The sequence below is a fragment of the Symphalangus syndactylus genome, chromosome 3 (genome assembly GCF_028878055.3).
Source record: "Symphalangus syndactylus isolate Jambi chromosome 3, NHGRI_mSymSyn1-v2.1_pri, whole genome shotgun sequence".
NCBI classification, from domain to species: Eukaryota; Metazoa; Chordata; class Mammalia; order Primates; family Hylobatidae; genus Symphalangus; species Symphalangus syndactylus.
Genome location: NC_072425.2, coordinates 13,838,063 through 13,906,545, shown reverse-complemented (window position 1 = coordinate 13,906,545; position 68,483 = coordinate 13,838,063). Strand labels below are relative to the sequence as shown.

The following is a 68,483-nucleotide window of genomic DNA, read 5'->3' as shown; positions in this document are numbered from 1 at the left end:
CTTGCAAGCTGGCCTCCGAGGGAGAATTCTGTTACTCACTAGCAGGAGCTTGGCAACACCAAAAAGATATCCCTTTTTTTTTTTTTGAGATGGAGCCTCACTCTGTTGCCAGGCTGGAGTGCAGTGGCACCATCCCGGCTCACTGCAACTTCCGCCTCCCGGGTTCAAGTGATTCTCCTGCCTCATCCTCCTGAGTAGCTGGGACTACAGGCGTGTGCCACCACACCCAGCTAATTTTTGTATTTTTTAGTAGAGACGGGGTTTCACCATGTTGGCCAGGATGGTCTCGATCTCTTGACCTCGTGATCCGCCCGCCTCAGCCTCCCAAAGTGCTGGGATGACAGGCTTGAGCCACCACACCCGACTACCAAAAAGATTTCCTACGAGCTATGATTCATATTTAAAGAGTGCCCATTAAAAAACGGTTGGCCGGGCGTGGTGGCTCACACCTGTAATCCCAGCACTTTAGGAGGCCGAGGTGGGTGAATCACAAGGTCAGGCTCCCGTGGCACAAGCTGGGGGCTGCCCCCACCCCACGCTCCCCAGAGTAGCACCCAAGCATCTGGGCTCAGACATGCCTGGATCTTATAACCGGCTCTGATGCCACCATCCCTGAGGCCAGGCAAGTCCCTCCTCTCAGCCTGTCCTCAGCTTTCTCGCTTGTAACCGGGCTACAGCGCTGTTGTGAGAATGCAGATGACGTTGTAAAGGTGAAGCACGTGTCTCGCTCCTTTCAATAAAGCCATCATTGCTGTTAGGATTGTCATTAGGAAAGGCTTTGGGCCAGGTGTAATCCCAGCACTTTGGGAGGCCAAGGCGGGTGGATCACCTGAGGTCAGGAGTTTGAGACCAGCCTGACCAACATGGTGAAACCCTATCTCTACTAAAAATACAAAATTAGCCAGGTGTGGTAGTGCGTGCCTGTAATCCTAACTACTTGGGAGACTGAGGCAGGAGAACCGTTTGAACCTGGGAGGCGGAGGTTGCAGTGAGCTGAGATTGCGCCACTTCACTCCAGCCTAGGCAACAAGTGAGACTCCAACTCAAAAAAAACAAACAAAAAAAAACAAAACAAAAAAACGCTTTGATCTCTTTCTCTGAAGATGGGAACAAAAAGCTGGATGGCCCTGGCCTCTTCATCCCTGCACTAGTTTAAGGCAGCAGCCCCCCCACCCACCCACATCACTCTCTGATGAGTATAAAAACGATGACAGGGCCAAAGCAAAGGGTCAAAACCTGTGGCTCTCCTGCCAGCCAGCTAGCCGAGAGGCCTACGAGGAGCTCTGGGAATAAGGGGCTGTGTCCCACAGTGGGGAAGGGACAATGGGCCATTATGCACAGGAGATAAGAAGGGATGACCTTTGACAATTTTTTTGTTTGTTTTGAGATGGAGTCTCACTCTGTCTCCTGGGCTGGAGTGCAGCAGTGGCGTGACCTCAGCTCACTGCAACCTCTGCCTCCCGGGTTCAAGCGATTCTCCTGTCTCAGCCTCTGGAGTTGTCTGGAGTTGTCAGCTCTTCCCCTTGCGTTTCAGATCCTCTGGACCATGAGCCTGCCGTGTCTCCATTGCTCCCTCGAAAAGAGCGAGGTCCCCCGGAGGGCGGCCTGAATGAAGATGAGCGCCTTCTCCCCAAAGACAAAAAGACCAACTTGTTCAGCGCCTTGATCAAGAAGAAGAAGAAGACAGCCCCAACCCCTCCCAAACGCAGCAGCTCCTTCCGGGAGATGGATGGCCAGCCGGAGCGCAGAGGGGCCGGCGAGGAAGAGGGCCGAGACATCAGCAACGGGGCACTGGCTTTCACCCCCTTGGACACAGCTGAACCAGCCAAGTCCTCAAAGCCCAGCAATGGGGCTGGGGTCCCCAATGGAGCCCTCCGGGAGTCTGGGGGCTCAGGCTTCCGGTCTCCCCACCTGTGGAAGAAGTCCAGCACGCTGACCAGCAGCCGCCTAGCCACTGGCGAGGAGGAGGGCGGTGGCAGCTCCAGCAAGCGCTTCCTGCGCTCCTGCTCCGCCTCCTGCGTTCCCCACGGGGCCAAGGACACAGAGTGGAGGTCAGTCACGCTGCCTCGAGACTTGCAGTCCACGGGAAGACAGTTTGACTCGTCCACATTTGGAGGGCACAAAAGTGAGAAGCCGGCTCTGCCTCGGAAGAGGGCAGGGGAGAACAGGTCTGACCAGGTGACCCGAGGCACAGTAACGCCCCCCCCCAGGCTGGTGAAAAAGAACGAGGAAGCTGCTGATGAGGTCTTCAAAGACATCATGGAGTCCAGCCCGGGCTCCAGCCCGCCCAACCTGACTCCAAAACCCCTCCGGCGGCAGGTCACCGTGGCCCCTGCCTCGGGCCTCCCCCACAAGGAAGAAGCTGGAAAGGGCAGTGCCTTAGGGACCCCTGCTGCAGCTGAGCCAGTGACCCCCACCAGCAAAGCAGGCTCAGGTGCACCAGGGGGCACCAGCAAGGGCCCCGCCGAGGAGTCCAGAGTGAGGAGGCACAAGCACTCCTCTGAGTCGCCAGGGAGGGACAAGGGGAAATTGTCCAGGCTCAAACCTGCCCCGCCGCCCCCACCAGCAGCCTCTGCAGGGAAAGCTGGAGGAAAGCCCTCGCAGAGCCCGAGCCAGGAGGCGGCCGGGGAGGCAGTCCTGGGCGCAAAGACAAAAGCCACGAGTCTGGTTGATGCTGTGAACAGTGACGCTGCCAAGCCCAGCCAGTCGGGAGAGGGCCTCAAAAAGCCCGTGCTCCCGGCCACTCCAAAGCCACAGTCCGCCAAGCCGTCGGGGACCCCCATCATCCCAGCCCCCGTTCCCTCCACGTTGCCATCAGCATCCTCGGCCCTGGCAGGGGACCAGCCATCTTCCACTGCCTTCATCCCTCTCATATCAACCCGAGTGTCTCTTCGGAAAACCCGCCAGCCTCCAGAGCGGATTGCCAGCGGCGCTATCACCAAGGGCGTAGTCCTGGACAGCACCGAGGCGCTGTGCCTCGCCATCTCTAGGAACTCCGAGCAGATGGCCAGCCACAGCGCAGTGCTCGAAGCCGGCAAAAACCTCTACACATTCTGCGTGAGCTACGTGGATTCCATCCAGCAAATGAGGAACAAGTTTGCCTTCCGAGAGGCCATCAACAAACTGGAGAATAATCTCCGGGAGCTTCAGATCTGCCCGGCGACAGCAGGCAGTGGTCCGGCGGCCACTCAGGACTTCAGCAAGCTCCTCAGTTCGGTGAAGGAAATCAGTGACATAGTGCAGAGGTAGCAGCAGTCAGGGGTCAGGTGTCAGGCCCGCCGGAGCTGCCTGCAGCACATGCGGGCTCGCCCATACCCGTGACGGTGGCTGACAAGGGACTAGTGAGTCAGCACCTTGGTCCAGGAGCTCTGCGCCAGGGAGAGCTGAGGGCCCTGTGGAGTCCAGCTCTACTACCTAAGTTTGCACCGCCTGCCCTCCCGCACCTTCCTCCTCCCCGCCCGGGCTCCCTGCTCCATCTCTGTCCTTGAGTTTTATCTGTGGAGTTCCTGCTCCGTGGACTGCAGTCGGTATGCCAGGACCCTCCAGCCCCGCTCCCACCTAGTGCTCTAGACTGAGCTCTCCAGGCCAGGTGGGAAAGGCTGATGTGGAGTGTCGTTTTCATTTTTTTCTCTCTGGAGCCCCTCCTCCCCTGGCTGGGCCTTCTTCTACTTCTCCAAGAATGGAAGCCTGAACTGAGGCCTTGTGCGTCAGGCCCTCTGCCTGCACTCCCTGGCCTTGCCTGTCCTGTGCTGAAGACATGTTTCAAGAACCACATTTCGGGAAGGGCACGCACGAGCATGCACACGGCTGGTCACTCTGCCCTCTGCTGCTGCCCGGGGCGGGGTGCACTCGCCATTTCCTCACATGCAGGACAGCTCTTGATTTGGGTGGAAAACAGGGTGCTAAAGCCAACCAGCCTTTGGGTCCTGGGCAGGTGGGAGCTGAAAAGGATCAAGGCACGGGGCATGTCCTTTCCATCTGTCCTCTCCACATCCCCAGAGCCCAGCTCTTGCTCTCTTGTGACGTGCACTGTGAATCCTGGCAAGAAAGCTTGAGTCTCAGGGGTGGCAGGTCACTGTCACTGCCGACATCCCTCCCCCAGCAGAATGGAGGCAGGGCACAAGGGAGGCAGTGGCTAGTGGGGTGAACAGCTGGTGCCAGATAGCCCCAGACTGGGCCCAGGCAGGTCTGCAAGGGCCCAGAGTGAACCTTCCTTTCACACATCTGGGTGCCCTGAAAGGGCCCTTCCCCTCCCCCACTCCTCTAAGACAAAGTAGATTCTTAAAAGGCCCTTTCCTTTGGAACAAGACAGTCTTCACTTTTTTGAGTTCTTGAGGCATTTCAAAGCCCTGCCTCTGTGTAGCCGCCCTGAGAGAGAATAGAGCTGCCCTCGGGCACCTGCGCACAGGTGGGAGGAAAGGGCCTGGCCAGTCCTAGTCCTGGCTGCACTCTTGAACTGGGCAAATGTCTTATTTAATTACCATGAGTGACATAGCCTCATGTTCTGTGGGGGTCATCAGGGAGTGTTAGGAAAACCACAAATGGAGCCCCTGAAAGCCTCGAGTATTTCACAGAGCACGCCTGCCATCTTCTCCCCGAGGCTGCCTCAGGCTGGATGGAGCCCAGGTACGGGGGCTGTGACTCTGGGCAGGGACCCAGGGTCTCCTGGACCTTGACAGAGCAGTTAAGTCCAAGAGCAGTGGGCAGTTGGCCGCCCCCGAGGCTTCACGCCGGGAGAAGCCACCTTCCCGCCGCCTCATACCGCCTCGTGCCAGCAGCCTCGCACAGGCCCTAGCTTTATGCTCATCATCTAAACTTGTACTTTATTTTTCTGGTAGAAATGGTTTCCTCTGGATCGTTTTATGCGGTTCTTACAGCACATCACCTCTTTGCCCCCGACGGCTGTGACGCAGCCCGATGGAGGCACTAGTCACCGACAGCGGCCTTGAAGACAAAGCAAAGCGCCCACCCAGGTCCCCCGACTGCCTGTCTCCATGAGGTACTGGTCCCTTCTTTTTGTTAACGTGACGTGCCACTATATTTTACACGTATCTCTTGGTATGCATCTTTTATAGACGCTCTTTTATAAGTGGCCTGTGCATAGCGTCCTGCCCTACTCCCTTGGGGCCTGTGGTGGCTCCTCCTCTGCTTCTCTGGGTCCAGTGCATTTTGTTTCTGTATATGATTCTCTGTGTTCTTTTTTTTTTTTTTTGAATCCAAATCTGTCCTCTGTAGTATTTTTTAAATAAATCAGTGTTTACATTAGAATCCTTGGCAGATTGCTTCGGCCTGTGATCCTGCCCTGTTGTTCTGAGCCTGTGTGGTGGGGGGTCCGGGATGTAGTGGGTTCTGGTTTCCCGATGGGGCTGGGGCCCGGCATCAGGTCTTACAGAGCAGAATGGTGGCAGGTTGCCCCCAGCTGTCCAGGGCCTCTGCGGCCTGGGTGCCCACAGCCATCTTTCAGGCATTTGCCCTGCTATGCTCGGACCCTTCCTGTACCCTTGGCACTTACCTGCCGGTAGCCTGGCCCCACCAGCATCACTGGGAGTGGGCTATGCCACCATACAAGCCACATCTGACTGGCGGTGTCAGGCTGTCGCAGTGACGTGGAAGTGGGGTGAGGAGGTCACGTCCTGTGCTCCTTGCTGGCTGAGGGCAAATCCCTCCCCACGTGCGCCTGTTCTCTCTCCACCTTTCTGCCCTAAGCCCCCAGGTGCCTTTACTCACGCATGTTCCTTGAGCCAGGTGTCTTAGATCTTTGTATGGAAGAGGAGGAGCGGAGGTGTGCTGGCCTTCAGGGCCTGGGAAGGCCATCCCAGACTGAGCCCCACCGCCCTTTCCCGGCTCAGTCCCCACCGAGCTGACAGCTTGGAAAGGGGCGGTTGGGAAGTGAGTAGCACCCTCTGATAATGATACTGATCAGGCCAGCAGGTTTGTCAGGGGTGCAAATCCTGCTCAGCAGAGCATATGAAGATCACAGCTCGGTGAAGCTCCACTCGAGAGACCTGGAATGAGATGTGCTGTGCGGCGGGTGACAGGTGGAACTCCAGCCGGGCCGGGGCTGGTGGAGCCCACTGCGAGCAGTGCCAGGCACCAGATTCTCCCCCTCTCATTTCACAGGGACAAAACCAGGCTGGGGCCCCCAATTTCCTTGCCGGTTGAACCACAGCTGGCCACCAGATCCACCAAGCCTGGGGCTTCTCAGGGCTGTCCTTTGAATGGCTGCTCCTCCCAGGTCTGAACGAAGACATAGGACAACTCTGGTGACAGCCACAGCTGGCAGCCGCTTCCTCGTGTCAGATGTAGACAGTCACCCCGCCCTCCCAGCGCTAAGCGCTGAGGCTGTGTGTCCAGAGTCAGCTTCTGCACGTGAGGCCAGTTGGTCACACTGGGCCAGTGTGGAGGAAGACGCCTCTCATCTCCCAAATGGGGATCTTTCATGGTTGTCACCCGAGCTTATAAAGCTTAGTTTAGTCTAGCCGTTCTAAGACAGTGGTTTCTTAACCTTTTCTAGGTCACAAAACCTCCTGAGAACCTAATGAAAACTGGATCCCAGCCCCAGAAAAATGCACCTGTGTGCACACACCCAGCAGTTTCCAGGTCATTGCGAGTCCTGCCTTCGAGGTCCATTGTTATTATTTACAAAACACCAGCCTAAGGTATTAGACATTTTCTTAAAAGGCCAGGCAAGGTGGCTCATGCCTGTAATCCCAACACTTTGGGAGGCTGAGGTGGGTGGATTGCTTGAGGCCAGGAGTTCAAGACCAGCCTGGGCAACATATACCCCATCTCTACAAAAAATACAAAAACAAGCTGGGCGTGGTGGCATGCGCCTGTAGTCCAGCTACTCAGGAGGCTGAGGTGGGAAGATTGCTTGAGCCCAGGAGGCGGAGGTTGCAGTGAGCTATGATCATGCCACTGGACTCCAGCTGGGGCAACAGAGTGAGATCCTGTCTCAAAAAAATTTTTTTTCTTTTTTTTTTTTTTGAGACAGAGTTTCGCTCTTGTCTCCCAGGCTGGAGTGCAATGGCACAATCTCCGCTCACTGCAACCTCCGCCTCCTGGGTTCAAGCGATTCTCCTGCCTCAGCCTCCCGAGTAGCTGGGACTACAGGTGCACGCCACCATACCCGGCTAATTTTCGTGTTTTTAGTAGAGACGGAGTTTCACCATGTTGGCCAGGATGGTCTCAATCTCTTGACCTCATGATCCACCCGCCTTGGCCTCCCAAAGGGCTGGGATTACAGGCGTGAGCCAGCACGCCCAGCCCGCCACTTTTTTTTTTTCTCTTTTTTTTTTTAAGATGCAGTCTCGCACTGTCACCCAGGCTGGAGTGCAGTGGTGCCATCTCGGCTCACTGCAAGCTCCGCCTACCGGGTTCATACCATTCTTCTGCCTCAGCCTCCCAAGTAGCTGGGACTACAGGCGCCCGACACCACTCCTGACTAATTTTTTGTATTTTTAGTAGAGACGGGGTTTCACTGTGTTAGCCAGGATGGTCTCGATCTCCTGACCTCATGATCCACCCGCCTCAGCCTCCCAAAGTGCTGGGATTACAGGTGTGAGCCACCACGCCCGGCCAAGCCCACCACTTTTTTTAATGAGAGAGTTTTTGTTACTGTCCTCCTCTGACAGGCGAGGAAGCTGAGAGGCTCAGAGATGTCAAGCAGCTCGGCCAAGGTCACACAATATGTACCAGCTGGTGCCTACCACGGCAGCCTAATTGGTAGACAGTGCAGACAGCCCCAACAGGACCAGGAGAGAGCTGTGCCCAGGGTCAGATTCTTCCCTCCACAGTGGAAGAGAAGGAGCCAAGTATTACAGCCAGCCCAGCTCCTTGGGCCGCAGAGATCATTTCAGGAGGCCTTCCTAAACGGAGTGCCCTGGGGAAACAAACTCTAAACGTCCTCGTACAAGAAGACATTAGATGAGACCAGGCTGACCACAGTGTCCCTGTCAGCACTGCCCTCATCCCTGGGGGTCACCTAACGTCTTGCTCCCCTGCCCCCACACTCCAGTTGATATCGCTGCTGTAATCAGGGAAATCTCTGAGCTCTTTTTCTGGGAGGGCATTTCCGAGGGGCCAAGGAGCTGCGGATTGGAGGAGCACCAGCAGCACAGGGCATGCCCCTGCTCCCTGCCCAGAAGCTGGAAAGTACCATGTCAGGTTTGGGGTCTTCAGCGAAATCTGTCAAGCAGCATCTTTGGCACTAGGGCAAAGTTAGGACAAGGTGGCTTCCCTCTTGATGACTACAGCAGCTGTCTATGGCTGACTGCCCCCAGGAGCCTGTTTTGTTTGGGGTTTTTTCTTAAATATTTTTATTAATATTTCAAACATACAGGAAAAGACAAATATTTTCCATTCATCTTGATAGCTAAATACTTTTAGATCTACACACCAAGATGAAGACCGCCTTGTGTCTTGGATAAATGTAACGAGCAGATGCTGGCAGCTCACAGGTGCTCTGGGCTGGAGGAGTTAGAACTGCCGGGCCAGGTGGAGTGAGCCAGCACCGCTCGGGGAGGTTCATCTCTCTGGTTCCAAAATAAATGTTTTCTGGAGTCTCACCTTCACCCTTCTGGAGAGGGGTAATCTTACCTGTGGAGGAGAGAGTGAGGGTTGAGGGGGCGCTGGGGTGGCATGAGAGGCCCAAAGACCTTGATAGACACGGTGGGCTTGGCACCAGGGCACGGAGTTAAAGAGGAGGCTTAGCCAAGCCCAGCGGGAGCTGATTTGACAGCAGTGCCCTTAGCAGCTTGATTGTTCGGATTTTCAGGGCTATTGAGCTGAAGTGTACAAGCAAACTGGAAAGAAAAGCTTTGTTGGGTTTTTAAAAATGATAGAAGTATAATGACAGCATATCCACTGCTTTGAAGGCGTCCCCCGCCCCCGTGTTCTTTATCTCAGGTTTCTCCATCAAGGTTAATCTAATCCTGCTAAATTAACAACCGGCCAGTGCATCCCCAATGAGCCCGTGGAATGTGCAGGGTGGCTCAGCCTCGGTGTTCTCTAAAGTACTGGCCGTGGGTGGCTCCTTGCTCAGGGTGCAGAAGTTGGCAAGTGACGAGTGGCCAGGGGACCTTGCGTCAGGGTGTCCCTCTGCCCTCAGCCTGCTGTGTTTCACCCGGTCTCTGGTGAGCACATCTCTGGCTGCTTTGCGTGAATGAGCCAAGGGAGGGATATATCTAGCTTACTGCCTCCCCCTCCCTTGAGCCAAGCAGAATGGGGCGCGTGAGCATACCTGCAGTGAATGAATCATCCGTTCACCCTGTGCCAGGGCAGTCCTTACAGCAAGGACCCCAGGGATGTGTCCGTCCCCATCAGTGTCATGTTAGCAAGCGGTGACAACATCCCTTTGCAGGAGGCATCCTGAACCACTCCGTCCTCAGACAGTGGCAGAGTCCAAGAGAACAGTGTGTCCCACCCCACCCACCCCCACCTGCCTCAGGAATCATTGTTGTGTCCCCATCACAGCAGCCCTAAGACTCAGGGCACATGCGCCAAGCCTGGGGGGCTAGTTTCTGTGTGGGAAGCAGTGGGGAAGCGGTGAGGAGCTCCTGGAGAAGGCGGCAGCTTTCATACCGGGTGATGTTCTGACTCCAGTGTTCTCTCCCGTCTCAGCACCCATTCTGCTCCCCAGTCAGGTTGGTTCTTTGTGGCTCAGATCTGTCACCCTTTAATGAAGTGGCTTTCTAGCTGCCAAGGATTGAGAGCTGCTACTGAGGAGTATAAGTCACTAATAGCATGGAAAACACTGTGAAATACTCCAAGGTGCCAAGCTGGGCCCAGCCCAGTGTGGTTCTAAAAGGCTAATAAAAATCCACCAATTAATTGTGACAGCTCAATGGGAAATTATTCAATTGTGAACAGGGGCAAGCTGCAGCTCGAAAGGAGGAGGGGAGGGGTTGCCATAGTAACATCAATGTAAGTTCTCATCTCAGTAGCGGAAGCCAGCCCGGGAGTGAGCAGCATCCGACCGCCGCCTCTGACATGGGATGGGATGCAGGAGACACCAAAGGCGCGTTTGAAACGGATGCTCCTCCTGGCCCCGGGCCTGCAGCCACTCCCAGCTGAGCGTGGGCTCTCCCCAGGGCAGAGAAGTTGTTTTCTAAATGTTCCTTGCTCTTAGGAAACCTAGGAAGGAGCAGCCGAGTGGAAGTGAAAAGCACATGTACTGTGTTCCTCCGCCCCTTTGACCGACTGCCAGTTACGGGGATCTAGAGGAGGGGTGTTTGGGTCCAGTCAACAGGAGCTCCATCTCCCAAAAGGCAAGGCACCCAGAACTCAGACTATGGGGGAGGCCAGCATTCCAGTATGGTTTTGCAGTTGTCACGACTTTTATTTGAAAAGATACACATGACATATTCTGATTTTGAACATGTGAAATGCAACCTTGCTATAGCAAAAACGGATTTCTTCCCAACGCATCTCCCAGGAGACTCCTGGCCAGGCTAACACTGGGCTGCGGAGAAGGGCAGCGGTCAGAGGGGCAGGGAAACCACAGCAGGGGCTTCTTGCCAGGGGGATCTTGTGCTCATGGGATGGAGAAGGGGATTGGGTTCTTTTTTCCCATTTTTAACTTTCAGAACCATCCTCTGTACCCAGTGGAATGCACTCATTTGCACTCTGATGTCAGCCACAGTCGTCCCTATAGAGACTGTCACAACTTTGATTACCCAACTGTAAGCACTCAGCCCGCTGCCTCGCTCTGCTATTCATACTCATGGCCCAGCCACAGCCTCAGCTCCGTGCCCCTGGGGCCAGGGGGCTGCTCGGAGTCAGAGCCCCAGGGGAAGAGAGAGGCTGGGACGACTGAGGCTCCAAGACAGCCTCCTTTTTGACACTGCCTAGTTTTTTGCTTCAGCAAAATTGGAAATCAAAAGCACACACCTAACCCGTCCTACCGTGGATCGTTCATCGTAACCATGCCTACATCATCTGGGTGTTGTGGTCTTTGAGTCTGGGGGAGAAGGCAGGAGTGAAGACAATGGGGGTGAGTCCAAGAAGCCAATCCTTCCAAGGCGTCCTGGCCCTTCACCGCCGACCGAAGCGGAAGCTGAAGCCGCCTTTCTTCCTGCTGTAGCCATTGAGCTCCTCAGCCAGGTTCCCTAACGGGCCGCTGGCCTTCTCCCCCGCAGCACGGAGGAAGCCGGTGGCCTCGCTGCCTTCGTCCTGCCTCCTGAAGCGGAATCTGCAGCCAGCATGCTCTCTGCTCGATGTCTGCAGCCCCCTGGCTATGACAAGCAGGGCCTGTGGCTGTGAAGCTCTCAGCCACCGAGAGGAACCCCACACGGAATGGGGTCGGGGCCCCGCGGCCAGGTCGGCCCAGCGTTCTCCGGCTCCGAGGCCACCCATGGCGTCTGTGGGCTGTCTTCTGTGCAGTAGAGGAAAGCAGGTGCCCAGCAGCAGGAAGAGGAGGCAGACCAGGGGGTAAGGCCTCACCATCTGACCCAGAGGAAAGAGAGGCAGAGTTACAGGCTGCACATGTGGCCAAGCGCAACTCACCAAAATGTTTCCCCGGGACAGGCCGCCAGCATAGATGTGAGCAGGGGGCTCAGCGGAGACCGGCTTCCGAGCAGTGCTGGGAATAGGCCACTGTTTTATTAGCAGGATCAGGAGGTGATCGTACCAATTAAGCAGGTTCTTCTCCTGCAGTCCCCACGATCTGCCTGCCTGGGCAGCTTAGCACTGTAAATCCACCGCTGCTGGGTGGCAGAGCAGTGCCCAGGCAGCCCCGGGACAGTCAGCGAATTTATGCTCATTTTTCTCTTATTATAAAATGGCCGTATCATTGCAGAGCCATGGGGTGGAAAGTTAAAAGCATCAATCTCCCTTAGTTTTCAACTTGATAATAAATGGGTCTAGCTATGCTGTTTAGCTGGGACATCCTGCTAATGTCTCTTTCACGTGGGAACGAGTTGCTCCTGAAAGCCAGAAATAGATTGGATGGTCCTGGCCTAATTCGGACACCCACCTGGGAAGGAGCGTGTGGACGCCGCTGGGGCCTGGGCACTGTAGGTCTGCCAGGCTCTGAGCTAAGAGCCCACACATGTGATTGTACTTCGTAGTACTCCTGCTTGGCAGGTCCTGCCAGTGCCACTTTTTCAGGCAACAAAACTGTCAGAAAAACTGAGATTGCGCCCAGGCCACACAGCCAGAAAGTGGAGGCTCTGAATTCATGATTCTAATGGCCGGACGGCTTCTTCAAGAAGCATACATATCTGCTAGGTCCTCCCAACCCTCCTATTTCACAGGGGTGGCGTCGGTCTCAAACAGCTGAGGTGACTTGCCCCAGATCTCATGGCCTTATCAGTGCCAGAGCTGGAGTTCAATCCCAGATCTAACTGGGCTTGACTCAGGAAGGTGTGCCCTAACTCCCTACTCTGTACTCCACATGGCACTCGGGGGATCTGAAACCCAGCCTCCTGGAATGAACCTGCCTTGGTAACACTTGCTCCCTTGTCTGGCAAAGGAAGCCTTTTTGACAATGACCGCGGGGGAGCTGGAGCTGGCTTCTCTGCTGAGTCAAACTGAGGCTAGAATAGAGAGCACCGGCCCTGGAGAAGACAGTACAGGAGTCCCCAGAGCCCTTTCCAGAAATGGCTCCCTTGAACACATTTCAAAGAAGCGAGCGCAGCCAGGAAGCTTTTAAAAAAATAATAAATGCAACCCCACTTTCTACCCAAATCCAGTTCTTCTAAGCTCTTGTCCCCCAGGGAGGGAGTGACCTCTCTCACATGCTGCCAGGAAAGCCTTTCCATCAGGGCGCAGGCAGAGTGGGGGCTTCCACGAGGTGGCTTTCTGCAGGGGCCCAGCCCCATTCCTTCCTCCCCACAGGAAGCACTTTGCTGACTGCAATGTGGACCAGGGACTGTTGCATCCTGGGAGCCTCTGGGTGTCTAGAAAGGAGACACCCTGACACAGAGCAGGCCCTGAGTGGCCTTTCACCCCTTTTAGGGATTCTTACACCCTTTCAAGAATCTGGTAGAAAGTGGGGATGCTCATCACTGGACAGGGGCCCCAGCAGGAGTCAGGGCTTCAGGCCTCACAGCCAGGAAGCGGCAGGAAAATCACAGGGGTGAGCCTGGGTCCCAGCCCTGGCAGGGCAGCCGTGACCAATCTGTGCTGCTCTGGGCTGTCAGCAGGTGAGGCACTGGTGTCCCCCCTCCGGGCCCTCCCTCCCTGTGCTTCTGTGTGCCCTCTGACTGCCCATGTCCGGCTCCTGCCCGGGCAGGGCCTGAGCTGGAGTTCCTGCTGGGGACAGGGCGGCTGTGCTCACCGTGTGGCTGGGACTGCTCCCAGGAGGGCTGGCTGGTGGATCGCTGGGCTCCGGGGCTGGGCTGGGCAGAGCTGCTCTGGGTCCTCGTCCAGGAGGCATGGCCCCTGGGCTCTCCCTGCTTTATATGGCCCGCGGTGCGCTTGCTGCTGTGCCGACTGCCTACTGCACATTCCTGACCCTGGGATTCCATTGGGGACGCCGGTGGTGAAGGGGGCAGTGCTGACTGCGTTGATAAAGAAAACCCAACACAGGATGTGGTCTGATGAGAGGGCAGGCGGGCTGCCCTTTGGAGGAGAGCGGACAGCATCATTAACTGCAAATTGCAGGCACAGACCCTCGAGTCCCTTGGCGGGGGTTCCAAGCCCACCCTTCACCCTAAGGGTCCTGCCTTTGTTGGGTCGGCACCTCACGCTCCGGAGAGGACATGGGGTGAGTGGACATCTACCCCTGACACACCTACTGCCTAGCTTAGCAGGATGGCTCTCACGGGCAGGAAAGCCAGAGAAACCCATGAGGCCCGTGTTTCACAGGCACAGGGTTGCGCAGCTAAGCCAGGTGCACCTCCCTGGCAGGTGGTGCCCTCAGCAGCCTGTTATCCAGGAACCAACCAAGGGGGCACGGCAGATGCCCAGGACAGCAGTGGAGCATTTGCCTGTGGCCCCCAGCCCCTCCCGCCCCATGCCCTAGGCGGCCCCCCACTGTCGCCGAGGGTCACCTCTGGGAGGCCAGCGGGAGGACCCAGCCTCTCCTCCTCGCCTGGCAGAGATTCTCCCTCCACTGAGAGCGGGCAGGGGGGTGATGAGGCGCCCCCTCCCCACCACTGTTGGGAACTGAGCACAGAGGACCTCCTCCAGTCTAGGGGCCCTCACCCAGCTGACCTACCCCTGCATCCGGGGTGCTGGGGGGTCAGAAGTCGTGGGAATAGAAAGCCTGTGGACACTTCCCCAGAGACCTGAGGAAGGCACTGGAATCTCGATCCCCCTTCGGGGCTGAGTGCCCAGGTTTGGGCGGAGGATCTGTGGATTGAAGCCGATGACTGAGCTGTGCTGACCAGAACTGACTTCCATCCCCCAGGCCGGGGCTGCCTCCGATGGCCTGAGGTGCCCCTGTCCTGTGTGTGCGTGCGTGTTATGCACCCACATGAGTATGTGCACACGTGTGTACACGTGTGTGTGTGCTCGTGAGACGGGAGGTGTGGTGTCCTTCTGTCTCCCTGGTTAGTGCTGGTTGATTCTGACAGAGGGTGCTGGTTATCCATGGGGCACCACCCAGGGTGGGTCCCTAGTGCGCTGTTAGCCTGGACCGGATGCCTGCCCTCTGGGTGCCTCAGTGCCCTGTGGTGTAAAATGAGGTTTGGGTTCCCAAGCTGTGCGTTGCAGAATTCCTCAGGAATGGCCATGGAAGTTGGGGAAGGCAACATGGGGTCCAACCCCACAGGCACCCCTCTGTCCCACAGGCACCCCTCTCCCCTACAGGCCACCCCTCTGCCCCACACGCACCCCTCTGCCCTACAGACACCCCTCTGCCCCACAGGCCACCCCTCTGCCTTACAGGCCACCCCTCTGCCCCACAGGCCACCCCCCTGCCCCGCACAGGCACCCCTCTGCCCCACAGGCCACCCCCCTGCCCCGCACAGGCACCCCTCTGCCCCACAGGCCACCCCCCTGCCCCGCACAGGCACCCCTCTGCCCCACAGGCACTCCTGTGTCCCGCACGCGCCTCTCTGCCCCTCAGGCCAAGCCCCACTTTCCTGTGTTTGACGTGTTGGGCTCCCAGAAAAGGTTCTGCTTTGAAACCACTGGGTCCCAGAGTCCTTTTTCAAGACTGAGGTCTGTGGCTCTGAGGTGGCCACAGAATGTCCTGCATGTGAGGGGCTGGTCTGGGGTGGGAGCAATATTGGGGTGAGGATGGGGGTCCCCACATGGCCCACATGTTCCCCAGCCTCAGGTCCCCGCCTGCCCCCATTAGACGGGTGCCTGGAGCCCAGTCAGGCGTTGGATTTGGCGCCAAACCTGCCAACTCCAGGGACTTGCCTGGTCCCCTCCACCCCTGGAACTCCTGGACAGAAAAATTGCTTTCAGATGCCCTTCCTGGGCCCCTGGAAGCATCTGGGTTCCCCCACCTCTTGAGCAATTGGGGGTGACAACTGTGCCACTGTTTGCCACCACCAGCCGAGATAGGCAGGGTCTGGGCTGCCTGGACGCACAGGGTGGCCGGGGCTAGATCAGTCCAAGAGTGGCAGTACCCATCGGGGCGGCTTCCAGCGCTGGAGGCTTTTCCTGCTGTCGGGTAAATGTAGGGAGGCGACGCGCGAGGGTGGTGGGGCTGGTGGTGCAGGAAGCTGCTCTGGGGGTTGAGTCAGTGGGCCACCCTCGAAGCCTGTGGGGTTCCCTGGGAAGCTGTCCTGACACAGGTCCAGGCCAGGTCCCCGCACGGCCAAGCTGACCAGCAGCCCCTGTCTGGAATTCTCAAAGTGAGGAGGCTGGGACTGGAGTAACAGTGCCTGGTTGTGCTAAGCCCAGGACCTGGCCTCGCAGACCTCTCCCTCCCAGCCCCCTTTTAACCACGTCACTCCCGAACTGGGTTCCGCACCCGGCTCAGCCACAGCCAGCCTCCACCTCACTGAGCTTCCGATTCTCCACCTGGCCTGGGGATGACAGCAGTGCCCGTGTGGTGGGGTGGGGTTGTCGGGGTGGCATGGTGCCCACCAGGCAGTGTTCACTGCTGCTGCTGCTGGGGAGGGTGCAGGCTGGTGGTCCCCATCTAAGCCCGGGTCCCCTGGGCTGTTGGCAACTGCTGCTTCGGTTCTGCTGGCCGAACTCCTCCTGCCCTGGGAAGCCGCTTCCCATGCTGTTGGGCACCATTTCTCGCGTAAATGCATGAACCCTTGTGTGAGGACCTCTGTGACTGAGTCCTTCAACCTTTCCAGGAGCTGCCTCAGGTTGGTCTGGTGGTTGCCAGAAAGGGGTTGAGTTGGGGACACCTGCACCTGGGGTGGGTGTGGCACGTGAGGAGGCAGGTGGCCATGACTGTGACTTCTGCGGCCTGGCTCAGGAGTCCCATCCCCAGGTGTCTCCACCTCTGCCCCTCCCACCTCTGCCCTTCCCACCTCTGCCCCCAACCTCTGCCCCCTCCCTCTTCTACCCGCCCACCTCTGTCCCCCCACCTCTGCCCTTCCCTCCTCTGCCCCCCACCTCGGTCCCCCCACCTCTGCCCCCCCACCTCTGCCCTTCCCTCCTCTACCCCCCACCTCTGCCCCCCCCACCTCTGCCCCTCCCTCCTCTGCTCCTCCCTCCTCTGCTCCCACATCTACCCCCAGCTCTGGCCTCCCACCTCTGCCCCCCCACCTCTGCCCTCCCTCCTCTGGCACCTCCACCTCTGCCCCCTCAAGCTGTCAGAGCAGCGGGCATTGTGCTGGCTGAGTGAAAGTCCATGGTGGAGGGAAGAGTGGGATTCGTGTTCTGTGAACCTGGACTTGGAAACCTCTGGCCGCACAGGGGGGTGTGAGACTCCCCGGCTGCCTGCCCCCGACAGGTGCCAGACGGAGGCTGAGCACAGGGCAAGGCCACTGCCACTCTTTCTACTGGCCCCGTGCGGCACCTCCAACACAGGCACTCGATAAATATTGGATTTTATTAAATAAACTCCGGGGATTGTTTTATCCGTAAGCCTCAAATTGGTTTTATGAATAAATAGCCATTGGGGACTGCTCATTCAATAAAGTGTCTCAGTTCCTTGGAACTCTAGCCCCTGCCACAGGAGGGACCCACGGGATAGTTTATCACCCCGGGGACCCGGGAGGGATGCACCGATGGAGCAGGCCCTGGGTTCATCCTCCAGGGCTCAGGCCCCGGGAGGACCAACCCAGCTGGGCGCAGCTTGTGCAGGAGGCAGGCCCTGCGTCCGCCTGACCAGGCCCAGGCCATCTTTGCAAAGCCCAGAACTGGCCCAGTCAGAGGGTCTTGAGCAGCCCCAGTGGGTCCAAAGCTATCTGGGAAATGCCTTTTGGCTGCTCTAATGAAAATGGTGGCTGGGTGCAGTGGCTCATGCCTGCAATCCCAGCAATTTGGGAGGCCGAGGCGGGAGGGTGGCTTGAACCCAGGAGTTCAAAACCAGCCTGGGCAACATAGCTAACACCCCGTCTCTACAAAAAGTAGAAAAAAAAAATTGCTGGTTGTGGTAGTGCGCACCTGTAGTCTCAGCTACTTGGGAGGCTGAGGTGGGAGGATCGCTTGAGCCCAGGAGTTCAGCGCAGTGGGCAGTGATTGTGCCACTGCTCTCCAGCCTGGGTGACAGAACAAGACTGTCTCTAAAAATAATGATGAGAGGAGTTCAGGGGAGACAGAGCGAGAGGCAGTCCTGGAACACGTGGGTATCTGATCCACCCAAGCTCTGACATGAGGCGTGGAGTCGGGCTGGAGGCGGAGACCGGAGCTGGGTCACCACGAGACTTTATTAAAGACAGAACGCACAGACACCAAGTGCCCACAGCCTCGCCTAGCGACGCTCCCATACCAGGCTTCCTCCGCCAGTCGCTGTGCTGGCCCTCTGAGCTCCCTCTGCAGCCCTGGCCAGCGCTGTGTGGCCCGAGTCAGACACACCTGTCAGCGCATGGGGGGGCCAACGTGGCCAGCCTTGGGCCAGAGCTCCCGACACTCCCTACAAATCCCACCGAGGCCCGACCTCAGCCCTCTGGGTTTGCCAAGTCCTGCCGGCTGCTTGGGCCACACAGTTTGGGGACCCTTGTCTCTGAAAGCAGATGAAGAAATGGAGGCCCTGGGGAAGCCCGGTCCGCTGAGGCCAAAGCTTAGTGTCCTGTCTCCTTGTTCTGGGTTCTGTGTGTCCCCTGCTGGGTCCTCCTGCCAGTGCATTGCTCCTGAAGTCACAGGACGGGGGTCTGTCGCTGGCCACGAGCGTTCTTCATGTCCCCTGTCCCCCCCATCTCACACAGACAAATGGTACCTCTCCTCTTCCTTCCCCTCCCTGGAGCCAGCGTCCTCGTGGTTTGAGATGGTTCAACAATCCTCCAAATCTCTGCCTGCTCAGACACGCCCCTGGGTGACGGGGCCTCCAGAGACCCTGGCTCCCAGCTTCCAGGGCTCTGGCCCCAGCCAAGCCAGCCAGAGGTCTGTGTGGATGAGGACAGGTGGCAGGAAGGGTAAGGGGGACCAGGGGGATGTGGGCACTGGCGATACAGCTTTTGTCCCAAAGACAAACATTATAAAACTGATTTACATGCAGCTGCAGGGGAAAGCCATTTGAGAACGGCTCACAGCTCTGTTCCTTTGCTGTTCTCCGGCTGAATGTGCTGAGGCCACCAGCATGGAAACCAAGGTTCCTTCCATCCTCTGGACCCTGGTGCTCAGGCAGTCAGCTGGGTGGCCTTTGGTGTCACTCTCTGAGATGTGTGCGAAGTTTAGGGGAAAGGAGGAAGGCCACTGGCTGAGCCACAGAATCTACCTGTGCACACGGAGAGGCAACAGCGCAGGTGTACCGCCTCCAGGTCCCAGTGTGGCGATGCAGAGACCCCTCCCACTCAGCTTACTCCCCTCAAGTGAAGCAGCAGGAGGAGGCTCAGTCAGGCGGCATTGTGGGATGGAGGGCCGCAGGCATCCACCCTCAAATTGGGCCCCAGGGCACAGGGTTTGTGGCCCGTGGGTCCCAGGCGACCCTGTGCACACGCTAGCCCTTGGCCTGGTCACTCAGCCCATAGGTCTCGAGCTGTCCCTCGCCCAGGGCTCTCCCAGCATCCTCATCCTCCTGTCTCAGATGACAGCCATTTGCACTGGTATCAGACTGACTGTAGGCTCTGCAGGGCTAAGGTGAGAGGCTGTGGCCCGGAGCAGGTGCGCAGGGACCGTTTTTCCCCAGTGCCAGCCTTTGAAGGTGCCCCTGGGGAGGGTGGGACCAGTGCGCTGGCCTGGGCCCTCCCCACCATGTCAAGCTCCGTGCCCATTCAGCCGGTGCTTGGTAGGGCCGTGTGCCCTCTCCTGGTCTGGGACAGGGCCTCGTGCTCTAGGGCAGTAACAGGGCTCTAGAAGGGACAAGCATCTCCAGTGCAGCCAGCCACTGAGGACAGATGCTGCCTGGACCTGGACCACAAGCTCCCAAAGGCCACCTCCACCTGCCCCCAGCCCCTCGCCAGGCTCCAGCCATGGTGCATCTGTTCCGCAGCCAAGCCCTGGCACGAGGGCCCCGGTGCCTCCTGCTGCACCCACACATCTGTGAGTCCATTAACTTCACACTCACCAGGAGTCTGTTTGATGACACATCAGAAAGCGCTGGCACTTTCTAAGCAGTCGCCGGCATGGGGAGGCTGGTAGCTCCCGCCTGGGGCCTGTTGGTGGGGGCTCCTGGGATGAGAACTCGGGTCCCACCCCAGCCCCTGCAATGTGACAGGGTGTCCTGGAACCCAGGTGGTCTGGGTGGGCTCCCTTGGCTTCTAGATGGTGGGAAGAGGAGCCGAGGAGGGGTTTCCCTTTGAATCTCGTGTGGTCATTTTACCCACATCTTGCCCCTCGTGGCCCCGCACCTGGCCTGCTCCATCCACCACCCCGGCCACACTAGGCTGCCACTGCCTGATTCTTGGCTGTATCTCTGTCCAGCTGAGGACCGAGAGGGCAGGGACCAGGTCCTGTCCAGCACTCAGGGCAGGCTGGACCCACGGCAGAAGGAAGCGCTGCAGACATCTGCGCATGTGGATGACCTGGTGGCGCTGGAACAGACGCCAGGTCACACGGCCTCTCCCACCGCCCCCCTAGTGGTGCTAAGTCAAATTTATTGTTTTTTAAGCACAAACTTCAGCGGGAGGGGAAGGGAGAACGGAACCCCACACCCCCCAGGCACCTGCCATCGGGTGTCCTTTGGAGGAAGCCACCTCTCCTTCTGCCCGAGGAGAGGCTGCTAGGCAGCTCCCCAAGGCTGACTCCAGCCCTCTCGGAGGCCCCCCATCAGGAGGCCTTGGAAAAACCGCCCTGCATCTGGGCCTGATGCAATGCACGCGGGTCCAGGGCTGCTGAGCAGACAGCTGAGGACCTGACTCCAGCCCTGCCCTTGGGGCTGCTGGTCCTGGGAGCCTGTGAGTCTCACCCCTGTGTGTGCGCACACAAGGAGCGGGGATGACAGCGTGCTGGGTGTTGGGAAGATTCAACGAGAAAGTGTCCAAGGTGGTGCCTGGTCTGGTGCCCCAGTCGCCCTGACCCCATTTGCCCGGTGAGGTGGTCCCTGTCCCTTGACCACTCGCTGGGCCTGGCCTAGGTCCAGGTGGCCAGAGTCACTGGCAGGGGTTGGCCTCCCTGTGGAGACAGCCGCCTCAGGGAGGGGGTCACCACCCCCAAGGCCCTCCCGGGAGGCCTCAGGACCCTGGAGTCCCTGGGAAATTGGTGGTGGGGTGGTACAAGCCTCATCCCAGCCCTGCCTAGGCCCCAGCCCAGAAAACCAAGAGCTTCCCATTAGCACAGCCCAGACTCACGGTGCAGGGCCCCACCCACCTTCCAGAGGCAGGAGAAATGGGATGGCAGCCAGGAGGACGGCCGGGGGCTGGGTGGCGGATGGGTTGGGCCTCATTTGAGACAGAGAGCAGGTGGGCACAGCAGGTAAGGGGACTGCAGACCCCAGGCCTGCCGGGGCACAGGGTGGGTAGCCTCCAGGGAACTGGCCTCAGCCTTGGACTGTGGGTCCCCAAAGGCAGCAGCTCCCCGTCCTGGCCTCAGGGCATGGTAGGGTGGGGCCACCCAGCCCACAGCCAGGCTGAGGCCCTTGGGGGACAGGTGGGTTCTCTGGGCACCAGGGAAATGGGGGTGGGGGTTGGCATTGGGAGGGCTGGAGGATACTGGGCTCAGACCTGACCTCAGAGAGACCTGACGTTCCCCACGATCTGCTAAGAGGACTCCAGGGGAGCTGTCTGCCCCCTGCTCTCTGTCCCCGTAATGCCGGGTGTTTGGGTGGGCAGAGCAGAGGGCTGCCTGGGGCAGACTCCACCATCCTGGCCAGGGGACGGCAAACAGCACAGGAGTCACAGTGGGGGCAGGCAGGAGTTGGGGTCGTCAAGTTTGCCAGCCCCCATCAGCAGAGGCAACAGATCAGTTAGCTGCCAAATGGAGGGGGTGGGGATGGTGAGAAGGTGATGTGTGACTTCACCTGCCCACGGGGCTTCGTGTCAGGGATGGCCCGGCCCCTCCCTACTGGAGAGTGGGTCCGCCAGGCACAGGTGGGTGGAGAACATTCACAGAGGAGTGAGGTGGGGTCAGGGATGGGGCGATGGGGACCAGCAGGGCCAAGGGCAAGGCGCACTAGCGGTCCTCCCGGACCGGCCGGATCTTCATCTCGGAGAACTTGAGTGAGTACTGCCAGCCGGTCCAGGAGGACCACTCCACACCGTCGGCATAGGAGGCGTGTGTACCGCGCAGGTACTGCCCATTGAGGTTGGACGTGTGGCAGTTGCGGTACCACCAGGCGCCGCGGTAGAAGGCGGCGCAATTGTTCTCTGAGTGGTCGCTGTCACGGTCCTTGGTGGTGAACCTCATGCCGCTGTGCTTCAGGAGGGAGTCGCCTGCACGGGGTGCACACAGGTGTGGGCACGGGGGGCACAGGTACGCCCGCTGGTGTTGCATGTGTGAGCAGACACCGAGACACTGCACGTGAACCTGGACGTGAGTGCATACACGTACGCACGTGCTCTCACACATACACACTGCTGTGCACGCGTGCACGCACACCTGCCCCTCCACACTCGGGTGTGTCCATGCAGCTCACACACACGCAGTCCCTCCTCGGGTGTGCCTGGGGCTGCCCCTGGGTCTAGGCGGTCTCTATCCCTCCCTCGGCTTTTCCACATTCCCTCTCCTGCCTCCCCCTTCTCGGCCTGAGAGGGGGAGCCCAGCCCATGGGGGTCCAGCCACCACACTTTAGAGACCCAGCGGACCGGAACCCTGGGTCTCCTGATTCCTGGCTCTGGGCTCAGTTTCTTCATCTGCAAAACGGGAAAACACTCCAGGCTCTGCTGGCTTCGCCTTGCAGGGGTGAGGACCAAGCAGGACTTGGAGGTGGAGGCAAGTAGCCTTGACCCTGACCCCAGAGGGCCGAAGGGCATAATTAACATTATTATGAAAAAACGAACAGTAGATTCACAGAAGCTCATTTTTTATGACATGCAACTGAATCAATTGATGAAGACAGGGATTGAGGAATCCTTGGTAGGGAAGAAAATTTTCCCTTTTCTGTCTTGTTCACTCTTCCAATTTGAAAAATTTATTACTTAAAAAAAATTTAGATTGGTTTCAGGCCTCTGATTGTGATGTGGGGTTGGTAGTTTATCAATATTTGTTATTTTTCAAAAACCTGATTACTTTCAAAGGGGGAAAAATGCATTAGCCTTCATCATTTTGGAGGGCAGGACCTCCCCCGTCCTCCATCCTCCCAGGCTGCCCCCCTTCCCCATCCCTGCCGCAGCTGGAGCCTCACCTGCAGTGCCGGAATAGTCAGCCACGGTGAGCGGGTACCCGTCTTCCTCAGGGTCCACGGAGAACAAGCCCACGCCAAAACTCCCGTAGCGGGCATAGGCCGTGCCATTCTCAAAGTCCTCCAGGTCCACGTGCAGCTCGTAGGCAGCCTGTGTGGTCAGGGCGTGGACCCTCTTAAGCCCTGAAGTCGGGGGGAAAATGGTGGGAGAAGCTGAGGGGCATAGGAAGCAACTCCCCAGGGAAAAATGATAAATGACAGCTGAGCTCATGCAGTTGGGGACAGAAAGGGACAACCACCAAGTGCCTGCAATCAGCCGTGGGCTACTTCCTTCTTCCTGCAGGCCTGTGTTGGGCAAGCCACTGAGAACCGACAGTTTTCGTGTTTGGTTTTCTCTGTTCCCTTTAAGTGGAGCTGTGATGCTTTTCAAACGTTGGGGCTCTGAGCTGGCGGGAAGACTGCAGGAGGCGGGAGGAGGTGGGGGTGACAGCACCCTTACCCAGACTTCAGCCAGAGCCAGACAGGATCCAGTGTTCGCATTTTCCTAAACCTGGCCTCTGGGCCTTTGCACATGCTGTTCCTTCTGCCAGGGATGCTTGTCCCTACTCCTCCTCACTTGGTTACCTTCTGTTCATTTCTGGAAGGCTGCCTGACCTCCCGTCAGCGTTGAGGACCTCCTCTGCCAACACATGTGCCCCTGTGGGTGTTTATCTTTCAGGGTCCCGGCTGCCTATCTTGTCAGTTTCCCCGCCAGTGTGGAATTCCCATGAGAGTGGTGTGTCCGACCCAGCCACTGCTGACCCCAGTGCCTGGGGTGGGGCCCGGCACAATGGTGCTCACCCAGCGCTGGCTTAGTGGATGGGAGGCAGCAGATGGCACCCTCACCCCTCTAGGCCCGCTCTGTGCCCTCATCCCACTCTCTCCCTCCTGCTATCCCCGCCCTACCTCAACTCTGCCCTGCCCATCCCTGGGGTCTCATGCCAGGCCTCCCCTACCATACACACACATGTGCTCAGACTCCCAAGATGCTTCACTGCTGGTGTGGTTACACTTGATTAAGAGGGCATTTAATGAAATGATTTACAAGTTGGTAGCAGCGAGTGGTATTCCATCCGCTTCTCCCTCCTGCCTGCCTCTCCGTGGCTCCAAACCTCCCAGGGTCAGTGTGTGCCGGCTGGAGGCTGTGCGGATCCTCCCCCATCCTGCCTGGACAAGAAGCCTTTGGTCCCAGTCACCAGGTCCAGGGACCAGGAGCAGCCGCTGTGGGAGAAGTCGCAGCAAAGCTGACCACACGACCCACGTTCCTTCCTAAGGAGCTGCCAGGCATGGGCTTTGAGAGCCTAGGGTCTGCACCCAGTGTCCCCACCTCCCTGACTCTCCTGCTGCTGAGTCTCAGGGCAGCCGCTCTCCCTCTCTGGGTCCCAGCTCGGCTAGCACAGGGCTGATGTGAGGGGCCAGGAGAGCGTCATACACAAAAGGGCAGGCGGGAGGTAATCATGACGACAGCTGCCACCTGGATGGCACTCCGAGGGCCCAGCACCGTTCTCAGCCCTTCGTGCAGATGAGTGAATCCAGTGGAATTAGAGTGAGTCCAATTTAATTACAGAATCTCTGGGCAGCTCTTCTGTCAGGGCTGGCCCACTGCACACATTATCCAGGTGCTGACTGCTGCTTCCCTAGGCCCCGGGGAAGGAGTGCCTATTACTCCCTATTTTATAGGGGAGGAAAATGAGGCCCAGGGAGGTTAAGGAGCTGGCCCAGGTCACGCAGCTGCTGAGTGGCATTGCTGGGATTTGAACCCAGGCAGAAGGGCCCCGAATCCCTGCTGCTATTCAGACCTTACGCAGAACAAATCAGATGATGCAGGAATAGGGAGAGAGGGAGACCGGCCCTCCGGGGATGCTTTTCCCACCACTAATTGGCCACTGGGGCCCAAAGGCCACCATTAGCCACTCCTCTGGGTTGAGTGACAATTCATGAGCCGTGTCCCGGGGGCTGCTAGGCAGGACGCCCGAGGGAGGGGTGGGTGGGGACCTGGGGCCTGGGCCCCTCTCCGTCCTTCCTCCAGTCCATGCCACCTCCTCCCTCCCTCGCCTCCCTGCCCTTGCTCTTTGGCTTTCTCCAGCTCTCCCAGCTTCTCCCTGGCCTTCCAGGACCACCCCCAGCCACGTTAGCTGTTCTTCCCAGATTCCCTGGGCCCCTGATCCAACTCCTTCACCAGCTCCCAGCTCAAATTGCAGAGAGCAAGAAAGAGGGCTGATGGCTTGAAACAGACAGGAAACCATTAAGACCCTAAACTTAACATGGCCACGCCAGTGGACTTCCGGCTGGACTAAAGCTGTCAACCTAAAACAACACTAGAAAAACAGAAGAAAAGGCCAGGCACGGTGGCTCACGCCTGTAATTCCAGCACTTTGGGAGGCCGAGACGGGCAGATCACGAGATCAGGAGTTCGAGACCAGCCTAGCCAATATGGTGAAACCCCTGTCTCTACTAAAACAAAAATTAGCCGGGCGTGGTGGCGGGCGCCTGTAGTCCCAGCTACTTGGGAGGCTGAGGCAGGAGAATCGCTTGAACCTGGGAGGTGGAGGTTGCAGTGAGCTGAGATCATGCCACTATACTCTAGCCTGAACTACAGAGCGAGACTCCGTCTTAAAAAAAAAAAAAGAAAAAAGAAAGAAAAACAGAAGAAAAAATAGAGGAGACTTAAAAAAAAATAAAACTAGGAAGGAAAGGAAAGGAAAGCAGGGGCTAAAACCCAGAAAAGATAGGAAGAAAAGGGTGGCAGAACTGAGTGCATAAACATCTTAACTTTCTAGGAAATAAATAATAACATGACCCCAAAAAAGAAAAAGAAAAAGCTGAAAGACAAATGGCCAGAAGTTAATACCTATCATGTGTTGGGCAAATGATCGATAACCTTAATATATAAAGAGCTTCCATGACTCAATAGGAAAAGACAAAGCACTCATTGAGAGGGGATGGGGAGGGTGGTGCTGCAGAGGAGGGACGGGCGCTGTTGACATTCCTGTCGGCTCGTCTGCAGGATGCTAGAATCAGGACCTGCTTAAATGCTTCCTCCCGCACCATCTGCAGCTGCTGATAGATTTCAATTAAGATACCATGAGCACGGGCATCACCACTGCTCCAGGGGGTGGGTGGTGGTGAGGGCATGCCTTGGCCCTGCCGCCTTGTCCTTATCTTTACCCCCAGCTTGGGGAGCCTGAGGCAGGGTCTCCCTGTCTCCCCTCCTTCCACCCACCAGGTTCAGGGATGAGGCAAGCTTGGTTGGGCGCCAGTGTGTAGACCCTGCTGGGGCTCCCCGACCCCAACACACGCAGGCTTGTAACAAGGGACCTCCCTTTCCTGAGCCTCAACTTACTCATCTCTAAAAGGAGGGGACGACAGCAGGGCCCCCAACTAGGTGGGTGTGAGGCTTTGGGGACAGTGCATGGGAAGCGTGTAGCTCGGTGCTCAGTGGGTCGGGGGTCAGCATGGGGTGTGGGCATGAAGTCCACACAGAGTGTGACCTTCCCAGTTGTTGGCAACCCTTGGGGACCAGGGCACGGCAGGTCGGAGAGGGCCCTGCCCTCATGGGCCCGGGTGAGGAGGGGGCATGGGTGGCAGATCTTGCCCAGGGGCCTCCATGCACACAGAGGAGCGGCCCTGCCTCGCCTCCCCAACCCTGCCTTTGGGGCCCCCGACCCCCCATCTTCCAGGGGTGTCACTGAACATGCTCACAGGCCTGTAGCCCTCCTGACCCCGGCTGGTGCCCAGACCTGTGCTCTCAGCCTCTCAGCTGGTGCTTCCCGCCAGCCACGCCGGCCCACCCTCTCCTTCCCGCCCAAGCCTCCCCCTACCAGCTCTGACCCTGCTCGCTCACAAGGGAGTTCCTCAGATGTCCACACCCTTCTCACCCTCTCCCTCCCCCACCAGCTCTGCCCCGAATTGGGGAACTTGGGGAACTCCGGAGATGTCCTCACCCTTCTCACCCTCTCCCTCCCTCCCACCCAAGGCGCCCCCTCCGCTGCCCCCCCCCGACCCCCGAAGCTTGTGGAACTCCCTGGATGTCCGCACGCACCCGGGGGGCTTAAGTGCAGGAGGACACTGTGGGGCATTCGAGGCCGCCCAGATGACACACGTCCCCCAGCACCCGTGCGTTTCATGTATATTCAAAACCTGCAAGGGAGTGACTGCTCCCGGGGGTACAGCGTTTCCTTCTGGAGTGAAGAAAAGGTTCTGGACCCAGTGGCGATGGTTGTAATATTCTGACTATACTAAAAACCATGGGGTCATACGCTTCCACACAGGGAATTTTGTTGTATGTAAATTATATCTCAAGAACAACCAGAAAAATCCACCTCACTTCAAGCCATAGCCACTTCCCAAATATATAGGTAGATAGGACCTCAAAGTTGTGATTCTTTCAGGATATTTTGTTAAGATAAATACTTTGTTTAGGTAAATGAAGTTTTGTTTAGAATATTCTGTTTAGATAGTTAAATGTTAAAAAAAATGTTAAGGACTTTCAAACATTTTAAAATACTGAGTGAATTTAAAGGTAGGTAATAATATTGACAGAATCTTCTGAGCTCCGACTTTGTGCCAGGCAGGGACTGTGTCCCAGTGGCAGGAAGGCGTGCAGTTGCCTCCAGGCCCAAACAGGAGCCCTGGCTGGGAGCACCACTGGCCACTCTTGGGAGTTCCATGCCTGGTGTCCCGGTGCCGGGTCCTCCTCTGTCCCCCCCGCTGCCTGGGATGCTGCTGACCACCTCCCCAAGCTTGCTTGATTCAGGACAGCCAGCAGATCCCAGGGCGACCCCGGCAGGAACTGGCCTCCAAGGGCATGTGGGACCCTCAGCCTTTATGAGCACTGGGAGCCCACCCACGCCGACACTTCCGTTGGCAATGTCTGGCCTCACTCCTTCTGAATGCCTGTCACCTTCATGCATGACACCTGTGAGCTGGCTCAGGTGTGCCGAGGCCAGGGAAACCCAGCCCAAACCCACACAGCCCAAACCCATTCACGGAGCGGCTGAGACCCAGCTGTGTCTGGAAGGCATGCGGAGGAGGCCCACCTGGGCCGGGCGGCGGGCGGGGTGCTTACCTAGCCAGTGCTCCCCGGTGAGCCTGCCGAAGCCGTCTCGGTACGCGTCCCAGCCCCGGAAGAAGTTCACGGAGCCGTCCTCCCGGCGCTGAAACACCTGCAAAGGTAAGATGGGGATGGGGCGTTGGCACCGACCATCCCAGGACTCACAGCCCACCTGGGCCCACCCCGCCCAGAGACTCCCCTCACCCTGCTCCTGACCTGCCGAGGGCAGGGGCCTGGCTGCCCACTTCCCCCAACAGCTCCCGGCCCCGGGGCCTGGAAAACAGCAGGGGCTCCAGAGCCTCGTGGTGGCTCGAGGTGGGATTGACCCAATGCCCACAGGCCCCCAAAATGGCTCCTCAGGGAGGAATTCCAGGCCGGGCATGGTGGCTCATGCCCGGAATCCCAGCAAGGAAGGCTGAGCCCAGGAGTTCAAGACAACATAGTGAGACTCCGTCTCTACAAAAAATTTAAAAAATCAGCCAGGTGTGATGGTGGATGCCTGCAATCCTAGCTACTTGAGAGGCTGAGGCAGGAGGATCCCTTGAGCCCAGGAGGTTGATGCTGCAGTGAGCTGTGATCGTGCCACTGTACTCCAGCCTGGGCTCTCTCTCTCTCAAAAAAAAGCAGGGTGGGGGGCTGGGCACAGTGACTTATGCCTGTGAGAACTTTGGGAGGCTGAGGCAGGAGAATTGCTTGATCCCGGGAGGCGGAGGTTGCATTGAGCCAAGATCATGCCACTACACTCCAGCCTGGTTGACAGAGCAAAACTCTGTCTCAAAAAAAAAGGAATCTCGGTGGGGTGGAGGAAAACTGGCTTTGGGGGCATCTCCAGCACTTTGCTCTGGGTCTCAGTTTCCCCAATGGTCAAATAAAGCGGGGACAGGGTCTTAATATCTTTTTCCAGGTCAAAACAATACTGAACAAAAGTCTATCCTCCAGTTTTTAAGAACCAAGAGCACCCCCCACACACCCCAGGCTTGGCCTCCAGAGCCCTGTCCCTCAGTAAGCTCCCCTTCCCCAAAACAAGCCTGGGCGGGGGTCGGGGTGCTGGGAAACCGGAGTCCAGGCGATGGCTCAGGGGAGGATGAGGAGCCCACAGCCAGCAGGGTGTAACCTGGGTACCAATGAGCGCCCGGGCTGCCTCTGTTCTTCATTTTAATAACATTCTTGATTTGGGAGTCAGGAATCCCACCGGTTAAATTGCTTTGAAATAAGTACCACGCTGGTCCAGGCCACAGCTGCCTGGAGTCTTTACAGGATCCGCTGACAATCTGTCCCGGCTGGCCTCCCCAGCCCTCCCAGCCCTCTTTCTGTTTAACAAGCCTTTTCCTGCTTTATTCTCTGAGGCAGCTCCCGCGGCCCGGCCGGCCTCCATCTGTGTCAGAGTCTGATGTGTTAGAGATCTGGCTGCGGCACCGGCGAGCTGCCAGTTTCATTACTAAGCAGCCTGATTTCAGTCGCTCGGAACTGCCCGGGTGCCCGGTCTGACCCGAGGCGTCTGCCGTGTGAGCGTTCGCCGATGCTCTGAGCCCTCGGGGACGGATGTGTCCGTCATGGCGTTTGGGCAGCTCTGACGTCAGGGAGCTGGAGGCAGATGACACCTCCTTTTTCGTGCTTTGCTGCCTCAAACCTGGCCCAGCTCTGAAATCTGAAAGTCCTCAGGAGTGACCGGCTCGGGGCGGAAGGAAATTTGATCAGGCTCAGGGAGATCTGAGGAGCGGTGGAGAGCCGTATTGATGGCTGCATATTGGGACCCTGAGCACGCACCTTTTCAAAGGTCTAATCCTGGCAGAAGCTCAGGCGCTCCCCTGAGAAGGCAGCGGGCAGTAGGAGCCTGTTTCCGCAGGAGGAGGGGAGCTAGAGGGACCGGCAGGCCCGAAGCCCCCTGGGATGCCTGGCTGGCATTGGCCATCGGCTGGGCCTCTGCCCTGGGGACTGGGGACCTGGGCATGCTCAGTGCTGAAGGAGTTCCATAAACGAGTTCCTGAAGGCAGGGGAGCCCAGTGGTTGTGGATCTGGGTTCCAGAGCCCCAGCTTTGCCTTAGAGAGCCCTGGAGAGTCCCCACATCTCTCCGGGCCCCAGCACCCACGTCTGTAAAGCAGAGATCATAGCCACGCTTTCCTCCCAGGCTATGACCATCCACCGAGAATAAGCTCAGGCCTGGCACATAGTAGGTGTTCAGCAAGTGCCAGCTGGATGGCGAGCCACAGCACTGAGGCCCAGGCCTGGGCGAGGGCTCCTGCCTCCCCTGCTCTGTACGAGGTCACGGTTCTGCCCTCGGGGAACTTAGGGCAAAGGAACACAGGAGACATGGGTGCTCAGGGGACCCCAACCGGGCGAGAGGCAGGACAGACTTGGGGGATGGGGAGAGAGCAGGTCTGCCCAGCAGGGTGGCCCTGGAGGAGGGGCAGGGTCCTGGGCCCTGTGTCTGCCTGCTGGGCAGGGCAGGAAATGCAGGGAAGTAGGCCACAGTGGGGGTAGTGGGGAGACCCCAGCAGCCAGTGGGCGTGCCCAACCAGGGGTGGGTGAGCTGATGTACAGGTGCCTGGCTGTGCCTCTTCCAGAAGGTTCAGAGGAACCATCCAGAATGAGAGCAAGAAGCCCCAGTAGCCCAGACCACAGCCTCCGAGGATCCCCCAGGCTCTGCCTCCAGCACTCACTCCCATCACTGGGATGCCTGGAACCAATGCTACCATTTAAAGTAACTTGCCAGACCCCAGCCCTGCCCTGACTCCTCAGGATGTGGGGGGAGGGGCTGTTCCTGCCCGTGCGTCCGGGCTGATGGGATGATGGGCAGTCGAGACTCAGCGTGGGGACTGCGTGCTCTCTGTGTGCCCATGTCCCTCCCCAAACCCTTTCCCCGAGCCCAGGCACCCCACCCTTACAGGGCCGAAGTTCGGACACTGACCAGCGGCCACGTGGCCGTGAGCAGCAAAAAGCGGGGTCCGACTACATCTTGTGCCCTCAGTCCCATGACAGTCTGGACCTACCCTTGCCGCCAGCGCCCGAAGGCTAGTGTCCTGACACCATGTCCACACTCGCGCTTGGTGGCGGGTCCACTGACGAGGATGGCTGTAGCCTTGAGTGTGCCCCCTACCCAGGCCTCTGTGCCAACAGCTGGTCCCTGCACCCACAGTCCTCGGCCCCCTCTTTCCCACTGCCCTCCCAGTCTGGGTGCCAGTTACAGTGACCCCACCATCCCCCCAGGGCTCCTCCTTGGTGCCGATCAATTGGGGTGAGCACACCTGGCCCCCTGCCTTTGCTTCTGCCCAAGGAAGGACACTGAAATCACACATGGCCGGCACTCCTGTCCACGTAGCCTGAATCAACGCCCACTTAGAAACTGCAGCAATTGGCCGGGAGTGGTGGCTCATGCCTGTAATCCCAGCACTTTGGGAGGCCGAGGCAGGCAGATCATGTGAGGTCAGGAGTTCGAGACCAGCCTGGCCAACATGGTGAAACCCCGTCTCTACTAAAAATACAAAAATTAGCCGGGCGTGGTGGCAGGTGCCTGTAGTCCCAGCTACTTGGGAGGCTGAGGCAGGATAATCACTTGAACCCAGGAGGTGGAGGTTGCAGTGAGCCGAGATCGCACCACTGCACTCCCACCTGGGTGACAAGAGCGAGACTCTGTCTCAAAAAAATAAAAAAATAAACTGCGGCAACTGTCGGCCAACGTGGGCACTTTAATGTATGCAGTGACGGACTGCGGACCCGCTCTTGAGGCGCCAAGACACATCTGTGGTCTGGCCTTGGAGAAGTGACCTGCAGACTGACCATGTCCCAGAGAGATGCAGCCGACGTCACCACACAGGCATATGCATCCAGACTCCAGACTTAGCTTAATGCAGAAGGACGTGCATAGATTTTTTCTTTTTTCTTTTTTTTTTTTTTTTGAGACGGAGTCTTGCTCTGTTGCCCTGGCTGGAGTGCAGTGGCACAATCTCAGCTCGCTGCAACCTCTGCCTCCCAGGTTCAAGCAATTCTCTGCCTCAGCCTCCTGAGTAGCTGGGATTACAGGCGCCCGCCACCACGCCCCGCTAAGTTTTTTGTATTTTTAGTAGAGACGGGGTTTCATGATTTTGGCCAGGATGATCTTGAACGCCTGACCTTGTGATCCACCTGCCTTGGCCTCCCAAAGTGCTGGGATTATAGGCGTGAGCCACCGCGCCCGGCCTTAGTGCACTGATATTTTCTATCATGTTCTACTCCACTCTATTTGATTGAAAAAATAATGGGTTGATCAAACCCATTCAGTTGATTTTGCCAGTGGCCCATGGAGTATGCCCACAGTTTGGGAACCGCTGACAGCCTTTGCCACGGGCTGTCCTGATTTCTTGGTTCACACCCCGAGTGACTGCCTGTGCCGGGCCCTGTGCTAGGATCTCAGGCTTGGAAACCCTACCCCGACCTCGAGCCAATGACAGCCCAACGTGGCCTGACTAGTGCAAGTGCTGAGCACAGCCCAGATCGTCAGGTGGGTTCTCCCAGCTTCCCCCGCGTGGGGGAATGTTTAGTCTGACTCTGAGCCCAGGGTAAACTGCAGCTGTGGCTTTATATTTCTGACAAACAGCTTCAGCAACACTGGACCTTCGTGACGCCAGATGCCTGGATGTGGCCAAGCACAGAGGGCTTTAATTACACAGCGAGGACCAGCGGGATGGGAGGACAGAGGGAGGAAGTAAGGAAAGGATCCAGGCGTCCACTTCCCCTTCTTTCTGCCCCATCCACCAAACGTGAATCCCCACTGGGCAAAAAGGGGTGGGGAGTCCGGGCACGGTGGCCCACACCTGTAATCCCAGCACTTTGGGAGGCTGAGGCGGGCGGATCACTTGAGGTCAGGAGTTCAAGACCAGTCTGGCTAACATGGTGAAACCCCATCTCTACTAAAAACACAAAAATTAGCTGGGCGTGGTGGCATGAGCCTGTAATCCCAGCTACTTGGGAGGCTGAGGCAGGAGAATCGCTTGAACTTGGGAGGCAGAGGTTGCAGTGAGCTGAGATCGCACCACTGCACTCCAGCCTGGGCAACAGAGTGAGACCCTGTCTTAAAACAAAACAAAACAAAATGGAGGCGGGGAGCAAAAGGTAGGGAAACAAAAATTACTGATTCATTTTCAGGCCAAAATATGAATTGGTCCAGCTCTGGGGGCGTCTCTCTGGGGTCCCGGCTGGAAAACGATTGAGTAGAAACACTCGCCACGGCCGCGGCCTCTTGGGCAGATGCCACGAGTGGGAAGACAGACAGAGAGTGTTTTCTTGGTGCGGATTCTCAGAAGCCCGCCGCCCAGCGCATCTTGGAAGTGCCGCTTAGAGGGGCTCTGCCAAGGGAGAGCTGGGCCCACATGGTCCTGCAGATGGTGCTGGGCGGGTTCAAAGGAAGGAGTGACGGCTCTGGATGTGGAGGAAGGAAGACAGCAGCAGCCACCGACCGCCCTGTGTTGTCAGATGGGGCCTGGGGACCGAGGGAGGCAGAGATGCCTCTGGGCCGCTGCAGCCTCACGCTCCGCAGGTTGCATCCCGCCCAGGGCTGCTTCTGCAAACAGACCCTGACCAACCAGCTGCTGCTTTGCCACTGTGCCCAGAACATGCAGCTAGTGTCCCGAGCACCGAGCTGGGCTCTGTGGTCACCCCAGCACCCGGCCAGTGCCTTAGAGGATGACCACGACCCTCCCCGCCACAGCCTTGGAGGGAGGGCTGGTACTCCCATTAGGCAGATGAGAAGACTGAGGCTTGGAGGAGTGGGCAACCCGGGTGCGCAGGGCTGAGATGGCCAGAGGATTGGGGATGACAGTGCACGCTCAGTCCCAGGGAGCTCCCTGGGCTGGCACCCAGGAGACCTGAGTTCTACCCAGACTCCAGCCAACAGGATACGTGGCTTCTCCCCTGCAAAACAAGGGCTCCTGCACAGCACCCCGTGTGTGCTCGGGCTCACGGGGATGACCTTGGCCCTCAAAGCTCACAGCCCCACGAGAGACGCACGCACAAGCCAGCAGCCACAGAGCAGAGCAGCTCCCACCCTGGCACATTCCTCCAAACCCCAGGCCTCAGTTTCCTCATCTGTAAAGCTAGGATTATCAAAGCCTCAACCCACAAAGTTTTGATGAGAATTAAATGTGCTGGTGCCCAGCATTCAACAGAGCTTGCTGGGAACCCTGAGAAGGAGTGAGTCCCTCTGCTGGGGCAGCTGGAGGTGGTTATCTGGGAGGGCTCCCTGGAGGAGGACATGCCTGGCTGAACGGCACATTAAGCAGGGCCTTGCCAGCTGGTCAGAGGAGCTGAAACCCAAGGACTGGGGGGTGGGTGGGTCCAAACCCTATGAGATTGGGAGAGACGGTCTCCGATGCCTTAGAACGGCCCCCTGGAAGCAGCAACTGCGGTTTTTCCTAGACTGTGATGAAACTGCTGCAGAAACCAGTTAGAGACAGGACTGTGTTGGTTGTGGAGCTGTGGCCTCCCCCAGCCTCCTGTGCTTTCTGATCAGGTGATTCTGGGAGGGGGTCAGAGGGGTCCTGGCAGAGGAGGATTCATGTTTTTAAAGAACAAAGAACTTGGATATGTGAGCTACGGCAGCCCTTCAAAGGCAGCCCTGGGGCGGCTCTGCGGCATTCCCAGGAGTCTGGCTTTTCCTTAACTCCTTTCTGGACACCTCTGGGCAGTGCTCCCAGGGAGGCCTCTGGGCTCAGTCGGGAACAAGGCAGAGCTGAGTTCAAATCCTGATTCTGCCTCTCACAGGCCACGTGACCTCGGACAGGTCGAAGAACCTTTCTGAGCCTGTTTCTGTCTGCGTAAGCCCCCGCAGGGCCGGTGGGGAAGAGGCAATCAAGTCAATGCGTAAACGGACGGCGCACGGTAGGTCTAACCAACATCACCACCCTCCCTTCAGAGCCAGCTGCTGAGCCCAGAAGGAAATCGGACCCACTCCTTGTTTTTGACTGAAAATGGTACCCCCGGGCTTGGCGCCCTGCCGTCATTCCCAGGCTTGGCAGTCGGCGCCTGCCGGCTCTTGGCACAGCACCGCCAAGCTGCTGTTTCTCGGGTGCTGAGCCATGTCGGGCGCGGGGCTGGGCCCTGCACGTGCATTGTCCCGTTTCTGTTCAAAGTTTGAAAAATCCAAACTGCTCCCCACGGAGGCTTTCTCTGCACGATGAACGAAGGAAATGTGAGGGTGTTGTCCCCGGTCACCTCGCCATTATGAATGTGTGTGTGCTCCGAGGACCATTCCCCAGGCAGGGTGTGGGGCAGGCAGCAGCGTGGGGACACTGTGGCCCACCAATGTCACAGCAGATCCCCTGCCACCACTGCCTCTGGGACAAGGAGGGCTGGCCGCAGCTGCAGCCCAAGTAGGAAGGAGCTAACATCTCATCTGTTGGACCCCCGAGGTCCTGCTGCTCCAGGCTGGCACCTGGGGAGGCCCCGGGAGCTCTTCATCCCTCCCCGAGCCTGAGCCTGCTGTCGGGATCCTCTGATGTTCTCCATGTGAGGGCAGGATTTTCCTCCCGGCCTGGAGAGCTTAGGTGGGGGGAAGTGCGGGCTCCTTTCCAGGGGAGCCAATTATAGGCAGATGTGAACTGGCTGACCTCGCACACAGGAAGCACCTGGCGGATTATAGGGCCGCACAGAACAGGGTTTGGGCCACTTGGCACCGTGGTGTTGGGGGACGTTGGCTGTGCCTGGTATCGGAGCAGGTGGGTATAGGGTCCTATCATGGCCACTCCAAGTCCCTGCCGAAGGACATGTTGATCTGGACCCAGCGTGCGTGACCCCGGCCAGTGACTATGCAGTGTTGAGGGCTTGGCAGTCAGGCCTGGGGGGGGGCAGTATTGCCCCCGGCAGATTGCGGTGGGGACAAGACTGTGCGGCAGGGCAGGGAGGCTGGGTGGGAGCGGGGAGCCCAGGCGCTGAGGCCGAGCAGGGGCCCTCCTTCCGCCCACCTGCAGCAGGTTCTGGGCACAGCCACCCCGTTCCCCAGGCCCTGCAAGGCAGGCAAGAGGGCCACCCCACTGGACAGATGAGCAAGGGGCCCTCCAAGAAGGGATGTGACCCTCGCATCTCACACAGCCAGGGGCGCTGGGGGTGGGGAGTGTGGGCTGGCAATGGCTGGCTTCATCCCACTCGGCACCTTCTGAGTACGGACATCTGGGCTTTCTTTTTACGACCCCGCCTCCCCTTGATTATAAGATGCTACATGGCAGAGCCAGATCCTGTGTTCACAGGGAACCCCCAGGGCTCAGCACTGACTCCCTCCCAGCCCTGCTCCCCGCTCACTCCTCACAGGTGAGCAGCCTGTGAAGGGTTCTGACTTCGTCCACATCTGCAGAGCAGCTCTATATGGTACCCATTTTACAGATGAGAAAAGTGAGATTTACAGAGGTAAAGCTACACAGCCAAAGGGTGCCAACAGCCATCATCCGGCGAGCATTTAGAGAGCGCCAAGGGTGTGCAGGTGCGGTGCCCACCCTGAGCTAACATGGCCACAGGAGGGTGTGGTCCCCGCCCCTGCGACTCCTGCCACGAAAGGGCAGGACCTGTGATGGGGGTGATAATGGGGCCTGAGGATCACCTGCCACCTCCCCTGCCTTGTCCTGGACCCAAACCTCCTTAAACCAGATAGGCCAGTAGCACCAAGCCACCGTGGCCCCCAAACAAGCCACACCATCTCCCTGCCCCTCACTCCTCCCACCCCCCACACTGGAACAGGGGTCTCTCCTCTGGGCCCTGGGGCTCCCCATCCCTGGCACAAGTCGGCTTCCTTGTCCTTCTGTCCACCAGGCTGGGAGCTCGCTGCCCTGTCGTCTAGTCGCTGCTGACCTCCCTGGCCCTGGCTTGCTTTGGGCACTCAATGTTTGAACACAAGAATAAGCGTGTGCCACTGTGGGCGGCCTGGAGGCTGCTGGGTGACCTTGGGCACATCCCTGGCCTTCTCTGAGGCTGCCCTGCCTGCCTCCAGGGATTGAAGGGTGCTGGCGTGATGCCAGGGGTGGGGGGCAGGGGTGTATGAACTGTAAAGTGGCCCTGGGGACAGGGCTGCTGAGTTCCACCCTCGCCCACGCAGGTCTCTCCGGGAAGCAGGCTCTGGTGAGAGTGTCCAGCCCCAGGGTCTCGGGGCACAGTTCCAGGTGCCGTGTCCTCCAGGAAGGATCAGGTGGCGTTGGTGCTCAAGGCCTGGCAGTTCGGACAGGGAGTCTAATGAGGATGGATGGTATCCGGGGCTGGAGAGGCGGCAGCCAGCTCCTTCCCAAACAAAAATTGAGTTTCTGAGAGATTCCTTGTGGCAGGGGAGTGATCCTGACATATGTCGAGAGGTTCCTGGGAAAAGATTGCTTCTGATAGAGGCCCAAATGGATATTAACGCTCACTGGCCAGGCAAGCACTTCTCAGATGAGAATGGCCTCTCTCCCAGGGCCCCCGGAACCGGGTGTCTGAGCGCCAGGGGTGGCAGGGAGTTCCTCATCGGCTCCCCTCTAATCGCCCCTGAAGCCGAGGCCGTCGGAATGACCCGCCTCCCAGCCCAAATCCTGATTGACTTCCCGGGAGACTGGCTTCACGTCCACGGGAGTGGAAGATGCATGGCCCGCTCCGGCGTCCTGATCTTTCATTAAGCCTGTCCTGACCCTGAACTCTGATTTCTGGGTTCGGCTGGTGCCTTCTCACTGTTCCGCCCACCAAGGGGTTCCCAGAAGCAAATGCCATAACTCAGACGTTCTTGGCGTTAGGAAAACAAAAGAGCTTTTATTCCCCAGACGCAGCTCCAGTACATTTTTAAAAGCTCTCCTCTGGAGCTTGAAGACAGGTTTAGAGATGTCTGTCTTTGGGGTCTTGTGGGGATTCTCGTCTGCTCTCACGCTGGCTCCTAACACAGCAGGCTCTGCCTTGCTAGCGGACTCGTCCCTCCACCGCCCGCCTGTGCGGATCTCCCCGCGTCCTGCCTCTGCTGGGGATCGCTGACCCCTTTCAAAACTGACCCAGGCTGCCTGCACCCCTGCCTCCCCTGAAAACTTCCCCGCCAAGAGGCTTCCCTCTCTCCTGTTTCTCGGTCACTTGTTTTGTCTGATGTTAAGCCCCTCCCCCCAGGTGTTTGTGGGCCTAGACATCAATACACCAAAAATAGTCAACACCAAGATCCCAGGCGAGATGCATCCTGCACTCAGTGGCAGCAGCCCTGGCGCAGTGGGGTTCTCACCGGGCCACCCCCTGGCCTGGTCTGGGGTCTCTGTTCCTGGCTGAGCAGCCCTGACTGGCATCTCTGGCCTCCCAGTCTCTCTCCAGCACACTCCTTCTCAGCTGAGCCCCCCACTTTCTTGTGCTTGCAATTAAGAGCTCTAAGGATGTAGGCGGGCATCCCCATTTCACAGCCGAGGAAATAGGGGCTCAGAGAACCGAGGTAAGTTGCCCCAGGTCACACAGCAGGACTCAGAGCCATGGCTGGGGCAGCCTGTGGATGACGGGGCCAGAGCGCGGAACCTCCAGGCTCCCCGCCTCTCTGACATCTGCTGTCGGGGTCCCATCATAGACCTGTGGACTGAATGCTCCAAACACCTCCTCCCTGTCCCGCTCCCCACTGCCCAGGGATGCACACCGCCAAGTCACCTCTCCCGAAGCACAGTCCCCATCCCGTCTTCCTCTCTTCAACACCCCCAGTAGCTCCCGAATGTGTGTCCCAACCCTGCAGCCTGGGGCCAGACCACTCCAGCCTCATCTTGTCACACACCACAAATCCCTCAGGCCCTGCTCCCCGAATGTGCCATAGGAGCCGCGTTAGGTTGCCCCTCCTCCTGGAATACCTTCTCCTTCCTGCCCGCACTCAGAAATCCTCCCCACTTTAATGGCTCATAAGAAATGCCCCTTTCTCCAGGAAGCTTTACCCTCCCCTCTGCTACAGTGACTTCTTCCACCCCCAATGCCCCCCGGCCTGTAAATTCCTCGGGAGGACTGGGACAGGGTCTTCCCCATCTCTGTGCTTCCCCGGAACCCAGTATACAGTAGGTGCTCAAAAATGTCTGTCCAACTGAAATGAAATGTGAAGCTGAGAAGCCTTAAAGAGCCAGTCCTCCTGGTCTTCAAACCAGGGCCTCTGCCCCATTCTCCCAGCACCTCATGTGGTCCCGCCCCTGCCCTGTGACTGGCAGTTGGGACATCTCGCTCCTGTTTCCCACCCAGGCAGGAATCAGGAGGTGCAGGAATCAGACAGCTCCTGTCAGCCCGTAGCCGTGGGGGGTCTCTGCTCCTAGCAGCCACACTCCTCCTTTCTCTTCTGCACACGCGCCGTGTATTGGGTAGTTCAAAAAGGCAGGCGCCCGCACCTATCAGCCCTGGAACCCACGTTAGCAACAGGTTCCTGCTGCCACGTGTCCTCCTAGGCCCGAACCCCAACTTGCCTAGAACCGCCCCCGGCTGGAAGAGCCACAGCTGGGGATCTCAGGGAGCCCAAGGTGGCTCCTGCCTAATGTCCGCTCCAGAATGGGTCCCCAGGGTCAGCTCACGGAGTCCCCTGTTCCCCTCTTCTGTAGGGGTGGGGTCAGGCCAGGCAGAAGGGCATCGGGGCAGGGCCAGTCCACAGGTCCGTGGTGGAGGGCTGGGTGGGAGGCTGCTCGGAATGCCCAGGTTCAGGTACACAGCCTCATGGTCCCCGGTGCCCACCCTGCCGCCCGCCCAGCCTGGGACACTCACCGTCCAGCCGCCACCATCCGTGCGCATGTCACAGTACACCTGGAAGCCAGCCGGGTAGTGGGTGGGAAAGACAGAGTAGACGCCATCGTCCTGCTGTCCGCTTAGGAGGACGTCCAGACAGTCTCGGGGCCGGGAGCCTGAGGCAGGCAAGGCCGTCAGGGTGGCTGCGGCCCCAGCGCGTTCCTACCCAGCCCCCTGGCCAAACTGTCTGTCCATCGATAACCCATGTGGGGTCCCATGGGGTTGAGAGAGCACCGGCCTTGGAGTCCGACCTTGGCTCTGCCACTCCCTGCTGTGGCTGGGTGAGGGAATCACCCTCTCTGGGACTCACTTTTCTCATCTGGAGAATGGACCCAGAGGGCTTCAGCGCAGGCCACATGGAAGCAGGGTCGGGCCCTGGAAGTCTCATGGCTGGGGAACCCAAACCCCACTTCCCCGCTCCCCAGAGCTGGAACCCGAGTCACTGGAGGAAAGCAGCCCCTGCCCCACTCACCAGTGGCACAGCCCCGGGGCCGGGCTCCCCGGGCAGGCGCTCTCTGAAGGTCGGCCTTGTTGCGGGGCCGGCCCAGCCCCCGGTCCCTCTGCAGGGCGTCCAGGATGTCACCGACGGAGTTCACCAGGTGAGCCATGTGGCCCTGGCTCTCAGAGAGAAGCTGCGGAGCACAGGGGGTGAGCCGAGGGGGCAGGGGCTCTGTTGGGGGTGGGGTGGCACACATAGCAGGTCACTGGCCAGAGTGGACCCGCTCCTGAGGCAGAGGTGGGCTCCTGGCTCAATGGCAGGCCCCGCCCTACCCCGCCCCTTGGATCCCTGTCCAAGGTGGTCTGAGGGGCCAGCCAGGCTATGATGGAGCCTGTGCTCTGGGGCCTCAAGGGCTGGGAGGGCTGGGAAGCAGGCGGGAGGGGAAGGAAGCTCCAGCAGGCACCTGCCACCCCTGCTGCCCCAGGATGCATTCTTCGGCCCAGGGAAGAGTAAACTGGAGGAGGCCATGCCAGGCGGGGAGAGAGCGCCTGGCGTTGGGCAAATCCAGCTTCAGCCCAGCACGTCCACTTGCCAGTTATATTACCAGGGGCGAATGTCCTTACCACGCTCGTCTCCCCTGGCCTGACCAAACTGCTATGGGGACCAGTGACAACACGTGGGAGGTGCCCAGCACAGGGGCAAAGACTGGCCGGGTATTCAGCACACCAAGTTCCCACAGCACCTTCCAGGCTACCAGACATCCCTACCGCTGCCTCTTCTGATCCCGAGCAAGGCTGCTGAGGTAGGAGTGATTGATCTGCACTTGACAGAGGGGTGTCCTGAGGCTGGGGAGGCCACAGGAGCCTTTGCACAGCCCCCTAGGCTTCTGGACCAACAAGGCTCCCCCATCCCACCCCCACTCCCCATGCAAAGATCACTCGAGTTTCTGGGGCTCTGCGATGTCCATGACCTCACTGGGTCCCCCACCGTGCTGCAAAGAGGGAGGACTTAAGGTTGTCATCTCGTGACAAATGGAGAAACTGAGGCCCCGAGAGATCCCTGAGAGTGAAGGATGGCACTGGGGGCAGGGACCAGGACTCAGGCCACTTCCCTCGGGCGGGCTGGCAGGAAAGGGGGCCCGGGGCTGTGTTCTTGTGTAGGAGACCAGAGTCAGGGTGGGGACGGGGCGGTGGTTTGGACCCAGGTTCTCGTGTTGACTGTCTGTGTCTTGACTCCAATCCCTCCCCCATTCACTAGCTGCGTGACCCTGGAGCAGTATCCGAATCTCTCCATGTCTCTATTTCCTTGTAACCCAGGATAATGAGCTCTGTTTCTCTGAGTGGGGGGATTCAGGAGAGACTGGGCTGGGGAGCTCAGCCGTTGTTCTCCATCCTTCACTCCCGCCCCTCCCTCCATCACAGCCCTGGGGTTGGAGCTTGGCAAGCACAATGCTGTCCCCCAGTGCCTCTGCCTCTGTTAGCTGCCTGAAGGGTCTGAGGTCTCTTGCCCCCACCCTGGGCTTCAGGAGGCTGCAGGACCACGTGGAGGGTGAGGGGGTGGTAGGCAAGCTACAGCTGGCCAGCCAGAGAGTGTGGAGCCGGCCGGGTCTTTATACACCTAACATGTCACCTGCCAGATAATAGCCCATTCGTGGAAGGAAAATAGAAATATACAGTGCCGGCAGTTTACAAAATATGATTCGCGGCTCGTCCAGAGGCAGGGGCCCTGCAAAGCTTTTAGTTTCCCTGTCAGTTTCCCCTCTGCTGAGCAGGTGATTCAGTGAGGGCTGAGGCCAGGGGAGAGAGGAGCAGAGATGGGCAGGCAGAGTGTTTGGGTTTCACGGCAGCATCCTGTAGACGAGCTCCACTGGGCACGCCCCACAGAAGGACACAGGCAGCACACCCCAACCGGGGCGGGAGGGAAGACGGTAGGTGGGGGCCGCCCTGCGATGTGTGTGCGGCAAAGATCACTTGGTTAAGTCACACCGGTACTGCCCATTTATCTGAGTCAACACAGCCACAACGCACTAAAAAAACTCAGGCACGGCCTCCTCCCTCTTGCTAACGGGCAGGGAAGACCTCTGTTTAAACCAGCAGATTATTAAAGTTGAAAATGTACATATAAACATGCCCCGAATTAATGGGGAAGTGAGTCCCTGCTCGCTGAGCTGCACAGGCGCCTCAGGAGAGGGCTGGGCAGCACTTAGAGGTAGTGGCATCAGAGCTGCTGTCCCCAGCACTGCTTAGCTGTGTGAGCGGGCTTGCACAGGCACCTGCCACTCAGAGCCTCAGTCTGCCTCTCCATAAAATGAGATAACAAGGCCGGGCGCGGTGACTCACACCTGTAATCGTAGCACTTTGGGAGGCCAAGTCGGTGGATCACCTAAGGTCGGGAGTTTGAGACCAGTCTGGCCAACACGGTGAAACTCTGTCTCTACTAAAAATACAAAAAAATTAGCTGGGCGTGGTGTTGTGTGCCTGTAGTCCCAGCTACTCAGGAGGCTGAGGCAGGAGAATTGCTTGAACCCGGGAGGCAGAGGTTGCAGTGAGCCAAGATCGAACCACTGCACTCCAGCTGGGTGACAGAGTAAGACAACCATGCCTCAAAAAAAAAAAAAAAATGAATTAAAATAAAATAAAATAAAATGGGATAACAAATGTACCAACCTCCTGGCGTTATCGGGCTGCAAAGTGCCTATTAACACAGAGCCCAGCACATGGTGTAGGCCTATAACTCCTATCAGAAAAGGGATTTTCGGCCCAACACAGTAATCTTAGCACGTGCGGAGGCCGAGGTGGGTGGATTGCTTGAGGCCAGGAGTTTGAGACCAGCCTGAGCACCATAGCAAGACCTCTCTACAAAAAAACTTTAATCAAAAAAATTAGCTGGACATGGTGGTGCACACTTGTAGTGCCTGCTACTTAGAAGGCTGAGGTGGGAGGATTGTCTGAGCCCAGGAGGTGGAGGTTGCAGTAAGCCCTGATTGCGCCACTGCTCTCTATCATGGGTGACAGAGTAAGACCGTCTCGAAGAAAAAAAAAAAGAAAAAAGGGAGTTTTCAATAGTGGCATGGTGGCTCCCTATAGGTTTAAATTTCAGCTCACGAACAATTTCTGCTATAATGAGACGTTGATGGTGCAGACGGTGAGTATCCCCCACATGACAGAGCCAGCCACGCCCTATAGCCAGGCGCTCCAATATCCCCTCAGCATAGACTGTGTTATGTACATTTCACGGGTGAGAAGACCCAGCCCAGAGAGGGGATGCAACCTGCCCAGCATCCCACAGCTGGCCCAGATGGGGCCTGGACTGGATCCCAGCTCTGCGGACTCAAACCCTCAGGGCAGAATGGCTCAGCTCAGCCGTGACCAGCAGGCCTCAGGGACTACACATGAGAATCACCCCCGGCTGGGGGGCTGCAGGGGGTTGGGGATGAGGCCCAGGAACTTGCCTTTTCCTTTTTTTGAGACAGAGTCTTGCTCTGTTGCTCAGGCTGGAGTGCAGTGGCGTGATCTCAGCTCACTGCAAACTCTGCTTTCCGGGTTCGAGCAATTTTCCTGCCTCAGCCTCCTGAGTAGCTGGGATTACAGGCACCCGGCCGGCTAATTTTTGTATTTTTAGTCAAGACGGGGTTTCACCATGTTGGCCAGGCTGGTTTTGAACTCCTGACCTCAAGTGATCTGCCCGCCTCGGCTTCTCAAAGTGCTGGATTACGGCATGAGCCACCGCACCTGGCCAGGAAGCTGCCTTTTAACAAGCACCTCTGGGGATTCCAAACCAGGGTGCCTGCAGGCACAGCTTTGAGAAACCCACGTCTGTGCTCATCAGCTGAGGGTCTGGGAAGCGTGGAAGGGAGGAGTTAGGAGCACGGCTCGCTGCCTCTGAATGAAACATAAAGACACACTGTCTCTTGAATCATCCAGTCTGTGGGGAATGAGTCAAATCAAACATTTTTGGGGAAGTAAATATGTCAGGTGAGCCGGCACTCCTGGGCCCAGAAAGGCTGTTAGTCTTGCGGGAACACTCTGTACCTCTGCGCAGGCTATTGGGAGGGCAGGACTCTGGGGTCCCTCCTTTTAAATCCCCCACCCCAGCTCTAAAGGTGGGCCTTCATGAACTGGGCCTGAGCCGACCAGGGGCTGAGCGATTTGGAGTGAGGTGGGGGTCCCAGGTCAGCCAGAAAGTCAGGAGGTACCCCCAGCCCCCAGCTCTGCTGATGAGGCCTGGGGAAGTTGCACATGGAGGGGCAGCCGGAAGGCGGTCTAAACAACCCTCTACCCCGGGACGGGGGAAGCCACCTTCCCATCAGTCACCCAGACAGGGTGATGAGGACTGTAATTTCTCCAGCTGCTGCCTTCGAAGGGAGGGAAAGGGCCCATTGCTCATGAGCGGCTGAGTGACTAAATGCCTGGATCTCTCAGTGGGTGCTGGGGGCAGGGGAGCGGAAGGGGCTGGGGCGCCCGTGGGGGCAGGGGCTTGGCTCCTAGCCTCCAGGGATCTGAGTCACCGGGAGAACGTGGCACAGGGCCAGGGGCTGGGCAGGGCTCCAGTGGGGGCTGGATTCCAGGTCTGACCTGGCCACGGCACCCAGGAAAAATCACCACCCCTTTCTGGGCCACCATTTTCTGTCCTGGAAAATGGTGGAGGCAGGTGAGATGATCCCAAATCCCTCACCCTATGAAGCAGGAACTTCTTGTGGGGGGTGCTTCCAGCATGGTCTCAGAGCCGAAGCTGGAAAGCCTTCATCCAGACCCACCTGGAGCTGGCTGGAGCCTGGCTTGGCTGGGGGCAGGGGCGGGGAGGGTGGAGGTGGTTTGGGACAGGCTAGGGGTCTGGCTGAGCTGCCTGGACTGGTCTCTCTGTCCCTGGGAAGCTGTGGGTATTGCATGTAGTGAACTGGGAGGGGGTATGGAGAGATGGGGTGCAGCTCTCTCTGACGGGGTAGCACTGATCAGCCACATGCCCTTTAGCAAGTCACATCCCCTCTCTGAGCCTCAGTTTGCTCCTGATGGGGGGCAATGCCCTGCCTCACCTGTACCTTGGAGCACTGGGGAAGCCTCAAGCCCTGGATTTGACTGAGTGCCAAATGCCGTGGGGTGCTGTACAATTACCCGGATCCCCGGGAAAGAAACGGTTTGAATCCTGGCTCCCAGTAGCTGCGCGGCCCTGGATGAGTGACTGCACCTCCTGAGCTTCATGGGCTTGTCTGTGGATGGGAACAGCAGTAGCCCCTTGTCTGGGGCACTTGGGGATTAAGTGAGGCCGTGGACATCAGGCGCCTGGCACATGGCAGCACCAACCCCTCGCCTCCAGCAAGACCCCAAGACACAGACCCCAGCCCTACCTGGATGAGGTGGCCCTGCTCACTCTGCAGGGCGCTGAGGCCCTGGCCCAGCGTGCCGTGCCCCTTCCGCAGCCCCATGCACTCCGTCTGCAGCTCCGAGGCTCGGGCCAGCAGCCGGGGCAGCTGGTCGGCCAGCGTGTCCAGCAGCTCCTGCTCCTGGTCGCCCACCAGCCGTGGCTGGGCCTGGTGCTCGGTCAGCGCCTGCAGCACTGAGGCCTGGGCGCTCTCCAGGCGTGCGAAGCTGTCGGTGAGGTCGGGGCAGCGCGGGTCGATGAGGATGCTGAGGCGTGAGCTGTCCGCCCTCTCCACAGTGACGAGGGCGCTGTTGGCGCCGGCAGCCCCAGTGCTGACGACAGGCGGGGGAGCCGTGCCCGGCGCATGGGTGTGGTTCAGGAAGAGCACAGCACCGGTGACAGCTACGGCCAGCAGCACAGCCAGGGCCAGCAGCACAGTGCACAGCACGTAGCCGCAGCTCGGCCGCTGCAGGCCCGCCCAGGATGCACAGACACAGACAGACAGACGGACGGGAGAGAGAAGGGGCCAGCATTAGAGGCATACCTGGGGTCAGAGGACCCCCTTCTTGGGGGCTGGGCAAGGGCATGGCACAGAGAGATTGAGATGAGACAGGCACGGAGAGACAGTCCAAGGGGAGACACAGACAGGGACACCCACAGATGCAGTGAGAGGGACACAGTGAGCGCCTCAGGGAGAAAGTGGAGAGAGACAGAGCCCCAGAGGGGAGGTGGAGACATAGGGAGAGACAGGGAGACACAGAGATGCAGGGAGACGCGGGAAGACAGAGACGGAGAGGATGGGAAATAGAAACCGAGGCAGAAAGACACAAAGACACAAGCAGAATGCCAAGCCTTCCCTCTTGCTGCCCCTGCCGCCCGCCTCCCCCCATGCCCTGCACGGTGACAGCCCAGGGACCCATGGTCACCTGTGTGTGCGGCCGTGTGGCCCCTGTGGAGCCCACACCACCCAGTAAGGGCTGGAGGTGGAGATCCCACCTCTGCAGCCAGACGGGCCAGGCTCAGGCCTCCAAGCTGCATTTCCCACAGTGTGACCTTGGGCGAGGGGCCTCCCCTCTCTGAGCCTCAGTTTCCTCGCCTGTAAAATAGAGCAATATAGAGACACCCATATCTCTATACACGGGTCAGAGAGAGCTGTGATGCAACAGCAGCGATGCTAGAGACAGTCTCGTGCTGTCTCTGGGAACGAGTGCCCTGGGGTAGTGGGCACCCATCACGGAAGGTCCCTTCCAACTGCAGCGGCCACATCCCGTGTTCTGTCCCGCTGCTCTCCAGTCCCCGGGGCACATGGGGGCTCCTAGGCACCTCCTCCCCGCACCCCGCCCCATCCGTCCTCTCTCCTTCCTCTACCTCTTCACAGAGCAGGCCCCTGGCAGAGCAAACAGCAATCCGCTGGGCCAGGTAGCCCTAAGGCCACCCTGGAGAAGACGCCTGCTGCCCTCCAAGGAGGAGGGTGGCCAAGGCAACAGGTGGCTGTCACTCCAGAACAAGCCATATCTCAAAACCGGGAACGGGGCCGGGCGAGGTGGCTCATGCCTGTAAGCTCAGCACTTGGGAGGCTGAGGTGGGCAGATGATGAGGTCAGGAGATCGAGACCATCCTGGCCAACAAGGTGCAACCCCGTCTTTACTAAAAATACAAAAATTAGCTGGGCATGGTGGCACATGCCTGTAATCCCAGCTACTCGGGAGGCTGAGGCACGAGAATCCCTTGAACTTGGGAGGCTGAGGTTACAGTGAGCCAAGACCATGACACTGAACTCCAGCCTGGAGACAGAGCTAGACTCCGTCTCAAAAAAAAAAAAAAAAAAAAAAGGAAACGAAGGGCAGGCGCGATAAAAAAAAACTGTTGGCCAGAAGCCAGGGACGAGAACAGCTTGTGGTGAACGGAGGTGCCAGAGTGTGGCCGCACACGCTCTCAGAGGCCCAGATTCACTGGGCAGACTCCCTCATGGCCCCTGAGCATTACACACAAGGGAAAACTGAGGCCCAGAGAGGGCAAGGGGCTCTCCCAGAGTCACACAGCAAATAAAAGCAGAACTGGGATTGGGCCCCGAGCCTCCTGCCTTCCTCCCCGGGCCAGGCCCCTCCTATGATTGAATTTCCTCAACTCTCAGACACATTTTCCCCACATTTTCAACTTTCTGAATTTGAGACTTGTCTTGAAATGACTTCGTATATTAAAGCGCTTGGAGCCGTGCCTGGCACGTTGTGCTCGCGCAATAAATATTAGGGGTTTTTATTATCCCATGATCAATGTGCACACAGCATCTGGAAGACATTTTTTTTCCACCCAAAGTGTTATTTCTGTGTGTCGTCAATGCTGGGACGCACCTTCTCTTTTTTTCACGTTTTAGCATCTCCAACATGGGGGAACATCTTACAATTGTAATTGACAGCTTGCTTGCTTTCTTAGTGATACATTGAACAGAGATAGATGCCTCTTACGTCATTGTGTCTCACTACCTAGAAGATGAGGCAGAGCAAAGAATCGTTTTTCTAAATTCAAATTCCACAAGGACCTGCCAATGACCTCCTTGGCACCCGAAGAGGACGGGGTGGAGGAGACGTGTGCCCAGACATGCAGACCCCCGGGAAAGAGATCTGCCTTGTTGTCAGGATGCGGAAGAGAGTTCCTTGGCCTGTCCCTATTGTCATGTGGCTGCCGGGACTCAGTGCTCCATGCCTGCCTGGTTCTCTTGGGGCCACGTCCATTCCGGGCTCCACGCATCAAGACAATTTACTCCAGCCAGACCCGAATGCACAGTTCCCCTCCACCAGCTCTGCACAAACTGCTCCCTTGGCCAGCCAGGAGCATCTGCTTCTCCTCCTCCTTTTCCACTGGCCTAATGTATTCTCTTCTTTCAGGGCTCAGCTAGCTGTCACTTCCTCCAGGAAGCCGTCCTTGACTGTTTCCACTCTGCTTCCCCCAGCTTGGAGGGGCTCCTCCTCTGTGCTCCCCCTATTAGGGTGCTTACAAGACAGATTGTTGTGGCCTTCGACTTCATTTACTCGCTCATTCAATCATCTATTCCACATTCACTAGATCTTCCCATAACCAGGCTCTGGGCCAGTTCCTGAGGAGGTATCAGGCGACCAGTCAGCCCCAGCTCCTGCTCCTGGGGAGTCCCTGTTCTATGGACTGGGATTACTGGGATTCTTTTAAGAGACAAGGACTCACTCTGTCACCCAGGCTGGAGTGCAGTGGCACAATCCTAGCTCACTGCAGCCCCAAACTCCTTGGCTCAAACAACCCTCCAGTCTCAGCCTCTTGAGTAGCTGGGACTACAGGCACGCACCACCATGCCTGGCTAATTTTTTTTCTTTTTTAATTTTTGAGACCCCTTACTTTGCCCAGGCTGGCCTCAAACACCTGGACTCCAGCCATCCTCACACCTTGGCCTCCCAAAGTGCTGAGATTTTAGGCATGAGCCACCATGTCCGGTCCATAGACTGTGATTCTTGATTTTTTGGGGTGTCTTGTGAAAGCTGTGGGCACAGCTTCTGAGGATTCAGGGACTAGTGAATCTCAAGTTCAGGAAACTTGCCCTGGACTGTGAGCCCCTCCACAGGTAGGCACCTGCTCGCCGCCTGGCACAGAGCAGCCCCGATGGCCGCTGCTGGATGGACGGGCAGATGGACAGAAGGAAGGAGCTGGCATGGGGAGGGGGTGAAGGCATTCCTGGGACCTACCTGGCTTGGCAGGGCAGAGGCTCATGACCCTGGCTGGGCCCTGGGCCCCGAGGCAGGGCTGCCTCTGACCCTATGCCCACCTCTGATAGCCTGGCACAGAATGGGCAAGCTTCAGGCCATCCTCAGCCCCCAGCCACCTGCAGGTCAGGTGGGCACTGCACCATCACTGCCATTCCTTGGTCATGGACCATGTTCCCATCACTGAATTATCCAAGCAACCGCATGCAGTTGATGCTATGGTTGAATTCACTATGCAGATTGGAAAACTGAGGCTCAGAGAACAAGACCTTCATCCAAAGTCACATGGGGGAGGCACACTGGAGCCACCACCTGGACCCAGGGCTGGGGCACTCTGGAATTGCCAGGGCCGCTAACTGGGCTGTTCTATATTTCCTTCCTCTGCCTAAAGTATGGCCGGGTTTGATAGACAAAGCTTTGTGTCAGCAGCTAAGTCCCTGTCATGCACGCTTCTGGAGTCCGTCGGGAGATACCTTGCCCCAAGCAGCTCAGGGCCGCATCATCGGACTGTGTAGCATTAAGGTCCCCTGGCGGGCGAGGCTGGGGCTGGCATGGCAGAGAGGTCAGCTGTCTCCCCTCTGCGTCTCCCACACCCCTGCCCTATCTTGCACCCTCCTCCCACCCAAGCCCCCTCCCTGGTGGGAAGGCAGAGGGCACCAAAATGGGGAGGGGCTCGAGGAAGCCGCAGGGGGTCCCCTAGAGGCAGGGGGACAGCGGAGCTTGGAGATGAAACAGGGCACTCAGCAGAGGAGAATTAGTCTTCAGAGATCACCTTAAAGATGAAGTACTGTTCGCTTTTATGGGCTGCCGTTTACGTGCCTTGCGAAGAAATCTGCCTGAGACAATAAGGGGGGCTCTGGGCGCTGAGCAGCCCAAATGGTATGCCTGAGGCTGGAGCTGATTCATCCGTCCTGGTGTGGCCGAGCCGGGTGCACTCCCTGGGGGCTGCGGAATGGGGAGGATGCACACAGAGCCCCCAGCTCCCAAGACAGGGCATCCCGGGCAAGTGGGCAGGAGAGAGACCGGGGCCTGAGCCGGGAGCCCTTGGTTCAAAGTCCACTTCTGCCACTGACCACTTGCATGAGCTTCCAGCTGGAGGGACCCAGCTTGGTTCCTCGAGTGACCCTCCCGTGCCCACCCAGGGTTCATGGCTGCCTAAGAAGCCTTGGCCAAAAGGAGGGTAAGGCTCATGCCAGGAGGGTGGCAGGCAGCCCCCGGGGGTGCCTCAGTTACAGGGTGACCTCTGTCCAGGCTACCTTCTCTGAGGCCCCAGCCTTGGGGGTTCTGGGGAAGCAGTGGGGGTGGGGAGGCTCAGGAGGAAGGGATTTGATGCCAAGGCGCTCTGCTAAGCTGGAACACCTCCCTTCCTCCTCACCTCCTAAGAGAGCTAGCTGGCAGGAGTCCCCTGGGGAGACTGGGACCACACTCCACAGATGAAAGTAGGAAGAAGAAAGTCTCCCTCAGGGGAGGCCAGGCCAGGTTAGACCCAGGTGAGCACCCCTCCTGCCACCCACCCCCATCTCCTAAGAGCACCCAGCCCAAGGCAGGCAGCTGTTCTGCATGACAAAAACCCATCCTGGGGCTTTGCATTGGGAAATGGAAAGTTGGAGGTGGAGGTGGCGGGGTCCTGTGGGCTCTGGATCCAGCAGAGGCTTGCACAGAGCCTGGGCGGGGGGCTTATGGGCTCTGTGGGTTGAGGGGACTGGGCCCTGCCTCGGGCCAGAGCCTTGGGGGAATTCCTCCTGTCTCCCCTGGAGCCCACTCTGCTCCCGGCTGGCACATGGCTGGGCACATGGCTCCCAGTAAGGGCCGAACTCTCGGCCCTGGCCCTGGCAGAGGGAGGGTCCCAGAGACTCCCCTGGTGAAGGGCTGGTGGCTCTGCTCACCATTCTGGGGTCCCAAAGACTTAGGAAGGGAGTCTGCAGGCTTGTTCTGTGAGATCTGAGGGGGAACCGCCATCCCGCTGGGGACCCTTCAGCAGAACCCTGCTGAGGGCCATCTGGAGTCTCAGGCCACAGGGAGGGGCGCAGGAGGGGCTGAAGGTGTCCAAGGGGACAAGAGCGCCCCACAGAGCTCCCAGCCTCTGCCCCTCCTCCTGGTAGCATTTGCTCTGAACCACAGAGGGGGCTTCTCCAGATGTTTCCTATAAGGCTCTTGCCCACCCTCCCCCCGACATATAGCTCTGGCCTCCCAGAGGGCCCACCGGGGCCTCAAGCCTACTGGGGCCCAAACCAGCGTCTCTCCACCCCAAACCTGACCCCTCCTATTTCTCACTGGGGGGATGGCACCAACCCCACCTGCTGCACCCGCAAAGCTGGCACCTCCCCAGGCCTCCCTCCCTCACCCAACATCTGGACAGTCACCTGCTCCTGTCCATTCTACCTCCTCAGCCACACCACGCCCCCGGCTAAACAGTGAGCTCAGAAGGAGGGGCTCGGGAAACCCCAAGCCTAGCACAGTGACCTCAACCCAAACCCCAGGGAACAAGAAGAAAGAGGCATGGATCTTCTTTCTAGCACCCATGATGGTTTGTAATCGCCCCTGACCTGTGAGTTTGTTCCCCCCATGAGACTCTAAGCTCCCTGAGGCACAGACCGTATCCACCAGACTATACCTTCTAGCATGAGGTGGGGCCTCCCTAAATAGTCACTAAGTTTAATGCAGCAGGGATTTAGGTTAGACATCAGGAAGAACTTCCCAAAGAGATTTTCTTTCTTCCTTTCTGAAATGTTCTTAGAAATTTTGAAAGCATCAAGAGACCTTGCCTGGGATGGGGTGGAAGTTGACCTCCCTGTAGGGTGGCTTGGGGACGGCTCAGAAACAAGCCCCTCTGACCAGAGGAGACGGTTGCAGAGTGACTTCCTGCCCCAAGCTCCAAGACCAGAAGAATCAGGTCTATTTCTAGATCCTTTCATCTGACAAACTCCAAACTCCTGGCAAATACCGTTTCGCCCTGCCCCAAGGCTGTGAGAGGCTCCTCCTTCTGTAGGGAGAGGGAGGACACGTTAACAAAGTCCCAGTCGGCAACTTGTCCAAGGTCACCCGACAAAGAGTAGCTGAGGCTGCATGGGGCTGGGAAAGATGGGGCCCAAGGCGGTCCCCAGAAATGGCTGCACTTGGACAAAGGTCCTTCAGGACCTCTGGACCTGGGCTATACCCACTCGCAGTGGGTGCTTTCGGTGCCCTGACAACCACACAGCCTGGACACTGGAGTCCCAACTGGGGCTGAGTGGGCTGAACCAAGAAAGGGCGGCCAGCCTCTCTTCCTTCCATCCTCCCAGAGGCCCTTGTCTGCTGTCCAAGAAGACCCAGGTTCGAGTCCCAGCTCCAGCTCTTAGTCTCAGTTTCCTCATCTGTCAAATGGGTTCATCATCCCTGCCACCAAGCTCCTAGGGTGGCTGTGACTAAGAAACGAGAGGTGTGGCCTGTGACCTACTGGTGCTTGGAGTGCCAAGTCGGCATTATGCTCCCAGAGGAAAATCCCCCATTAAAGAGCCTTGGCCAGGCCCCTCTGGGAAGAGCCAGATGTTCAGATGGCGTTTCCTGTTAGGCAGAGAGGAGACCAGGACACAGCCAGCCTGTGGAGGGGACAGGCTGCTGAGAGGCATCCTCCTCATGAGGACACAGTGCTTTACAGTTTGCAAAACACACCAGTATTTCACGTGGCCCCCATAACAGCCCTTGTGAAATGAGGAGGAAGCGAAGACTGCTGCTCCCACTTTACAGATGGTGAAGCCCAGGCCCAGAGAGGGGGAGTAACTTACCCAGAGCCACACAGCATGTCAGTGGGTGAGACGAACCTGGCCACAAGGGATGAGAGAGGGCTGGCCCAGGGGAGGGCAGGCCCAAGGGAACCAGGGCAAGCAGCGCTCTATCTTTCTTCTGACGGTAGCCACAGGAAAGGCCTTGCCTCGTCTGAAGCTTCAAACAAGCCCAGAGCTGGCACAGGGAACAGCCTGTCTACATGCTGGGTCACCAAACGGGCGGGGAGGGGAGGCAGGTGCTTGCTATTGGCCCAGGCTCCTGGAGCAACAGCCCTCGAGCTTCCTCCAATGCCAAGGGGCAGACAGCTGGGCTGTGTGGGGGCTGAAAGCTGTGCCCCCAGGGAGCGGCAGAGGAAGGCGGGGCAGGCCCGGAGGCCTTGAAGCCACATTTCAAACACATTCCCCAGAAGGCACCTCCCCTTGAGACAGACCAGTGCCTGCTGGCCGTCTCCTGAGGCTCTTCCTGGCTGAAGCATCATGCAGTTCCATTCAGCAAACACTCTCAATGCCTGACCTAAGCTGCCTGGAAGGAATGGAGCTTGGGCCCAGGGAGAGACCCAGAGATGGGCTCCAGAGGAGGGTGTGTCCAAAGGGATCTCCTGATGCAGGAGGGGCCCAGGACAAGGCAGCTGAGCGGCACAGGCTAAACACTACTAGAACTTAGAGACACTGCCACAGGGCATCAGGGAAGGCTTCCTGGAGGAGATGGCAGCATTTGAGCTGGGTTTTGAGTATATGTAGGGTATCCCTGAGTGAAGGGGTGTGTGTGTGTGTGTGTGTGTGTGTGTGTGTGTGTGTGTGTGTGTGTCAGGCTGGGGAAGCAAACAAGATGACACAGAAAAGATCTGGAAATGCAGCGGCGTGGTGTGGGGCCCAGGGTGGGCAAATAACAAACAGTCACTGCCTGTAAGGTACCAATGCGAAGGCACAGTATGCCAGGCTAGGGATGGCCTTGGAGGACAGGTCTAGAAGTTAAGACAGTTCTTGCTAAGGGGGAGAAGTCAGATCTCAGCAGGAGGGGACTTGTTATTTGGGGGTGGCTTAGGTGCAGACCTGACCCAAAAGAGGGGCCCGACCACCCCTGAGAAGCAGTGGGCTAGGTGTGTGGTTAGACCAGGGTTCGAATCCCCACTCTCTTGCCAACGTGCTGTGTGACTTGGGCATGTTCCCAACCTCTCTGATCCCTGGTCTGTGATGTGGGAACGCACTGGCCCCCAGCCTGCTTGGAGAAGTGTGGTAGTGCCGACGAATGGGAAGGGGCTTTGCAAACCGTAGAGGGCTGGGACCTAGTGCCACAGCAGTGTCACACCAGGAAGAATGAGCAGGCTGCAGCTCCTGAAAGGTAAGGGACCACCAAGGGCTGCCCGAGCCGCCCCCTCCTGCAGCTGCAAGCACGAACTGTTCCTTCCCCAATGACATCTGTCTGGGAGAAATTTAAAATTTAAAATGGGCAGCCCTATTCTTTCCTCTCCTTGGTGAGCGAGAGGCCTCCTCGTTTTCTCCTGCCTGTCCCAGTCCCTTGGCAGCCCAGCCCGGGGCAGCCCTGGGGCTCCCCTCTGCCTCGGCTTCCGGACTCCAGCCCCCTTGCTGGCCAGCCCAGGTGCTCTCCCCTCACCCGCTTCCACCGCACAGCCCTGGGCACCCTCCAAGCCCCACCTCCACTGCCCCTGAAGAGGCAGGAGGAAGGGAGGAATGAATCAGCCCTGGAGCACACAGACAACGGTTCAAATCCCGGCAGAGCTGCGTGGCCTCAGGCAGGAGCCAACCATCTCTGAGCCCTGCTTTCCTTGTCTTAAAGTCAGAAAATCACAATACCCAGCGTTCCTGTAGGAGATGAATCTTTATTGATCCCCTGCTGTATGCAGGGCCCTGGCTAAAGAGGGAAGGATGCAGAGGAGATTCAGGGGGTCAAGTTCAGGACCAGGTGCCTGGCACAAGGTAGCGCCCAGAGTGGAGATTTTGTGGGTAGTTAAGATGCCGATTGTAGAGGTGAGGAAACGGGGACTCAGCATGGGGGCTGATTTGTCTGTGGACACACAGCGAACTGTAAGTTCCCGCCTCCCTCTGCACCCGCGTGCACCAGGGGGCCGCTGGGGGTGCGGGGACGCGGGAGACCTGGCCCGCAGCACGCGTGGCTCCTGCAGGGGTGCCGCCCCCACCGAACCTCGAGTTCAAGCCTCGGCTAGGGGAGGAGGAGAGGAGGGTCCCCATCCCGATCCGGGCCTCCGGAGCCTCGAAGGGGTGCGCCGCAAACTCCAGCCCCCGCAATGGGTGCCCGCCCCGCCGGCCCGAGCGGCCACCACCTGGCCAGCCGCCCAGGCTCCGTGTCCCAGCGCCCGAGCGTACCTGAGGCTTGTCGCGCGGCCGGTCCTCAAGTTGGGCAGCGCCGCCCATGGTCTTCCACCGGTCGTTGACCATCTTCCGGCAGGACTGGCGGGGACGCCGGGCGAGGCGCGCCGCTGAGGAGCGCAAAGGCGGCGGGGTGGACGCGGGCGCGGGCTCGGGGGCGCTCTGTCCGCCGGGTCCCCGCCTCTGTGACCCGCGCCGGGGCGGCCCGGGAGCTGGCGGGCGTGTGCGGATGAGCGCGCCGCTGTGTGCGGGCGGGAGCAGGAGCGGGAGCGCGAAAGCCGCCAGCCCAACGCCCGCCGCTCGCGCTGCGCGCCGTCCCCGCTCCCGGCTCCCGCGCCTCCCTGGCGCGCTCCTCTCCCTCCTCCCTCGTCCCTCCTCCCTCCTTCTCAATCTCCGCATCTTTTCTGGTCTCGGACTCTCTTTGCTTTTTATTGCTCCCCTCGGCCTCCCCCGACACACTCACACACCCGCGCGCGCTCACACACGCGGACTTGGATACTGAACTCCGCCTCCGAAAAGGCCAAGGGAAAGGAAGGCCGAACTGGCCCCCAGATAACGCGGCCAGCCGAAGGGCAGCAAACAGCCGCGGGCGGCCCGGCTCCTGCTGGCTCCCGGAGGGGCCTGAGAGCCCCCCGGCGGCGCCTCTGCACAAACTTCCTCCCGGGCGGGACTCGCACAACTCACCAGGCGCGGAGCGGGCCCCGAGGGCGCCCCCGCTGGGCGGTTCGGCGTCTCCGGGGAGTGGCGCGGCGCTCCTTCCGGCTCCCTCCCGGCCCAGGACGCAGGGCTCGCCCCAAGACCCAGGCAGTTTCGGTGGGGTGCGCCCCCTGCGGGCCCCCGAGGTCTGGGTCCAGGTCCCGGTCCAGGTCCCCGGGCAAGTGCGCCCAGCTGTGGGGTCTCCAGCCCCCGGGGACCTCCCTGCTCCGATCCCCGACGCGCGAGCCTGGTCTTGGGGGCGTCCCAGTCCGCGTCCGCAGACCTGTGCCCTCGCGCCGGCGGTCGAAGAGCCCACCCGACGCCCCTCTGCCCGGGCGGGCCGTGGGCGAAATGGGGGTCCCCACCACTGCCACAGCCGCCGGCGCTGCGGTCGCGAGTACCAGCCGCTCCGCGCTCGGCCGCGCTCCCGGCCGATCGCCCGCGCTCCCCGGCGCGCCCCGCGCGGTCCCAGCCCCCGCCTTCTCCTCCGCCGGGAGGGGATTTGTGCCGGGAGGGGTCTTCTTAGTTGCCCCTTCCCACCAGCAGCACTTTTAAAAGCATTTAATCCGCCCAGAGCGGCCTTCGGAGGTAATTGACAAAGTCCTTAATCTGCACGGCGAACGAGCTGCTATTGTAGCTTCCGACCGGGAGGCGCCCACACTGCCCGACGCCGGGCTCCCCTCCCGCCGCCCCGCCGAGCCCGCCGGCCGCCCCTCCTCCGCCCCTTTCTGCGGCCCCATCTTTTTCTGCTCCCCCAGCTCCAGACAGACACCCCCGTTCCCCGCCCCCGCTTCTCCCCAAAGCTGTTTTCCGGCTCCCGGGGCGCCTTGGCCGCCGCGCTGTTCCCTGGCACCGTCTCCGTCTCTCCCCCACTGGCTGCCAGTCTGTCGCCCCATCTTCGTCCCTCTCCCGATCCCTCTACGCGACCGGCACTGGCGGGACAGACTGGCTGGGGGTGGGGGCCGCGTCCAGCCTGGGCTGGGGCACTCCTTGGGCCCCGGAGCAGGGGACCCTGTGGCCGGGTGCCACCCGAGGAGACTGCCACCCGCCAGGCGCTGGGTTCACAAACCACCAGCTGTTTGTCCCCAGCCGCCTTTTCCTTCCAGGACGACCGCTGGCCTCACCTGCGGCCCGATCCCGGCTTCCTGGACTGAGGCGGCCCGGGAGTTGGAGAGGATCCCACAGCAATGGCTGGGAGTCAGGAGACCCAGGTTCCAATCTCTGGCCTCTGGCTCTTTCTCGCCCCCCGGCCTTTCCTATGAATTCAGAGGGTCAGCAGGTGATCTGGAGGGCCTTCAGACTTGGGAAGAAGGATGTGGTGGAGGGCACAGGGCCCTGGCTGTGTGGCTGAGGGCAAGCAACATACCTCTCCGAGCCTCAGTGTCCCCATGTAAGCCAAAGGGTTAACCGCACACGCTTCAGAAGGGCTCTGCCACAGTGCATCACAGCACCTGAGCAGGGCAAGGCTCAGATGTTCCTGCTGTGACCTTGGGCAGATTCCACGTCATCCCCAAGCCTCAGTTTCCTCGTAAACAAGGACTTGACTATTGGTGGGGAGTGGCGAGGTTTGCAGGCCCTTGTGCAGTTACAGGCACAAAGCAGGCAGGTGGCAGAAACGCAAGGCTCTGATTCCACATTTTTGGGAGAGGATGTAAACTCCAGACGCATTTGTGCACAGATAAAAGATCACCCTGGGGGTGGAGCGGGGGTGCGGGACTGAACTGAGAACCCAAGGGAGGGGTGCTAAGGACCAACGGAGGAGGTCTTCGACGTGTGCTCAGAGCAGTCAGGGAGGCATCCTGGGATGGAGGGGTGTGAGCCCGCCCCCAAGGCCCATGAAGGCAGCATCCAGACGTCTGGGTGCTGAGGGAAAGGCATTTCCAATGGCGGGGCCGCAGAAGGGAAGGCGGAGCTCGGGGAGTGACCCGGGCGCACCTGGGCAGGTGCAAACCGGAGGACCGGAGGACGCTCTGGAGGATCGCCGCCCAGGCCTGCAGAAGCGCGGTTGGACAGGTGAGCGGGGGCCACCTAGCGGCTCCTCCTGGGAGTGTTGGAGGAGGTTGGAGGTTGAATCGTCTCACCTGCTCAGCCACAGGTTCAGCCTGCGGGAGTGCCTTACGTGTGTGTCTTTGGGAGCGGGCCTCACTCTGTCACCCCCTCTGTGCTGACGCCTCTGCTCAACACCCCAGGAGAAGGGTCAGCCGTGATGCAGGACCGGCATGAGCCTGCAGGCGTCTGCTCAGCGCTTTACACACTGCACTCAGCCGACACACTTAGGACATCGTTCTGGAAGAAGGGAGGACCGCCCCCATTCACTGGAGCCTCCGAATTGGTGGAGAGGAATAAAATGGAAGTGGGTCCCTGAAGCCAGTGCTGACCCACAGCCAACATCTGTGCGAGAGAAAGGGCAGCCGACCCCACAGAGCAGACAGGCCCTCCACCCTCGGATTTCCCTTTGACAAGGCTGATGGCCACAGAGCGCTGGGGGCGAGCTTGGCTGTGCTCAGCAGATGGGACAGGACAGAACCAGGGCTTTCCAGCCAGCCCAAGACTGAGCATTCCTTGCCAGGGACAAGCCAGCACCTCAGGGTGCAGGAACACAGGACCGGGAGGCTGCATGGGATTAGACTCGAGGTTGCCTGGTAACTTGTTCACTCTCTGCGTATCCCCTCACCTCCCTCTGTCTGGCTCACCAATTCTGCCTGTTCCTACTTTGCCTTTCCAAGGCCACCTGGTTATGATGGCCCCACCAATGGGCAACTCCTATCTAGGACTGAACCAGGCATATCAATCATAGGTGGCAGATGGCCCAAGACAGCTGTCCTTGGTCAGGTACCAACCCATCAGACCTTGGTCAGCTCCAATGTGGGGTCATGGCTGCTGGGGTCCTAATGCAGGACCCCTCCCTTAGCAGGGAGTGGGTGCAGGGCAGGCAGTATGGCAACATGGGAGGGGTGGAAAGAAGAGTCCATGGGGAGACAAGGATGAGCAGCAAGGGACATAGGGGGACAACATTCAGGGTGCCAGCCATGACCAACAGCCACCTGTTGGCAGCACCCTCACGCTCAGCCCTGTGCTGGGCACCTCATATCCTCCCAGCCCCCTAATAAGTGGGTACTATTGTCCCCATTTTTTGGATGAGGAAACTGATTCAGAAAGGTAAATTACATGACCTGGGTAATTGTGTAATTAATAAGATGATACGATCAATATGGGGCCAGGCACAGTGGCTCACACCTGTAATTCTAGCACTTTGGGAGACGGAGGCGGGTAGATCATCTGAGATCAGGAGTTCGAGACCAGCTTGGCCAGCATGGTGATACCCCATCTCTACTAAAAATACAAAAGTAGCAGGCGTGGTGGTGTACTCCTGTAATCCCAGCTACTCCAAAGGCTGAGGCAGGAGAATCGCTTAGAACCTGGGAGGCAGAGGTTGCAGTGAGCTGAGATCGTGCCACTGCACTCCAGCCTTGGCGACAGAGCGAGACTGTCTGAAAAAAAAAAAATCAATATGGAATTACCATTTACCAAACATTTCCATGTGCTGGATACAGCAATACCATTAACAATACCATCTTATTTCAAGTAATCTTCACCCAAGACCTGTAAGTGTTATTAATAGCCTCATTTTCTAGATGAGGCAACAGAAGCTCAGAGAGGTTAAGTAACTCGATCAAGACCACACAGCCATTGGTGGGGCAGAATTTTTTTTTTTTTTTTTTAAGACGGAGTCTCGATCTGTCGCCAGGCTGGAGTGCAGTGACGCAATCTCGGCTCACTGGCTCACTGCAACCTCTCGGGTTCAAGCGATTCTCCTGCCTCAGCCTCCCGAGTAGCTAGGACTACAGGCACATGCCACTACACCCAGCTAATTTTTGTATTTTTAGTAGAGACAGGGTTTCACCATGTTGGCCAGGATGGTCTCGATCTCTTGACCTCGTGATTTGCCCGCCTCGGCCTCCCAAAGTGCTGGGATTACAGGCGTGAGCCACTGCGCCTGGCCGGTGGGGCAGAATTTGAACCCTAGTGTGTGCACTTCCAGAGACTATCTCTCTTTCTTCAATACCTCGGTGCCTCTTGGTCTGCCAGAGCTGGGCCTGAGCCACCCGGTGAGCGCGCTGAGCCAGCAGGCAGCAGGGCTTGGCGGACGTGGGCAGAATAGCCAATGTGCCGGTCTCTCGGGGCCTGGGGGACTGGCTGGCCAGAAGGTCGGGACCTCTGGTCCCCATCCACTCAGCCTCTGCCCCGCACTGCCAAGGGCACTCAGCTCTCACCATAAAGCTGTTTCAACTTAACTCTGACAGTCACATTTATCATTAAAAATAAATGTATCTTGGCTTCCTATGGCGTGGAAAGCTACTGTGCAGTGATTCAATGGGCTTGTCACCCCTCACGGTTAGGCACGGGGAGCTGAACGACTGGATGGTCTCCAACGCCAGCTCCTCATTTTCTGCGGCTGGAACCAGAAATGTACAGTGGGCTGACATTTAATTTAGAATCCAACATACCTTGACATAAACCCGTAATACAAAGGCGGGGGTGGGGGTGGGGGCTGCCAAGCCTGGTCGGGGGTGGGGGGAGTCCAAGTGACAACGCGAATTTCTTTCTTTCTTTCTTTTTATTTTGCTTTGTCAACATTGAGTGGTGATGACAGACGAGAGGCCGTGACCAAAGGCGAGAATTAGCACGGAGAGAATGTGTGTGTGTGAGTGTGTGTGTGTGTGAGTGTGTGTGTGTGTGCAGCCTTTGTGTCAATTCATGGGTGCATGGGTGGTGGGTCTGTGCCCCAAGCCCACTGGGATGCTGTGTGTGGCATCTTGCGATGTGTCCGAGGCTGGGCTGTTAAGGCTGTTAAGGCTGAGGCTAGAACCCAGGAGCAGGACAATGTGGTCACTCTGGGTGAGGACAGCAGCTGCCAGTTCTGTCTTTGTGTCCCTAGCCCTTCCCGCAGGTCTTCTAACACAGTCAGTGCTCAATAAATGCAGAGCAGGAAGAGGAAACGTGATTTTAAAAGCTGGATGCAGAGTTCCTCTTAGGGAGAAAACTGGCTTTTTTTTTTTTCTTTTTTCAGCAGAACGTCCTGATGGACTATTTAGGTGTGAAAAGCAGAGGCTCAAGGCTGACCTGGGAGGAGAAGCTGTAGGAAACCCAGCAAGAAATGCCCAGGTGGAGGGGTGGAGGGGAGAGAGCATGAGGTGGGGGGCAGAGCCCCCAGGCAGTTGGGGTTCCGGGGAGGGACCACAGTGCTGGGAACCACAGCACTGACGTAATACATAGCAGGGGATGTTTGCTCTTGCATGGAAAGTGATTTTCAGCGTCATGCTGCAGAATCCCATCCGTTATCCTCCAGTCCTTGGTATAAAGTCCACCCTGCTCAGTAGTCCTGTGTTGGTGATGGTTTGGGGAAATGAAAAGGGTAGGCCCTGCCCCACACCAAAGTCCAGGAAGGGAAGAGGGAGCTGTCCAGCACAGGTGGGGTGGGGAGAAGAGGGGTCCTATCGGGACCCAGAATTCAGACCGAGCAGGAAATCCAACCAGGGGTTGAGGAGGGAGTACTGAGCTTGTATCACTTCAATCTGCATTTTAGAGACACATTCTAACCTCACAGATGCAGAATTTGGGGACTCCTGGGCAGCTAACACTTGGGGTGCAAATGTTTCTTGTTGAATGAGAGGAACTGGGTGTAGTAAACGAAATTCTTGCATGGAAGTCTGAATACAACCAGTGGCCGCATCCCGAGCAACAGACAAGAGGCCAAACTTTCAAAAATGCTGTGTCTTCTTCTCATCCTTCTTTTAGATTCTGTCTACCAGATTTCCACCATCTGAAGTCCCTGGGGTGCAAATCCTGTTAGCTGTTAATTCTTCCAGCTCTCATGTATGGTGGCTTGTTGTGTCACGTGTTTTGCAATTTTGCATTGCGCGTTCCATCTTTGTCAGAGCTTTATCTGTGGGAATCAGTGTGTCTAGGCCGGGAGTCCATCTCTCCCTGAGGGGTGAGCTTATATTTCCACAAGGCACCAGAAGACACTCCAAACCCAAGACTGCTTGAAGTTTAGTTCCCATCTTGCATGTAGAATAAAGTCAGATCCAAAATATTCATGAGAACAGGCCTGTGGTTATTAATTTATGGGAGAAATTTTTTCCTTGTCATCTTCCTAGTTTCCTTGTCATCTTCCTTTTTCCCCTGCAGAGAGAATTTTCCTACTCTGCCAGTTCACTGAGGGTGTGGCCCTGGTTCTTTAGGTTGGGTCTGGCTCCCTGCCTCCTTGGAGCCTAAGGCCTGTGTCCTGGGCGGTGACACGCAAGGACATGGTGCCCATAACTGGTGATCGCCTCGGCCTCCATGGCTTCAGCCCCAGCTGCTCCGGGTTTCACGCTGCTCTTTGTTCACAATTTGGCTGTACCTTGAAAAGGACCCAAGTTATTGTATCCACGTTTTTGTTTGGGTGTCTGGTCTGCCATATTGTTGGAAGCAAAAGTCTCTTCTTCTCGAATGCCTATTTTTATTTTCTTAAATTTTAAAGTCAAATTTACGTACGTTAAAATGGACACATCTTAAGGGTAACATTGGGGAGTTTTTTGTTTTTGTTTTTTGTTTTTTTTTTTTGAGACTGAGTCTCTCTCTGTCGCCCAGGCTGGAGTGCAGTGGCGCAATCTCGGCTCACTGCAAGCTCCGCCTCCCGGGTTCACGCCATTCTCTTGCCTCAGCCTCTCTGAGTAGCTGGGACTACAGGCGCCTGCCACCACACCCAGCTAATTTTTTGTATTTTTTAGTAGAGACGGGGTTTCACTGTGGTCTCGATCTCCTGACCTCGTGATCCACCCACCTCAGCCTCCCAAAGTGCTGGGATTACAAGTGGTCTCGATCTCCTGACCTCGTGATCCACCCACCTCAGCCTCCCAAAGTGCTGGGATTACAAGCGTGAGCCACTGCGCCCGGGCCATTGGGGAGTTTTGACCACCATGCCAATCAAGACACAAAACGTGGCCAGGTGTGGTCACTCACACCTGGAATCCCAGCACTTTGGGAAGCCCAGGCGAGAGGATTGCTTGAGTTCAGGAGTTTGAGACCAGCCTGGGCAACATGGTGAGAATCTGTCTCTATGAGAAACAGAAAAAATTAACTGGGAGTGGTGGCGTGTGCCTGTGGTTCCAGCTACTGAGAAGACTGGTCCCTTGAGCCCAGGAGCTTGAGGCTGCAGCGAGCCATGATCGTGCCACTGCCCCGCCCTCCAGCCTGGATGACAGAGCAAGACCCTGCTTTAAAAAAAAAAAAAAAGATGGCCAGGTGCGCTGGCTCATGCCTGTAATCCCAGCACTTTGGGAGGCCGAGGCGGGTGGATCATGAGGTCAGGAGTTCAAGACCAGCTTGACCAATATGGTGAAACCCTGTCTCTACTTCTACTGAAAATACAAAAATTAGCCGGGCACTGTGGCAGGTGCCTGTAATCCCAGCTACTCGGGAGGCTGAGGCAGGAGAATCGCTTGAACCTGGGTGGCAGAGGTTGCAGTGAGCCGAGATCATGCCATTGCACTCCAGCCTGGGTGACAGAGCGAGACTCTGTCTCAAAAAAAAAAAAAAAAAAAAGACAGAGAACATTTCTGTCACCCTAGAAAGTTCCCGTGCCCCTTTCCAGTAGCTTCCCCTGCAATCACTGTTCTGATTTCTATCTGCTTATTTTTGCCTTTTCTTACTTTATGTAAATGGAGCCCTGTGGGGCATATTCTTCTGGGTCTGGCTTCTTTCGCTCCTTCGCTCCCCAGGTGAGCAGTGGGTGCACCCATGTTGTGTGCACATTGGCAGCTCACTCCTTTTTATTGCCCATGTATTTCATCATATGGTTCTGCCACAATCTGCTTAACCATTTTCCTGCTGCTGGGCATTTGGCCTGCTTCCAGCTGGAGCTGTTGAGAAGTGTTGCTGTGGACATTTGTACACGTGTCTCTGCTGCACATACGTACACATTCTTTGGGCACATACCTAGGAATGGAATTGCTGAGTCATAGGGTGGGACTGAGTTTAACTTTATCAGAAACTACAAAATTGCTTTACGATGTGGCTGTCCTATTTGGCAACCCCACTAGCAGCACTTGGGGTTCCAGGTTTATCTTCCAGCATCCCTTTGAGTGTCACAGTGAGAGATGGTGGCTGTGGTGTGTCTGCCAGGTGCCCTTGTCACTCACTCGCTCAGTTCATTCATTCGTTCAGTCAGTCAGTCATTCCACAAACATCCACCCAGCACCTCCCCTGCAGCCCCACCCACTCTGCCTGGTCCTAATTCAGTCTGGGCTCTTGGGATGGGGTCCGCCTGTCCCTGGGTGCAGCTCTGCCCTGGTAGGTATCCCCACTTGGCACCACTCCTGCCAGAGCGTGTGTCTTAAAGCCGTGGTGGGGAGGGAAGGGCAGCTCAGCTGTCATCTGTGCCTCCGAGGATGTTGGCATCTGAGTCAAACCTCAGAAACCTGCCAGTGGTATGCAAGGGCTGCCAATCACAGTTCTGTTTCCCAGTCGCCCCTCCCACCTGCACAGCTGCAAGTACCCAGCACCCTCTAACATCAGCGACCAAACAGCCATGCCCTTATAAAAAAACGGCCAAATTGCTTTCCGACATGGTCATACTGCTTGATGCTCCTACTGGCAGAATATATTCAAACCCCCAAATCTTCATGGGAACTGGCCACTGGTTATTAATTTGCAGGAGAAATCTTCCCCTGTCATCTTCCTTTCCCCCAGGTAGAATTTCTCCCCATCTGCCCATTCCCTGAGGGCATGGCCCTGGCTTTATATTGGCTTCCTGGAGCCCAAGGCTTTGGGGGTGGGGTTCTGGGTGCCTCACATCTCATACTCTGGGTCCCACTTCGACACCCCTGCCTGGAGAAGGAGGTGAAGCTGTGTAGAGAGAAGCTCGGTTAGAGCCCCACCTGTATTGCTGCTTGATGGGGAGACCCCCGCCTGAGCCTTGCGGGGATTCACAGGGCCTGGTGTTCCTGAGCGGTGCCCCCGTGGGAACCCAGGTTTCCTTGCAGGCCTACCTAAAAGCTCCCCCGACCACCCATGTGCCCAGGGAGACTCTCATTCTCTCGCCTCTTCCCCACCTCCCCCATCCCATCCACCAGCATGTTCTTCAAACAAATATTTATTGAGCACTACCATGTGTAGTTTAATTCTAACGAACAAATAAGACATATCCAATGGTGATAAGAAAACAAACAGGGTGCTGTCATACAGAATGGCTGGGGAGGAGGCTGTGAGGAGGTAGCATTTGAAGGACCACATGGGAGGTGCTGGAGGTGCTGAGGGAGTGGCAGGTGCAAAAGCCCTGGTCAGGAACAAGGCTGGTGTGTGTTAAGATGTGAAAAGAGGCTTTGTGTTTGGAGCAGTGACAGGTGGGAGAACTGAGACTGGAGAGAGAATAAGCGATGGAAGGTGCACACCGGTGATGAGTTTGGATATCACGTGGTTGCAATAGAAAACCACTGGAAGGGCTGGGCGTGGTGGCTCACGCCTATAATCCCAGCACTGTGGGAAGCCGACGCGGGTGGATCATCTGAGGTCAGGAATTCGAGATCAGCCTGACCAATATGGTGAAACCCCGTCTCTACTAAAAATACAGAAATTAGCCGGGCGTACTAGCGGGCACCTGTAATCCCAGCTACTTGGGAGGCTGAGACAGGAGAATTGCTTGAACCAGGGAGGTGGAGGTTGCAGTGAACTGAGATGGCACCATTGCACTCCAGCCTGGGCAATGGAGCGACACTCCATCTAAAAAAAAAAGAAAAAACCATTGGAAGATTGCAGGTGGGGAGAAGGGGGCATGCCACGAGCTGATGGACATTTTTGCAAGCTCATTCTAGCTGCTGTGTCGAGGATGGGCTCTGAGGGGCTCTGGGGTGGTGGGGACGAGTGAGGAAGTCAGGCCAGCTGTCCTGGCAGGAGATGAAGGCAGTTCAGACTGGGGCATTGGCAGTGGATTCAGTGAGATGTGGACAGACGTGGGACAAGTTTTGGAGATGGCGCCAGGAGGCCTGACTGATGGAGTAGATGAGGAGTAAGGTAGCGAGACAGAGCCGAGAGCCGGGGCCCACGACGCAAGTGGGTGGTGGTGCCACTCACTGAGATAGGGAGAGCTGGAGGAGAAACGGACTGTGATCAGGAGTTTTGTTCTGGCTGTGTTAAGTTTGAGCTGCCTATTAGACCTCCAGGAAGGGCATGGAGTGGGCGTCAAATATACAAGTCCAGAGTCCAGAGAGATCCCGGCTGGAGTCATCAACTCTGAGTCATCAACACCTGGAATTGCTTGAGGTGGGTGATGGGCTCTGGGGAGTCATTGACTCTAGAAGGGGCTGCAGGTGGGCGATGGGCTGCAGGTGGGCGATGGGCTCTGGGGAGTCATTGACTCTAGAAGGGGCTGCAGGTGAGTGATGGCTCTCGGGGTGATGGAACCCTTGCTCCTAAGTCCACCCTCACTGTTAGAGAATTACACGTCCACACCCTTTGCCTGGTGCCTCCACTGTGTCTCCTACCCCATCGACCTTGGACTTGGCTGTGTGACTTACCTTGGCCTTAAAAGGCACACTCTGTAGTTCCTTTATGGCCATGAGAATATTTCCTGGGAAGCCACTGGTCCCAGAAGGCTGACAGATGTTTGGCACAGGCCTGAACCTGGCAGAGCTATAAGCCAGGAAAATAAATGCTATTTCTGTAAGCCACTGAATATTGGGAGTGGTTGTTACACAGCATAGCACAGACAAAGCTGACTGATACACAAGCAAAGGCAAGGTCCTGTCTTCCCTCCCAGGGCAGTGACAGGAGGAAATAAGATTGTACACCCCAGGGCTTGGCCAGCACACAGCAGGTGTTCAGCAAACATTCATTCGTTTTACTACCGTGCAGTTCACTGTGGACCTAAAGCAGAGACACTCCCTAAGTGTTTTCCTCATGGTAGCGCCTGCCACATGCCATCTGTATTTCTTTTAAATTTCACATTTGTATTCCAATTATAAAAATTACCTATTATCACTGTGCCCAGAGATAAGCCTGGTTACTATTTTGGGGTGCTTCCTTCTAGTCTGTTTTCTTTTCTTCTTCTTCTTTCTTTTCTTTCTTTTTTCTTTTTGAGACAGGGTCTCACTCTGTTGCCCAGGCTGTAGTGCAGTGGTATGATCATGGCTCACTGCATCCTCTACCTCCTGGGCTCAAGTGATCCTCTGATCCTCCTGCCTCAGCCTCCTAAGTAGCAAGGACTACAGGTGCACACTAGCTAATTTATTTCATTTTTTTGTAGAGACAGGGTTTTGCTATGTTGCCAGGCTGGTCTGGGCAACTCCTGGGCTCAAGATATCCTTGCCCCTTGGCCTCCCAAAGTGCTGGGATTATAGATGTGAGCCACTTTGCCCAGCTTCTGTTTTCTTAGTAATTGCCAGAGACTCATAAATATTGGGGCAGCAGGACCAGCAACTTCTTGGGAATCTATTTGTCTATACTGATGTGCAACATGGACAGGGAGAAGGATCTTCATGATGTTTCTGTGGCAGGCACTTAGGGTTAGGATGGGAAAACAACAGCAGCGTTTATTCAACATTCACCATGTACCAGTGCAGCTCGCAGCATTGGGTCTCCATCCACGTGGCCATTCAGTGCTCAACCTTCCAGAACGTGCCAAGACCTGCAATTGCACCTTCTCCCCACAAGGGCAGCCCTCAGCCAATGGCAGATGGAGGTTGGAAGAGTCAGAGGATAAATACCCCAGCTCCCTCGCCCTTTGGGAGGGCATGTTCTACATGTTTCCCAGAGTTCCCTTGGGGTCTCCAGCCCCAGTGCCCAGTGCTGCATCTAACACACAGCACACACAGTTACAGATGCCTTCCTCTCCCTGTCTCCCCCTCTACTCCCCTTCCAGCACTTCCTGGGTCACCTCCAAAGAAGCCACTGCTATTTACATCTCTGCTTTGGCAAAAGCCACCATAAGGCAACCGGGTGCTGTGTGTGTGGGCTTGATGTGTCCCTCCCATTTTCTCTTACAACCATTCAGCAAATCCTCCTTTAACCTCTGTTCTTGCAGCACCTACTGCTGCTATGTGACAATGACCGAGGTAGGGGTGAGTGCCTGTGCCCCACTGCCCCTGTCTTGCCCAGACTGAGGTTATATGATAGATCCCACATGATTGTGAGAATTTCCCTCACGTTCTTCAAAATCCAAAAACTCAAGCCAGGCGTGGTGGCTTACACCTGTAATCCCAACACTTTGGGAGGCCGAGGCAGGAGGATTGCTTGAGCCCAAGAGTTCAAGACCAGCCTGGGCAACATAATGAGATCCTGTCTCTACAAAAAAATTAAAAAATAAGCCAGGCATGCTGGCGCATGGCTGTAGTCTCAGCTACTTGGGAGGCTGAGGTAGGAGGATCCCTTGAGTCCAGGAATTCAAGGTGGTAGTGAGCTATGATTGCACCACTGCACCCCAAAACAAAACAAAACAAATTTAAAAATTCAAGCTGGGCAAGGTGGCTCACGCCTGTAATCTCAGCACTTTGGGAAGCCGAGGTAGGAGCATCACTTGAGCCCAGGAGCTTGAGACCAACCTGGGCAACATAACAAGACCCCGTTTCTACAAAAAAATTTAAAAAA

At 57.7% G+C, this 68,483-nt stretch overlaps 3 protein-coding genes across 7 annotated transcripts in view; 1 reads left to right on the top strand and 2 right to left on the bottom strand.

Annotated features, from left to right (window-relative positions):
• ABL1 (ABL proto-oncogene 1, non-receptor tyrosine kinase) overlaps positions 1-5,268 on the top strand; it is a 176,090-nt gene extending 170,822 nt beyond the window's left edge. For 3 of the 4 annotated variants that reach the window (XM_055270678.2, XM_063635763.1, XM_055270679.2), the window contains exon 11: positions 1,535-5,268. In XM_055270678.2, the coding sequence (XP_055126653.1) occupies positions 1,535-3,249 (1,715 nt within the window). In that variant the 3' untranslated portion in view covers positions 3,250-5,268. The remainder of the gene's footprint in view (positions 1-1,534) is intronic. The other variant, XR_010119922.1, reaches the window with a different exon arrangement.
• A 5,050-nt stretch (positions 5,269-10,318) lies between these two features.
• Positions 10,319-13,637, bottom strand: QRFP (pyroglutamylated RFamide peptide). The gene is made up of 2 exons (XM_055270682.2): positions 13,280-13,637; positions 10,319-11,445 (listed from the first exon to the last, which is right to left on the bottom strand). The coding sequence occupies exons 1-2, from the start codon at positions 13,376-13,378 to the stop codon at positions 11,035-11,037; spliced, it is 510 nt and encodes a 169-aa protein (XP_055126657.1). The 5' UTR covers positions 13,379-13,637; the 3' UTR covers positions 10,319-11,034.
• A 4,077-nt stretch (positions 13,638-17,714) lies between these two features.
• On the bottom strand, positions 17,715-56,191 carry FIBCD1 (fibrinogen C domain containing 1). 2 transcript variants are annotated; one of them, XM_055270680.2, is made up of 8 exons: positions 55,845-56,191; positions 55,158-55,270; positions 45,306-45,785; positions 39,995-40,154; positions 39,502-39,638; positions 27,846-27,942; positions 22,742-22,921; positions 17,715-21,830 (listed from the first exon to the last, which is right to left on the bottom strand). In XM_055270680.2, the coding sequence occupies exons 2-8, from the start codon at positions 55,227-55,229 to the stop codon at positions 21,571-21,573; spliced, it is 1,386 nt and encodes a 461-aa protein (XP_055126655.1). In that variant the 5' UTR covers positions 55,230-55,270; positions 55,845-56,191; the 3' UTR covers positions 17,715-21,570. The 2 variants fall into 2 exon arrangements, with proteins under 2 accessions (XP_055126655.1, XP_063492878.1); XM_063636808.1 differs by having other exon boundaries at positions 55,158-55,951.
• Positions 56,192-68,483: the final 12,292 nt, after the last annotated feature.

Excerpts from the sequence above, each read along its gene's own strand:
- QRFP (XM_055270682.2), bottom strand. The coding sequence starts at position 13,378 with ATGCCTCCTGGACGAGGACCCAGAGCAGCTCTGCCCAGCCCAGCCCCG. Across the intron at positions 11,446-13,279 it reads GGAGCAGTCCCAGCCACACG|ATGGTGAGGCCTTACCCCCT; the intron begins GTGAGCACAGCC and ends CCTCTGGGTCAG.
- FIBCD1 (XM_063636808.1), bottom strand. The coding sequence starts at position 55,559 with ATGCGGAGATTGAGAAGGAGGGAGGAGGGACGAGGGAGGAGGGAGAGG. Across the intron at positions 45,786-55,157 it reads GGCCGCGCGACAAGCCTCAG|CGGCCGAGCTGCGGCTACGT; the intron begins GTACGCTCGGGC and ends GCGGGCCTGCAG. Across the intron at positions 27,943-39,501 it reads CGGATGGTGGCGGCTGGACG|GTGTTTCAGCGCCGGGAGGA; the intron begins GTGAGTGTCCCA and ends TTACCTTTGCAG.